The sequence below is a fragment of the Rana temporaria genome, chromosome 3, assembly GCF_905171775.1.
Source record: "Rana temporaria chromosome 3, aRanTem1.1, whole genome shotgun sequence".
Taxonomy (NCBI): domain Eukaryota; kingdom Metazoa; phylum Chordata; class Amphibia; order Anura; family Ranidae; genus Rana; species Rana temporaria.
This window is the reverse complement of record NC_053491.1, coordinates 378,228,691-378,292,983: the sequence shown is the minus strand read 5'-3', so window position 1 is coordinate 378,292,983 and position 64,293 is coordinate 378,228,691. Positions and strand designations below refer to the sequence as shown.

General features: G+C 45.3%; 1 protein-coding gene across 1 annotated transcript; it reads right to left on the bottom strand.

Moving 5' to 3' along the window:
• Window positions 1–12,162: 12,162 nt before the first annotated feature.
• Window positions 12,163–39,029, bottom strand: LOC120932846 (aldo-keto reductase family 1 member C3-like). Its single transcript, XM_040345632.1, has 9 exons — window positions 38,853–39,029; window positions 30,735–30,902; window positions 28,577–28,693; window positions 27,206–27,283; window positions 25,558–25,680; window positions 19,078–19,187; window positions 18,823–18,988; window positions 14,505–14,587; window positions 12,163–12,343 (listed from the first exon to the last, which is right to left on the bottom strand). Exons 1-9 carry the CDS (start codon window positions 38,937–38,939, stop codon window positions 12,301–12,303), a joined length of 975 nt encoding a protein of 324 aa, XP_040201566.1. The 5' UTR covers window positions 38,940–39,029; the 3' UTR covers window positions 12,163–12,300.
• Window positions 39,030–64,293: the final 25,264 nt, after the last annotated feature.

Here is a 64,293-nt window from a genome sequence, read left to right as displayed (position 1 = left end):
CTGCTCGCCCCCTCCCCCCTCAAGAGGCTTTCTCCACACCAGGGAGAAAGCCTAGCATTACTGTGTGTAGTTACAGACAGAAGAACAGGAACTGAGGATTTCTCAGAAGAGGCTGCCCATCAGGGCAGCCTCGCCAGTGCAGACATTGCCCATCAGTGCACTCTTACCAATGCAGACAGTGCAGCCAGATCAGTGCCCATCAATGCAGCCTAATCAGGGCCCATCAGTGCAGCTTCACCAGTGCACACAGTGCCCTTCCAAATTATTAAGTCATTGAAGCAGCGATTAAGAGACATCCAAAACAGAAGGTGAGGTGTAGCACTTGGGAATACAAACGTGGAAAATACATTCTAGCAATGGTTGTTGTTTTATTTAAAAAAAATGAAATATTTTTTTTTTGTAAAGGGCGGCAGCACCCCCCCCCCCCCCCCCCCCCAGTTCACTGCTCCAGGGGGCCTATGCCTGAAGCTGTGTAAGGGGCCCCATAGTTCCTGATGGCGGCCCTGCCTCTGGGACATTATGTTTTGGTCCATCCGGTGCCGCCAGGTTGCACCTCAGTCTGTTCAGGAGCTCAGTGATGCCCTGGTCCAGATCTGGGAGGAAATTCCCCAGGACACCATCCGTCATCTCATTAGGAGCATGCCCTGATGTTGTCAGGCACGCATACAAGCACTTGGGGGCCATACAAACGACAGAGGACCATTTTGAGTTGTTGCAATGAAATTTCAGCAAAATGGACTAGCTTGCTGCATAATTTTTTCACTTTGATTTTCGGGGTGTCTTTGAATTCAGCCCTCTGTAGGTGGATAATTTTCATTTCCATCAAATGATGTGCCATCTTTTCATTCTAACACATTACCCAGTCCATATCAGTATAGATATCCAACATGAGGTTTTTGCCCGTTGAGATCTGATATGTTTTCAAAGTGTTCCTTTAATTTTCTTGAGCAGTGTATTTCAGTATCACTATATATTCTAGCATGGGACTATGTATCAATCCCAGTATGACTTTGACTATGACTTTGAGTTTACTATTCTCGTATTTATCTTTGTCATTTTCTATTGTGCAGGTAATGGGGTTGATTTACTTAAGGCAAATAGATGGTGCACTTTGTAAAGTTGCTCCAGAACTTAGTAAATGAGCATCCAATCATGTCCAATCATGTGCAAGCAAAAATGCTGTTTTTTCTATTTTCCTTGCATGTGATTGGGTACTGTTTGCAAAGTGACGCCTTACCTCATTTACTAAGATCTGGAGCAACTGCACTTTGTAAAGTGCACAGTCTATTTGCCTTTAGTAAATCAACCCCTATATGTCTTTCTGGAAGAAAAGTTTTTATGGCTTTTGCCCTATGGCAAGATGCATTATCATCCTGATGTCATCATCACCAAACATCCTTTCAATTGATGGAACAAGAAAAGTGTCCAAAATCTCAATATAAACGCATGTGTTTATTAAAGATTTAATGACGGTCTTCTCCCCCGTACCTTTACCTGACATGCAACCCCATGTCATCAATTATTGTGGAAATTTGCATGTTTTCTTCAGGCAGCCGTCTTCGTACATTTCATTGGAACGACACCAAACCAAAGTTCCAGCATCATCACCCTGCCCAGTGCAGATTTGTAATTCATCGCTGAATATTACTTTCATCCAGTCATCCACAGTCCTTTTCTTTAGCCCACTGTAACCTTGTTTTTTTCTGCTTAGGTGTTAATTATGGTTTTTGTTTGGCTTTTCTGTATGTAAATCCCATTTCCTTTAAGAATGTCTTACAATTCGGTCACAGACACTGGCCCAGATTCAGAAAGATGAGCGCATCTTTCTGCTGGCGCCGCCGTAAATTTGGGCGCAAGTTCCGTATGCAGAAAGAACTTGCACCCTTAGTTACGGCGGCGTAACGTATGTGTGGCGGCGTAAGCCCACCTAATTCAAATGGGGATGTTGTGGGCGTGTTTTATTTCAATTTCACTTGACCCCGCGTATTTGAAGTTTTTTGTGAACGGCGCATACGCCGTTCGTGAAAAAATCCCAGTGCGCATGCTCGAAATTACGCCGCAAAGCCTCATTGGTATCGACGTGAACGTAACTTACGCAAAGCCCTATTCGCGAACGACTTACGCAAACGACGTAAAATTTTCAAAACTCGGCACGGGAACGACGTCCATACTTAAACCGGGAGTTGACCCGAAATTTTTTTTTTAACATTAGATTGGGCCTAATTACGGGAAGCAGAATCGGGTGTTTTGTTTAAAATCATTGCAGTACTTACCGTTTTACAGATAGATGTTCTCCGCCGCTTCCGGGTATGGTCTTCATGAACTGGGCGTTCCTATTTGATAAACAGCCTTCCGACTGTCGCATACATCACGTCACGAGTTGCCGAACGTCGGTGCGGTTCTATACGGCGCCTGCGCAACGACATTCAGCTACTTTCGGAAACTGGTGACGCGCTATATGCGACGGTCGGAAGGCTGTCAATAAAATAGGAACGCCCAGTCCCGCAGCCCATACCCGGAAGCGGCAGAGAACATCTATCTGTAAAACGGTAAGTACTGCATTGATTTTAAACAAAACACCCGATTCTGCTTCCCGTAATTAGGCCCAATCTAATGTTAAATTTTTTTTTTGGGTGAACCTCCACTTTAACATTAGCTATGCCTCATATAGCAGGGGTAACTTTACGCCGGAAAAAGCCTAACGTAAACAACGTAAAAAAATGCGCCGACGGGACGTACGTTTCTGAATCGGCGTAAATACCTAATTAGCATATTCAAGCTCCACCTAGCGACCAGCGTAAATATGCAGCCTAAGATACGACGGTGTAAGACACTTACACCGGTCGGATCTTAGGGAAATCTATGCGTAACTGATTCTCTGAATCAGGCGCATAGATACGACGGCCCGCACTCAGAGATACGACGGCGTATCAGGAGATACGCCATCGTATCTCCTATCTGAATCCGGGCCACTGATGCCAATTTCTGCCCTTTTGTTCCTCATTTGTTTTGTTCTGCATTTTCTGTATTCAAGGCATATTGCTTTAAGTTTTGTATCTTGACGCTTTGATGTCTTCCTTGGTCTACCAGTACTCTTCCCTTTAACAACCTTCCTATTTGATTTGTACTTGGTCCACATTTTTGGCACAGCTGACTGAGAACAACCAACATCTTTTGTAACATTCCGTGATGATTTACCATCTTGAAGCAGTTGTAAAAATCATCTCCTTCATGTTGGAGCCATGATTCATGTCAATCAGGTTAGTGCAACAGCTCACCAATGTGCAGACTAATTAGCAGATGTAATCTGATGCAGCTGTTTGTTTTAGAACTGCAAAGTACACAGTGATTCCATGATATTTTCCTCACTATTAAGTGATGCTGTATTTTTTTCCTCTGCTTGATCTGCAAAAACAGTTGCAATTGACTACAGTTTTCTTTCTTTTTTTTCAGTGTTTCTTAAAGCCAGAAGGTTGGAATGTTAAATGAAAATAGTTTTGAGGCATGTCTGTGATTAGTTTTTTTGTATACAATTAAACAATTTTGTAAACAATTGAATAAACATTTTCCAAGGATTTTATACTTTTTGCCAGGGGTTGTAGTGATGAGGGCTAGCAAGCTATATGCCAATTGCTAATACTGGCACTGTATAATTATAGCCATATCTGTGCTATACACCAGTGTTTCTGGATGCACTAATGGCTAAAAGGGACAAAAGGGAATGATTTGCATCACTCTGCCCACTTTACTATAAGCAAAGACTTCACTGAGCGCCTTGTTTTTGGGAACCCATCGTATTTATGTGAGTCTCTCAGGCTGCTAGGAAGTGTATTCCTGTGCCTGCTGCTGTGAGTGCTGCCTGGGAAGGAGCCCACCCACGCTCCAGACAATGACAGATAGAAGCAGAAGATCCCAGGAGCAGCACATCAGAACAAGACCCCTGCCAGGCCACTCCACCAATGCGTTTCACCCTGCCCAGTGGAGCTTACTCCATCTCCATTAGTAAGCTCCAGTGGCAGAGCTACATACAGCAGGTCTTGTTCTGATGTGCAGCTCCCAGGATCTTCTGCTCTTATCTCTGCTTGTTTTGGGATTTGGGAAGTGAGGGTGTGTAAACAGTGCTAGGAGTAGGTCATTCAGGGAAAATAAGTCATGCTGCACACCCCCTCTGTGATGTGTGCGCCCAATTGTCTTCCAAGGGTCAGGGGTGGGTAACCTACAGAGTGTAAGGGTCAGGGTTGGGTAACCTACAGAGTGCAAGAGTCAGGGGTGGGTAACCTACAGAGTACAAGAGTCAGGTGTGGGTAACCTACAGAGTACAAGGGGTCAGGGGTGTGTAACCAACAGAGTACAAGGGTCAGGGTTGGGTAACCTACAGAGTGCAAGAGTCAGGAGTGGGTAACCTACAGAGTGCAAGAGTCAGGTGTGGGTAACCTACAGAGTACAAGGGGTCAGGGGTGTGTAACCTACAGAGTAGAAGGGTCAGGGGTGGGTAACCTACAGAGTGCAGGGGGTCAGGGGTGGGTAACCTACAGAGTGTAAGGGTCAGGGGTGGGTAACTTAGAGAGTACAAGGCTTAGGGGTGAGTAACCTATAGATTGCAAGAGTTAGGAGTGGGTAACCTACGGAGTGCAAGGGTTAGGGGTGGGTAACTCATAGAGTGCAAGAGTCAAGAGTGGGTAACCGGGTAACCTACAGAGTGAAAGGGTTAGGGGTGGGTAACCTACAGAATGCAGGGGTCAGGAGGAAAGAACACACACACATACATACACAAGCACACGACACACAGAGTTGTCCTCCAGTATGCACGTATACACACAGGCTGTCAGCTCACTCAGTTTTTCTTAGCTTGCACAGATAACAGGCTTGGCGTCACTGAGGAGACTTGGCTGCAGCAATGGGCAGGGAGCCCAGTAACGCTGACTTGTGACTTTACCAGGCTCAGCATTACAGAGTTGTACAAAGGACAGAATGTCTGATATGAACACACTCCGGCCTCAGTGCGGCCCTCCCATTATGCCTCTATGAGAGCTATATCCACCTCAGATGACCTTATTGGCAGTGCCGCCCTGGTGCTCACATAATGCAGGACTGTTCATGTACAGCAGCCATTTTTAGAGTGTACATATGCTGCTTAGTTTAGCTTCATTATAAATTTTACTCACGTGCACTGACAGGACTAAACCAAACTCAGAGCACAAAAGGGTCAGTTAGTAAAGTATATCATAGCATTATATCTGTTAAAGCATTCCTCAGTTTTGTTATAAGATATTAACAAAAAGATGCATTTAGTGTATGTACAGTCATGTATAACCTGTTTTAAAGATTTTAATGAAAGCATTAGAAAGTGAATTGTTACAGTCCCAAATTACAGGCACACCCATAGGACTGGATCCAAACAGAGTAAAGTCAGTAACACAACTATCAAAAAAGTATTTGTTCAAGACAGGGAGTAGAGGTTTTACAATGGCCCTAAAGTCAGACCCCTGTGTGGCCCTTAATGATGGGCACAAGATACCGGTGGTTGGGTTCGGTACCTACGCCCCAGAACTGGTGGGTTGCTGAGATTCTACAGCTCGGCCCACATGGCTGGTTAGATGCAGGAATGCTCTTTGCGCTCCTGTCATGGACTGAGGTTCCTGTTCACGTGGAAACTCTAGGATCTTATGAACAACAGAGTGTAGCTTTAGGGCCCTTTCACACGGGATGGATCCGTGATGATCGCTCTGCTGATCCCTGCTGAGCCGGTGAATGACAGGGCGGTCCCTGCACACTGTGCAGGGACCCCCCTGTCAGATTTCCGCTCTGCCCTATGGGGTGATCGGATGAACACAGACCACCTGTCCGTGTTCACCCGATCCGCTCTGCAGACGGGTGGAAAAATAGGATTTTTCTCCGTCTGCAGAATCGGAGGATTGCAGACACTGATGAGATCGGGTGTCAGCGGATGGTAAACATGCCATGTAGTTTAGACCGGTCGCATACTATCCTCTTGTTGGGTGTTCCGAGATTGCAACTAGGACTTGCTACTATGCTTACCTTGGGTTTGTGTGCTTTGGTTACCTTACCACTAATGCCCCCCATACTACCCTCTGGAATATGTTCTGCGCTTACTATCTCTACCTCTGGACTTTCGCCTAGTTTAAAAATCCCTCTAACTTTTCTTCATTCCCAGCTGATCTGCACCCTCCTCATTTAGATGCAGGCTGTCCCTTCTATAGTACTGGTTATCGACTAAGAAGTCGGCCCAGTCCTTCAGGTGACAGGTGGACCACAAACAGATTACTGTGCCACTGACCCCTGCCTTCTAATAGCCGGTCCTTGTCTTTCCTCCCAGCCAACTCCGCCGCACTGTCCCATCCCAGTCCCTCTCACCCTCCCACCTCCTCCGCAGCTCTGGCACACTTTCTATGTCCCGGTCCTTCTCTCTCTACCTCCCCCTCAAGTCTCCTCCGCCGCTGTGATCAGTGAACAGCGGAGACCAGAAAGAAGAACAGCTCAGGATGGAGGGCGGGGGGGGGAGGAAAGTGAACTTTTAAAGGTTAAACCGCTTGTGATTGGTTGCTAGGTCACAGGGTGGTCCTAAGCAACCAATCACCAGCAATATGACAATTGACTCCCGTACTCTGTTCACAACTGTGCTTCTTCACAGCCTCCGCTGTGGAAAAAGGTAAGACACTGCTATGGGAGGGGGGCCAGAGGTTACTGCTATACAGGACCCTTCAGATCACCGCCCATCCCCCCTGAACCATGGATTCTGAGCCTAATACACCCCTTAACTCTGAGCACAACGCACTCCTGATCCCTGCATTCTGAGCACATCGCACTCCTGATCCCTGCATTCTGAGTGCAACACACTACTGATCCCTGCATTCTGAGCGCAATGTACTCTGAACCTTACATTCTGAGTGTAAAAAAATAACACTCCTAATCTCTGCATTCTGAGCAAAAAATGAACCCTTTATTGTGAGCGTAAAACGCACTCCTGAATCCTGCATTGTGAGCGTAAACCACACTCCTGAACCCTGCATTGTGAACGTAAAACTCACTCCTAAACCCTGCATTCTGAGCGTAAAACGCACTCCTGAACCCTGCATTCTGAGTGTAAACCGCACTCCTTATCCCTGCATTCTGAGCGCAAAGCACTCCTTAACCCTGCATCCTGAGCACAACGCACTCCTTAACTCTGTATTCTGAGCGCAACACAATCCTTAACCTTGCATTCTGAGCGCAACACACTTCTTAACCCTGCATTCTGAGCGCAACGCACTCCTTAACCCCACATTCTGAGCATAATATACTCCTTAACCCTGCATTCTGAGTGCAATGCACTCATGATCACTGCATTCTCTGCATAACGCACTCTTGTAATACTTATTTTATTTTAGTTTTGAGTAAAAATATTTTACCAAAGAAAAAAAAAAGGTCATGCTTACTGTCTTTTTTCTGGGGGCTACAAGAAAAAAACAAAAAAGGAAAACAAAACAGCATTTTTGCTTGCACGTGATTTGATTTGAAATCAGCAGAGCTATGCCACATTTACTAAGCTCTGGGAAATATGGGTGAAACTGCACTTGCAAAGAGCACAGTCTATTTCCCTTAATAAATCAACCCCAGTATTGCATCATGCAGAAGAAAAAGTAGTTGTCTCCCAATATAATTAGTTAGCTGGGTGACAGTTTTTTTAATGCAGCTTAAAGCGGGGGTTCACCCAAAAAAAAATTCTTACCATTACATTCAGGCGAGTTTTTAGAATGACAATCGGGTGTTTTTTTTTAAATCGTTGCCGTACATACCGTTTTATATATATATATGTTCACCGCGGCTTCCGGGTATAATCTGCGGGACTGGGCGTTCCTAATTGATTGATATGCTTCCGACCGTCGCATACAGCGCGTCACCGAAAGAAGCCGAACGTCAGTGCGCAGGTGCCTTATAGAGCCAACTCGCAATCTGGCTTCTTTCGGTGTCTGTTTTTTCCAACTATTTACACTTCCTTCGTGAAATGGTAGGGGTACAATGTACCCCATTACCAATTCACATAGGGGGGGCAGGATCTGGGGGTCCCCTTTGTTAAATTTGGGGGTTTTCCAGATTCTGATAAGCCCCCCGCCCGCAGACCCCTACAACCAGCGGGCAAGGGTTGTGGGGATGAGGCCCTTGTCCCCATCAACATGGGGACATCCTCCCCATGTTCAGGGCATGTGGCCTGGTACGGTTCAGGAGAGGGGGAGCCGCACTCTGTCCGATCCTCTTTTCTGTGGCCGACCAAGTTAACGTGCTCGGATAAGGGGTCTGGTGTGGATTTTGGGGGGAACTCCACGCTATTTTTTTTTAAACTTGGGGTGGAGTACCCCTTAAAATCCACACCATACCTGAAAGGTCTGGAATGGATATTTGGGGGGAACCCCACGTATTTTTTTTTTTAATTGACGGCGGGGTTCCCCTTAATATCCATTCCAGACCTAAAGGGCCTGGTAATTGAATTTGGGGGGACCCCCACGCTATTTTTTTTTTTTTTTTTTTTATGAATGAATTCGCTCTGAATTGCCAGAGCCGACAATTCAGTCAGTTTTAAATGTCTTTTTTTCTTTCAGAAATGACACTTTGTGCAGGGACAGTTCTATGTACAGGAAACATGCGATATTTCACATGCTAACTTTACACCCCCCCTAGGTACGACATTTAAAGGAATATTTCACTTTTATTGTTTCACTTTTAGCATTTAGCATTAGCACTGCTCCCGAAAAAACAGCCATTTAAAAAAAAAAAATTGCATTGATACATGTCCCCTGGGACAGGACCCGGGTCCCCAAACACTTTTTAGGACAATAACTTGCATATTAGCCTTTAAAATTAGCACTTTAGATTTCTCCCATAGACTTTAACAGGGTGTTCCTCGGCTTTTCGAATTTGCCGCGAACACCCCAAATTGTTCGTTGTTCGCCGAACAGGCGAACAGGCAATGTTCGAGTCGAACATGAGTTCGACTCGAACTCGAAGCTCATCCCTAGCTACTAGGCCATTTTGGTGACTTACACCTGTCAACGCATGCCAAGAGACTGCTCCGTATACTTTATTTTTATGAGAAAAAGACCATTCTACTGTCCTGGAAGGGTGCACAGACCTCTTTGAAAGAACTTTGGCTGAAACGTATTAATGACTCCATCCCGCTATATAAGCTTACTTTTGAAATCCAGAAACGGACCAAAACCTTTCATAAAATTTGGGGTAGGTGGCTGGCTAGCCCACTTACTTTTTCCCAGCACTAACTGAAATACACTTGTTTGGCCAGTGTTGGACAGTGCCCTAAGGATCTCTAATGTATAGACTCCCACCTTTGCTGTGCCCGTATTGGTCTACATGCACATTTTCCAAGAGTGCCTGCAAGTATAGGGTTCTAAAGATGTAATAAGTTTTTATTTTGCTTTGTTTAATTCAATGGCGATTTCCAGGCTTTGGAGGCATGTAAAGATGCCGGGTTGGTCAGTTCAATCGGTGTGTCCAACTTTAACCACAAACAACTGGAGCTGATCCTAAATGCACCTGGACTGACGTATAAACCTGTCTGTAATCAGGTAACTACAGTGAATAAAATGAGAAGAGACTTTAGGAAACCCAGCATTTGTATAGAAAAAAAGGTAAATTGATTTATCTTATCTGGCTGGTTTGCCTCCACTCCTCCGATGCTGTATGCTAGACAATACAGCCGTGGCGGTGGGTCGATAGTGGGATCAGGAGCGCAGTCTACCTCTCTCCTGCACCGCCACTAAAACAATACATAGATTCAGAGCTTTTTTTCTCAGAAAATAGGTGCAGGAACACAACCACGACCCATTCAGATTTCACAAACAGTAGAAGGGTCTTAAAGGGGCATTAAATACCAAAATTGCATTACATACAGAGTGCAGAGTTCAGGGGGTTACAAAGCTGATTTGTGGTGAGCAGGCACCAAAGGGTCTGAGCCAGAGGTGGTGGAACTGAGTTCCCCCTGAAAAAAAGCCCTGCATAGATTCATACATTGCATGAATCTATGTATTGTCGCCGCTGCTCACTATTCAGATGGTGAGCGCTGGCTATCTGAATAACAGCAGTTGGTTTGTTTTTGGAAGTGTCTATCAGTGCCAGCGGCTCTGATAGGCTTCCCGATTACAGCCTGTGGGCTGTAATCGGCTTCCAAATAGTTAACCAGGGGACGCAGGGGGTGTTCGTTCCCTGGTTAACATTGACAGGCGTCTCAGCCAATCTGGTTCACCGGGTCTGGTACATGGCACAGTGGTGACAATTGATGGGCACAGTGGTGACAATTGATGGCACAGTGGCTGCGTTTGATGGCATGGCACAGTGGCTGCGTTTGATGGCTTGGCATAGAGGCGACAATTGATGGTATAGTGGTGACAATTGATGGCACAGTGGCGACAATTGATGGCACAGTGGCTGCGTTTGATGGCATGGCACAGTGGTGACAATAGATGGGCACAGTGGCGACAATTGATGGCACAGTGGCTGTGTTTGATGGCATGGCACAGTGGTGACAATTGATGGGCACAGTGGCGATAAATGATGGCACAGTGGCTGCGTTTGATTGCATGGCACAGTGGCTGCATTTAAAGCATGGCATAGTGGCGACAATTGATGGCACAGTGGCGACAATTGATGGCATGGCACAGTGGCGACAATTGATGGCACAGTGGCGACAATTTATGGGCACAGTGGTGACAGTTAATGGGCACAGTGGCTGGATTTGATGGCACAGTGGCAACAATTGATGGGCACAGTGGCTGCGTTTGATGGGCACAGTGGGTGCATTTGATGGGCACAGTGGCTGCAATTGATGGGCACAGTGGCGGCAATTGAAGGGGCACAGTAGCTGCATTTGATGGGCACAGTGAGGCTGCAATCGTTTTTTTTGTTTTGTTTTTTGTTTGTTTGCGCCCCCCCCAAAAAATCATAACTCTGCGTTTGATGGCATGGCACAGTGGTGACAATATATGGGCACAGTGGCGACAATTGATGGCACAGTGGCTGCGTTTGATGGCATGGCACAGTGGTGACAGTTGATGGGCACAGTGGCGATAAATGATGGCACAGTGGCTGCGTTTGATTGCATGGCACAGTGGCTGCATTTAAAGCAACAATTTATGGGCACAGTGGCGACAGTTGATGGGCACAGTGGCTGCATTTGATGGCACAGTGGCAACAATTGATGGGCACAGTGGCTGCGTTTGATGGGCACAGTGGCTGCATTTGATGGGCACAGTGGCTGCAATTGATGGGCACAGTGGCGGCAATTGATGGGCACAGTAGCTGCATTTGATGGGCACAGTGAGGCTGCAATTGTTTTTTTTGTTTTGTTTTTTGTTTGTTTGCGCCCCCCCAAAAATCAGAACTCAGGGCAGATATATCACAATTTCTAAAAAAGAGACAAATTGAGAGCAAGGTTCCTAGACCAGCCAACCTTGAATCAAATGACCCTTCAATACTCGGAAGAGACAGCAGTTACTAGTCAGACTCTCAGGGATTTGGAATGTGGTCAAAAATGTGACATAATGTAAGGTATAAATCTACATTAACACGGGAGTTCAGGTGCGGATACTTTGCTATACACAGCCTCTGGACATGGCAACAGTCTGATATTGCCGCATATACACTGCCCGATTTAACCATAACCAATATGTGTGTGGTCAAAACTGCAGAAATGCTGACCCTGGAAGCACACTGGCTGCATCCAGGGTTGGTATTTGCATGTCACTGCTCCGATGAGCTGTTACAAATAGACAGCAGCAGCGCCTGCCATTGATTTGTACACCTGCTGACAGTTGCAGCTGTTTGGCAGTTTACAAAAACCAGTAATAATCTACTGATCCTTGCTGGTGGCCGCACACTAAGGCCCCTTTCACACTGGGGCGGGAGGCGCGTTTGCGGTATAGCGGCACTAAAAATAGTGGCGCTATACCGTCGGAATTGCCGCGGGATTCGGCCGCTAGCGGTGAGGTATTAACCCCCGATAGTGACCGATAAAGGGTTAATACCGCCCGCAATGCACCTCTGCAGCGGTACCCCATTGTTTTAAATGGGAAGGAGCGGTGAAGGAGCGGTATGCATACTCCCTTGTGACTGTAGCCTAATTCTAAACAAAGCAGTGTTCATTCACGTGGCAAGTATGTATATAAACTGAAGTTTATTAATTTATATCATTCATAATTACAGCTATGATTTGCTTTTCAAGATAGTGTTGGTGAGGCCAACCTATCAGCATCCAGTCTATTCTGTAGTAGTAATTGCTGGTGACATCATTCTTCAATATTCATCGTGGAATGGGTACTTTGGATGGTCCTGCCACCTAAGTAAAAGACACAAAGACATCATATAATTATGGCAATGCGTATTGTAATAATTTCTTAGAAATCCAAACACACTCAGGGGAATTCATAAAGGATGTTGTAAACACCCTTTGAAATTCCATGAGGGTTCAGCATGGAACGTGTCAGTGCTTGTGCTCAGTTCATGTACCTTTCACACACAAGTACATGAATTTGTCCCTGTCTCCAGTGAGGAAGAAGAGTCCGCACTTGACACTCCTCCCTCAATGCTTGGATCAAAATCAAACCCACTGAGAAATCAGGCTGTGCCCTGTCAGTTCAACTGCTAAACTGTACTACGATCCAAATCTAGTGGCACCGCTCCAAAGACCAAGCCTCTCCCCCACTACAGGTGCTTTGGTTGATGGCCATCTACATCTCTAGTCAAGAGAATGTAACAGAGTTCAGGCTGCACATCAATGGAACCACTTCTTTATAAAAACCTTATTGAGTCGTGAATGACACATGGCGTGTCCCCACCTGGGAAATGCTCTCGTTTGACCCAAATGGGCTTAATTGCAGAGATGCTAAACCAATATTTAAACCAAAGCATCCCTTTAAGATCAACAAGGAAACAGCACGAAGGGGGTTAAAAGCTGCAATAGCATGGCAGAGTATAAAAGAAAGCAGCACCGCTCCAAGCCCTGTGTGTAGTTGTCAGATCCTGCAATGTTTCGGAGCCACGCAGGACCCTTTCATCAGGCAGTTGATCAGGCATGTGATCATAACCCCAGATGATGTCCTTGGGACGAAACGTGTCGGGAGGACCCCACTGTTGCTATTACTTTGCACAAAGCGCTTGTACATCCATCTAAATGTCAGGCCCCGTACACACGACCGAGTTTCTCGGCAGAATTCAGCCAGAAACTCGGTCGGAGCTGTATTCTGCCGAGAAACCCGGCCGTGTCTACACTTTCGGCCGAGGAAGCCGACGAGGATCTCGGCGAGGAAATAGAGAACATGTTCTCTATTTCCTCGTTGTTCAATGGGAAATTTCGGCTCGGCGGCTTCACAAGGAACTCGACGAGCAAAACGATGTGTTTTGCCCGTCGAGTTCCTCGGACGTGTGTACGGGGCCTCAGTGTTCTTGCTACATTAAATTTTCAACATTCAACACAGAGTTACGCTATGTGGATGTATTTTTCTTCCTAATCTATGGTACACACCCTTCCATACACATCCGGGATTTTTTTTGGACCATCATGTCCTGTGAGACCATCGGGTAACCAGCTATCTTCTTCTGTGATATACTCCATTCCTCTGCCGTTTGGTCACTCTTGCTGCAGCCATTGGAGACACATACAGGATTGCCCAGGTTTCATTGTGGTTTTACCACACAGAGCCCTGTTTGACCCATCTGAACGTAGGTTCTCCTGGGTTCAAACTCTCTGGTAAGCCCCTTACCTATTGGTGGTGGTTTCTCTTTTTGTTAATTCATTTCAATGCTCCTTCAACTCTAGCACCTCTTTGAAGTTATCACCAGGCTTTAGAATTCACCAATATTATTGCTGGACTATTCTATAGTCAGATTTGTATTTTTACACTATTCGTGTTTTTCACATATGGACATTTATTTATATATTTATGTGGAAATTTTCACTTCACTTTTATTGTCATATTTGTAATTTGAAGTTTTATGCCAACCTAACTTAATTAGCGCTTCACTTTTATTGTTTTCATGTTTTTTTGCTATTTGTCTATTTGCAGTGTTAGTGGCTTACCTATAGGGCAGCGCGGTATTTTTCTGTATACTATTCATGTGATCATCACATGCCTGGCGAAGGGGTCCTGTGTGGTTCTGAAACGTTGCATCACACTTTTTTGTGATGTGATCTTTCTTCAATAAAAAACGTTTGGACGTAATTGAAGATCCTTGGTGTGCTGGCAAATGTCTACATTATCGTGTATCTTCCAGTATCCAGCTGGTGGTCGCTACAGCACCCGGTACCTTAAGAGCTCATTCCAGGAATGTGTGCGATGGGAATATAGACTGTGTAGTTTCAGATTTGTCCCAGGTGACCACATCTAAAGAGCTTGTTGAACTCAGCATAACCTTGGTCTGCTCATGATCCACCAACAAAAATGATTTAAAGGTAAGCATATATGAACAAATGTAATTTCTGATTAAAGAATGACACTTACTGTGGAGTTTGTATATAACGCATGTTTTTGTTTAAGCCATCCAGGGTCTTCATGTCTTCTTCACTCAGTTGGAAGTCAGATATCTGAAAAACAAGCAACATGCACATTTACTGTAACAGCTGTCCGGGTTGTTGTAATATTAATATATATATATGTCATAGCTCCCAACTTTCCCTGATTTCGAGGGACTGTCCGCGCTCCCGTGACCAGGTCCGAAGCTCCGTGACCATGACCGCGGGACCAGCGGACCCGATAGCCGCTGGAGTCCTGCGATCGGTCCCCGGAGCTGAAGAACGGGGAGAGCTGTGTGTAAACACAGCTTCCCCGTTCTTCACTGTGGCGGCGTCAACGATCGTGTGATCCCTTTTATAGGGGGACACAATCGATGACGTCACACCTACAGCCACACCCCCCTACAGTTGTAAACACATATTAGGTCACACATAACCCCTTCAGCGCCCCCTGTGGTTAACTCCCAAACTGCAACTGTCATTTTCACAGTAAACAATGCATTTTAAATGCATTTTTTTCTGTGAAAATGACAATGGTCCCAAAAATGTGTCAAAATTGTCCGAAGTGTCCGCCATAATGTCGCAGCCATGAAAAAAATCGCTGATCTCCGCCATTAGTAGTAAAAAAAAAAATTAATAAAAATGCAATAAAACTATCCCCTATTTTGTAAACGCTATACATTTTGCGCAAACCAACCGATAAACACTTATTGCCTTTTTTTTAACCAAAAATAGGTAGAAGAATACGTATCGGCCTAAACTGAGGACATTTTTTTTTAATATATTTTTGGGGGATATTTATTATAGCAAAAAGTTAAAAAATATTGTTTTTTTTTCAAAATTATCACTCTATTTTTGTTTATAGTGCAAAAAATAAAAACCGCAGAGGTGATCAAATACCACCAAATAAAAGCTCTATTTGTGGGGAAAAAAAGACGCCAATTTTGTTTGCCAAGGACGCCACAACGCACGACCGCGCAATTGTCAGTTAAAGCGACGCAGTGCCGAATCGCAAAAACTGGCCAGGTCCTTTACCTGCATAATGGTCTGGGTCTTAAGTGGTTAATGACATAAAAAAAATGTAATTTTTCACGCCATGAAAAACGGTTGTATGTACGCGGCATTACACGTTTTTCTGACACCAAGAGAAAAAAGATGATGGGAGGGATTTCCAGCTGATTGACAGCCTTATCTCTCTTCCTGTGTGCTGTGTGAAGAGGGGGGCTTCTCTCCAGTCATCTCACGGAGCTCTGCTCCCTTTTTTATGAGCTCTCAGACTACACTTTAAACAGATAGTGAGAAGAGAAGGCTACAGATAAACGGGCGCAACTTATGTAGAAGGATTTGTTTTATCTCTGTGTATCACCCGAGACCAGTCACTTCATTAGGTATATATAAGGGTTTACAACCACTTCAAAATACTTATCTGTGTGCTTACTTGTAAAGTTGGTTATAGGGTAAATTTGATAAAACCTGATATGAGCCTGCTGGTTGATCGGAAAAAAAAAATAGTCATCTGTGCCCAGATTTAGAAAGGTAGTGGGGAAAATCAGTAGAAGATATATTGCCAAGGATCATGGCACAATGGTAAAAGAGTGTGCCTAAAAGGACACAAAACCTAGAACTGAATTCAATATTAACCCCTTGCTGACCAGGGCACGACCATATACGTTGACACAATGGCACGCCTGGGCAAATGAGCGTACCTGTATGTTCCCTTTAAATAGCAGCTTAGTGGGTGCACGCCCACTCAATGTCCTCCTGGGGTCCGCGATTGTGACACAGAGCTACAGAACAGTGAGATGCCTATGTAAACAAGGCATTTCCCTGTTCTGCCTAGCAACATGACATGGATTCACTGCTCCCTGTCATTGGGAGCAGTGATCTCTGTCATGTTGTAGTAAGCCCATCCCCCCTACAGTTAGAACACAGCAAGGGAACACAGTTAACCCCTTGATTGCCCCCTAGTGTTTAACCCCTTCCCTGCCAGTGTCATTTACACAGTAATCAGTGTATGTTTATAGCACTGACCATCCCAAAATAGTGTCAAAAGTGTCCGATGTGTCTGCCGCAATGTCGCAGTCACAATAAAGATTGCAGATCTTGCATCTTACATTCCTTGTTTTGGAAGCGGACACAGCCGCCGGCGGTGGCCATCCATTTCATTGAGTAGCCAAACTCAATGAAATAGAGGACTTGGTGGCCACGGATAGGGGCCTCAGAGAGAAGTTCCTCAAGAAATGGTTTTATTGGCACGAGTTTGTTTATTCAGAGGAGCATGCAGAGCTGATGATCTAACTCCCTTTGTAGTGGAGACACATGAGATAGCTCCCCCGAAATTGATGGAGGGACTGGAGGATGGTCTCCTCCCCCCTTCTTTCTCACCTCTTTCCTCTTTTTTTATCTCTTCTTCTCCCCCCCCCCCCCTTCTTTATCCCTTCCTTCTCTGGCTTTTATTTGCTGTTTGGCCCTAGGGTCAAATTTACCTCCCTTTTCATTTTGAATAATTTGGTGTAAACCGTTAAAAATTGTGCGGGATGCGGATACTTCCTCAACCCTGAAGCCCACAGTCTAGTAGAGCTGCATGATTAATCCTAATAAGATCTCCAAGCTGGATGACCCGCGATTTTCTTCTCTCACTGCTCGTTCCTTGTAACCAGTGTGGAACACAAATGGCGCCGATATCGGAATCGACGTCAGCAGCCTGCGCCGCTGGATGGATGCCTGGGCTTCTCTCACAGTTCTGTACAACTGTAGTGTGTATCCATGCACCACCCAGTGTTTGCCGGCGGTACTGCTTCTGATGTATTAATCTTTCTCCCAGTTCTGAGTTCTGTACAACTGTAGTGTGTATCCATGCGCCACCCAATGGTTGCTGGCGGTACTGCTTCTGATGTATAAAAAACAGATCAGTGATATGTCTATAATGTTAAAGACCACATAACTCATATACCATACTACCATATAAAGTTTGATTCTGCTTTTTTCATAGGAGTTATATGGTCTTTAACATTATAGACATATCACTGGTCTGTTTTTTATACATTCATATTTTCAGATTTATTACAGGTTTATTTATTTATTGGGGGGGGGGGGGTTCTGGCATTCAGTTTTTGAGAATCGTGATCTTTAGTCTAAGCAAAAGAATCGTGATTCTCATTTTGCCCAGAATCGTGCAGCTCTACTGTCTAGTGTATATGTTTATATCACCTGCTTTATTGAGATGTTTGTACACGTGGTCTGGTTCGTGGAGGTAAACTATACTATGTATAATGTTGTTGAGGTCCCTGTATCACTGTGTGCCTTGTCTAAATAAAGAATTCCCCCCAAAAAAAACACAGATCGCAGCCATTACTAATAATAAAAAAATAAAATAAAAATCCCATAAATCGATCCCCTATTTTGTAGACGCTATAACTTTTGCGCAAACCAATCAACATTTGCTTATTGCAATTTTGTTACCAAAAATGTGTAGAAGAATACATATCAGCCTAAACTGAGAAATAAATTCGTTTTTTTATATATTTTTGGGGGGTAGCAAAAAGTAAAAAATATTGCATTTTTTTTTCAAAATTCTATTTTTTTGCTTATAGAGCAAAAAATAAAAACCGCAGAGGTGATCAAATACCACCAAAAGAAAGCTCAATTTGTGGGGAAAAAAGGGCGTAAATTGTGTTTGGGTGCAACGCCACATGTGCAATTTTCAGTTAAAGCGACGCAGTGCTGTATCGCAAAAAAGTGCTTTGGTCAGGAAGGGGGTAAATCGTTCCGGGGCTGAAGTGGTTAAAGTATATCTGAGATCCAGCATTATCTAGTTCTTTCCTCCCTGGTCTTCCTGTCCCTAGACTTCAGTTATTGCATTTTCCTTCTTTCAATCATGGAGTGTTATCTAGAGTGGTCTGCATGTAAATTAAGTCTGTCTACGAACGCCCACTTTTCCAGATTGACATCCACCTATCAAGGCATTTTGATATTTGCATACCATCTCCCAAGAGCCAACCCACTGCTTACATTGGAGCTAAGGGCTCTTGAGAGGGCTACAGAGGCAGGGTATGGTGATGTTTTCAGGAAGATACGTATAACACCGTGCCGGCCCCTCCAACCATTCATGATTTGTGGGTGTAATATAAGGTATGTAATCTCAACACAAAGGTTTTATTTAAAATTAGAGTTGGTATGTAAAATGTAAGCATATTCAATTCAGCTTTAAATGTATGCCTACCAATAGTGAAGCAACAAACAACAAAGCTCACAAATTTATATGTGGATGCCCCTTTGATCTTCAGCAGTACCCACCCTTCCCTCACCTGCAGATTTTGTTTAATTCTGGCTGGTGTGTAGCTTTTTGCCAGGACCACAACCCCTCTCTGTAGTAAGTACCGCATGGCCAACTGGGCAGTTGTCCTTCCCAGCTTTTCTGCTATTTCTTTTAGCACTGGATCCTCCAGCAGGACGGGAGAGTTAGGATCTATCCTGGGAAATGGAAAATTTACAATTACCTACAATTCGGCTATGGTGAGAAGGTCAAGTACTGTACACATCAAGTGATATGACGATCTTACCATTTCTCATCTCGACTAGACCCCAGCACGCTGTATCCCACCAGTACGATGTCCTGTGACTTGAGGAATTCCTGCAACTTGCCCTGGTTCAGGTAGATGTGACACTCCACCTGAGAAGCAAATAAGAACTTTAGTAAGGAAAAAGAACTTATAGAAGTCATTGCATGTATTCCTCCACTTGTCTTTATTTCCCACATTACCAACTTCAAGTGGAGGTTCACCCGGAACTAACATTTTTTAACCTTAGATTCCTGCTCATTTTGTCTAGGGGAATCGGCTAGTTGTTTTAAAATCGAAGCTGTACTTACCGTTGTAGAGAGCGATCTTCTCCGCCGCTTCCGGGTATGGGCTGTGGGACTGGGCGTTCCTATTTTGATTGACAATCTTCCGACAGGCTTCCGACGGTCGCATCCATCGCATCACGATTTTCCAAAAGTAGCCGAACGTCGGTGCGCAGGCGCAGTATAGAGCCGCACCGACGTTCGGCTTCTTTCGGCTACTCGTGACGCGATGGATGCGACCGTCGGAAGCCTGTCGGAAGACTGTCAATGAAAATAGGAACGCCCACTCCCGAAGACCATACCCGGAAGCGGCGGAGAAGATCGCTCTCTACAACGATAAGTACAGCTTCGATTTTAAAACAACGAGCCGATTCCCCTAGACAAAATGAGCATCAATCTAAGGGTAAAACATTTTTTATGGGTGAACTCCCGCTTTCAGCTCTCATACATTTATACTCCCTATAAACCAGAACAAATTTGAAATTTCCAATATACAGTGCCTTGAAAAAGTATTCATACCCCTACAATTCTCCACATTTTGTCATGTTACAACCAAAAACGTAAATGTATTTTTATTGGGATTGTATGCCAAGGTTGCCTACCCCTGTGATAGACTAACACAAACTGACACATAATTGTGAAGTGGAAGGAAAATTATAAATGTTTTTCAAAATGTTTTACAAATAAATATCTGAAAAGTGTGGCGTGCATTTGTATTCAGCCCCTCTGAGTCAATACTTTGTAGAACCTCCTTTCGATGCAATTACAGCTAAAAGTATTTTTGGGCCCCATCTGACCAGAGCATCTTTTTCCACATGTTTTCTGCGTCCCTCACATGGCTTCCTGCAAACTGCAAACGGGACTTATGGCTTTTTTTAAAATTTACTAATTAGGTGACTTCTGAAGGCATTTGGTTCCGCTAGATTTTAGTGAGGGGTATATCAGAGTAAAGGAGGCTGAATACAAATGCGTGCCACACTTTTCAGATATTTTTTTGTAAAAAAATTGAAAACCATTTATTATTTTCTCGCCACTTCACACTTATGTGCCACTTTGTGTTGATCTATCACATACAATCCCAATAGAATACATTTAAGTTTTTGGTTGTAACGTAACACAATGTGAAAAATGTAAACGGGTATAAATACCCTTTTTAAGGCACTGTAAGCCTGTTTATTCGTCGATAATGTTATCATTACTTAAAATGACAAAGTAATGCATTGTTTTTGTTTGTGGGACTAACAATGTTCTCTTTAGGCAATATTGTATTTCATTATTGTTTTTTTTTTACGTGTAAGGTAGTGCTAAATGCAATATTTTTTTTGGTCAAACATTCCCATAGACACACTCCTAAACCTTGTTTACAGCCTTCCCAGAAGAGTTCACATTGTTATAGATGCAAAGGTTTGGCCAACTCAATATCGAACCTTACGGACTAAGACTAGGATGCCATTAAAGTTAATGTGCGTTGCGTGTAAGGCCCCGTACAGACAAGCGGACAGTCTGATGAAAACGGTCCGCCGGACCGTTTCCATTGGACATGTCCGCTGGGAGAATTCGGTCTGATGGCTGTACACACCATCAAACCGAAATCCGCGCCGACAAAGAACACGCGGTGACGTAGATGACACATCGCGCGAGTTCAATGCTTCCACGCATGCGTCGAATCAATTCGACGCATGCGCGGGATTTCTGTCCGCTGGTTAGACGTACTAACCAGCAGACATGTCCGCTGGACAGCTTACCAGCGGACATGTTTCTTAGCATGCTAAGAAACATTTGTCCACTGGAAATCTGTCTGCTAGCCTGTACACACGATCGGATCTGTCCGCTGACACTGGTCGGCGGACCAGTTTCAGCGGACATGTCCGGTCGTGTGTACGAGGCCTAAAGGCAGGCGTCCCAATACTTTTGGTAATAAAGTGTATATACGTAAGTTGCACAGTTGTGGAAAGGGGCATAAGGAGCACAGTCCAGTAGGTCCTGGACTAAGAGTGAGATTCCATTAAAGGATGCTGTAAAGGCAGGTGTCCCAATACTTTTGGTAATATAGCGTATACATATGATCGTAAACTACCGCAACACTCATTAACGCACGTTCTAATGCATTGTGGTGCCATTTATGTTGAAGGCAGCTGCCTTGCAATGCATCACGACACATATGCCATGCTCCCTATAAATGTCAGACGGTGTCTAAACTTATGTTAAGGACTTCCTTTATCTCTCATAGGACAGTGTTTAGGTTTGGCGATCGGCCACTCAGGCTTGAGAACTACATCCCAGGGGGAGGTTACATGCGCCCCCATACTCAGAAGACCAGCATATGTCCAAAGGTCAATGGAGACGCAGAGTAGCATGATGAAGCTAAGTTTTAGAGGGAGGAAAAGTTGGTCTTTAAAGAGAACCCGTTACTTGTTGTCTATGGACAAAGTGACATAAGTGACAAAGTGAGTTTGTTTAAAAAATAGTTGCAAATTTTCAAACAAATACATTGATAAAAAAGTAATGATAGGTTAATTTTGCATTCAAGAGATATTGTTAGGATTAAGTTCACCTGCTGGTGGCACTATACTGCTCTGGGCCGTTTACTGCAGCTCCAGTGTCCACCAGCAGGTGTCCCCCAGGAGCCAGCAGGCTGGTGTAATCTTGCTAATTAATGTTCAGCTGCCAGGGGGCTACTTAAGGCTTCTGCTCCCTTCCCTCGTTGCGTCACGATTTATTTTATTTTTTTAATAGAAAGAAATTTTATTAGATAAATCAGCATTACATTAGAGATACGTCACAGAAATTGCATCAATGCAGAAATCAGAGTATCAGGAGCATACATCACTTTCAGGGGCAGAACCCAAGTAATCGGTAGCAAGTGAAGATTGGGTAAATATCAAGCATACACGAGTATTTCTTGTCAGTTACACCATGATTACTTCAAACAACCCTTAACAGTAGCATAAACATAGGAGTAAAGGGGGGGGGGGACCAAAACCGCAACCGTCAGGGGGGGGGGGGTCAAATTTCCGACACACTTACTCTGGAGGGTGGTCAAGGGCAGCGTGGGTCTCCATCCAGGTAGACCATATTTTGTCAAACTTTCCCGGGCACTGTCTATTCTCATAAGTCAACCTGTACAAGGGCAGGACTGAATTCACTGAGCGCTGCCAGGAAATACAGGTGGGGGGGGTCCTCAGATTTCCATTTCAGCAGAATTTCTCATCTAGCATAAGATAGGGAGAAGGTCAGGCGTAGCTTACAGTACCTATCCCCTGCCATATCCTCCAGATGGCTCAGTAACAGAACTGTCGGGTCGACCGGAACGTTTGTCCCACACACATCAGCCGTCCAATATGGCCGGAGTTTTGGACACGACCAGACCATGTGCCAGGATGTACCTATTTCCAGTTTATACCTTTGGCAATTAGGATCCCATAAAAAGGTAGATACGGGCCAGCCTTTGTGGGGTGTAGTAGGCCCTGTGAAGAAATGTAAACTGTATAAACCTGTCCTACGCGGCAATCATAGAGGGAATGTACGCGGAGATGCAGTCCTCCCACCCCTCCTCATCCAAGGATGGTATATCGGCAATCCACTTATTCCAGGATTTAGTAAGTTTGGTGTCACACACTACGGTGAGATACAGATACAGGGATAAGAGAGGGTGTCCCATTACACTAGAGGCCAGAAGTCGCTCTATGGAGTCAGACACCAAAGTTAAGGGTTCAGGAAATTGGGCCTCGAAGGCATGTTTAAGCTGCCAGTATCTGAACTGAAAAGAGACCGGCAGGGCGTAAGCTCGTCTCAATACCTGAAAAGGCATAAGTCTACCCTCAAGGACTATATGGTGCAAAGTGACGATAACCTTCTTTTCCCACAGGGAGGAGTCCGGAATGCTATTCAGGTGGGGAAACATAGGGTTGCCCCACAGGGGCATATGCGGGGAAATGTGGGCAGGCCTCCTATAAATAGTTTGAGCCTCCTGCCAGACCTTAACTGTGGTCCGCATGAGGGTCATCGTAGAGGGGTTCGCCCTGAGGCCTCGGAACGGGAGGTTACTCAGGGCTGCATAGGAGCCTAGGATAGCCGCCTCCAGGGTGACCGCCAGGGTTTTGTTTGGGCTGGGAGAACCACCACCGGACCGTAACCAGTAATGCCGCCCAATAGTAGAGTAAAAAACTTGGAAGTGTCAGTTCCCCACCAGACAGGGGGAGGTATAGGATCTGTCTCACTACCCGGGGAGTTTGTCCAGCCCACACAAAGGATATCAGCAGGCCCTCCAGTCTCCTAAAGAATGTCCTAGGAATATGCGAAGGGGTATTGCAAAAGACATATACAATTATAAAAAGTGCGTCACAATTTTTGTCCCTGCCTTGCTGCTTATCCTGTCCAGTCTGCACCCCTGTGCCTTGCTCCTGCCTCCCTCTGTTCTGTCCCCAGCCATGATCCCCCCATCCTTGCAACCCTTGTACCCTTGTCCCGACTCCCTAAGCTTGGTTTGTATATATGTGTATTTAGTTGTTCAGGTTCAACAGCTCTTGTTAGTGGGGTTATTTGGCTTTTGGGGTTTGTTTATGTTCATGTTTGCTATGTTTGTTGTGTTCATGGTTAGATGTGTTTCACTATAAATACATTTTACTTTAATATATATATATATATATATATATATATATATATATATATATATATATATCCTTTGTTTGGTCTCAGTTCCCTTGTGTAGCTACGTGTCTGGTCTCCTTATATGCTGATCCTGACGCCCCCTGGCATCAGGGTACCTGCACGGACCAGGCACTCTGGCATTGGGCGGTCAGTGTCCTTTGGTGTCCCAGCATTGGGACACAGGCTGCTTTTGAGAATAAGCCTTTGGTGTTGTGCCTCCTTGGGGATCTGACCAGCAGAAAACCCAGCCATTTTTGGGGCCCTGGCGGTGGTGTTCTCATCAGACCTTCAGACATGGACAGTGGAGTTCTCAGTCAGCTTGCAGACCTTGGTGGTGGGGCCCTATGGAGCGTCCAGAGGCCACTCCTTAAGGGGGGAATCTGTTAGGATTAAGTTCACCTGCTGGTAGCACTATCCTGCTCTGGGCCGCTTACTGCAGTTCCAGTGTCCACCAGCAGGTGTCTCCCAGGAGCCAGCAGGCTGGTGTAATTTGCTAATTAATGTTCAGCTGCCTGGGGGCTACTTAAGGCTTCTCCTCCCTTCCCCCGGTGCGTCACAATTTTGGTCCCTGCCTTGCTGCTTATCCTGTCCAGTCTGCCCCCCTGTGCCTTGCTCCTGCCTCCCTCTGTTCTGTCCCCAGCCGTGATCCCCCCATCCTTGCAACCCTTGTCCCTAGCTTGGTCTGTATATATGTGTATTTAGTCGTTCATGTTCAACAGCTCTTGTTAGTGGGGTTATTTGTCTTTTGGGGTTTGTGTCGTTCAATGTCAGGGTCAGCGCCTAAGGAGACCAGACACGTAGCTACACAAGGGAACTGAGACCAAACAAAGGATATATATATTAAAGTGAAATTAATTTATAGTGAAACACAGGAAACCATAAACACAGCACAGGATAAGAAGCAAGGCAGGGACCAAAATCATGATGCACCGGGGGAAGGGAGGAGAAGCCTTAAGTAGCCCCCAGGCAGCTAAACATTAATTAGCAAGATTACACCAGCCTGCTGGCTCCTGGGAGACACCTGTTGGTGGACACTGGAGCTGCAGTAAATGGCCCAGAGCAGAATAGTGCTACCAGCAGGTGAACTTAATCCTAACAGATATTGTGACACATTAGAAAATTCCATTACTGTAAAAAGTATGTATGGGTGATCTGGTCTCACAGAGAGGTCAGAAGGGAATATTTTGATATTTAAATGGCATATCCCTTATTTATTAAGTAGTGACATATTTGGGACACACTGGTTCCTTTCAAATGTATAGGGTAAATACCGCCTCGGTCCACAAATTAAGCTAAACAGTATTATAGGTCCACTTCAATGCTATTTCAAACAGTATAATAATTTTTGCAAATGAATGACAGACAGAGAATGGTTCTTTTTAACAAGTAGGGATGATTTCATATGTGTTTGGATCCTAGCCCGAACCCATCCAACTGATCCCCCAGAAAGCTGTCACTTTACTGAGTAAATCATAATCAGCTGAGGCATTCTCTGCTCTGCAGCCACATGTACACATACCCCATGTATATGTGTGAACACAGTTATTACCTGATTACAGACAGGTTTGTATTTGAGTCCCGGCATGCTGAGGATCAATTCTATCTGGCGTTTGTTGAAATTGGAAACTCCAATGGATTTAACGAGTCCGGCATCTTTGCACGCCTCCAAAGCCTAAAAAAAATAATCAAAGGGTTATAATGCAGTTAACAGTGCCGATCCTGACCTCCCTGGGTCCCTAAGCAAAATGACATGTCACATTAAAGTTGAGAAGCGGGGGGGCCTGCCAAAAATGACATGTCACATTAAAGTTGAGAAGCTGGGGGGGCTGCCGACAGTGACATGTCACATTAAATGAGAAGCTGGGGAAAGGGGTGTTCTGCTGTCGGAAATGACATCTTACATTAAAGTGAGAAGCGGGGGGTGCGGGGTGAGGGGACAGGTGGGGCCTAGTAATTTGGGGGGCCCTCCGCAGCTTTACGGGGCCCTAAGAGGCTTGCATAGTGAGCCTATAGGGCGGATCGGCCCTGCCAGTTAAACACAGAAAACAATCAGTTAGTGAAGTGCTATTACCATTCTAAAAATACTTCATTATAAGTTCACTTATTAAAGGCTCAGTTTGCCTAAAAGTTAAATGTCAGTTTAATGTGGGCTAGGATAATCGCTGCTCTGCGTCCTAGCTTGGGGACTATATGGTGAGAACTTCTGCCTAGTTCCTGGCTCTGTTTCCTCTTACCACTGTTTCTTAGGCCCCTTTCACACAGGGCAGATCAGTAATGAACCGCCTCCGTGTGCTCTGTAAGCTCAGCGGGGATCGCTCCGTTGATCCTCGCTGAGCCGGCGGATGACAGGGCGGTCTCCCCACACTGTGTAGGGACCGCCCTGTCTTTTCTCCGCTCTCCCATATGGGGGGAGCGAATGAACACGGACGGTATGTCCGTGTTCATCCGATCCGCTCTGCAGACGGAAGAAAAAATAGTATCTTCTTCCGTCTGCAAAATCGGATGTTTGTTCATTCGCTGACACCCGCAATCACATAGGGACCAATGTATGGCCCTTTTTCATCCGCAAACGGATGGATGAAAAAGCGGTCCATCACGTGTCCGCACGTGTGAAAGGGGCCTAACTCATTTTGTTTCAACAAGGGTGTTAACAAGCCTGCAGTTTCTGACTGCATGATACAAAATCAAATATCCAATCGGCCTAAAACAGGTTCACAGGCCAGGATAACCAGGTGTAGAAAGGTAACTTCTGGGAGACGTCAGAAACCATTAGGTGATTTAAAGTGCACCTGTCAGTACCATAAATATACTAAGTTGGCTCTAAAAATGCAGTGCAGTTAGGCCCCTTACACACATGTGGACCGTTCATTTCATCAGTTCAGTCACGTCAAAACTGATGAAGTATTCATCAGTTTTTCATACATTTTCATACATGTAAATGGATGATAATCATTTACATCAGTTTTTCCATAGAGATGCATTGATGTCCGATTTTCATCCGTCAATGAATGAATGGAAACCTTAAGAAGGGGCCTTAAGAAGCATTTGGCCCCTTTCACATGTCAGATCCAGTATTGCTTAGCAGGGGATCTATCCGTTTTTAATTTATGAAGGGGGGGGCGCTAGAGCTCCGCCTTAAGTTGTAATTGAAAGTCCACCTTTGTCCAAGTGTGGCCAGCTAAGGAACCGTACAGTACCTTCCATGTGTCCCGTATGTCTGTGTTATGGTAAATTAGTTTTCCATTTTCATCTGTAGGGAACAGATCATTTCCAGGCTGAAATATAAGGACAAAAAATACAACTAGATTAGTTTGAGCACTAGAGGTCTCCCTGGAATGGGGGCCAAAGAGTACATAAACAATGAAATTGTGAGGATTTGTCGGTGTGAAGCAGTAGCAAGCAGGTAGAAAGGGCAAGTGTTCATTATTTGGGCCCTCATGGGAATCCAAGGGCCTCACATTTATCGACTGTGTTGTACACTGTATGATGGCTTTTTCCTTCTGGGGAATGCTGGGAACTCTCCTTACCCACTCTGTGTGCCAGACCAGGGTAGATGGAGAACTAATTGCTAAAAAGGATGGGTTAAGAATAGACCTTTATGTAACTAATCTGAAAGTTCAACTAAGGAATGCATTGCCCTACACCTATTAAGTATTTCGTGCAAGACAAATTATGCTGTATTATATAAGTTCCTGTTTAGTATCTTTCTTGTCAATTAAAGGCTAACTACACTTTTGTGTGGAAAAAAAATAGCAGATAAACAAAATATACTGTATAATACTGTATAGCATATACAATTAAGACTCAAGTCATATTGTAATTGAATGTTATTAAATATGACTTCTCCCTTTCAAACTGCAGCTCTGTAATTTTCTGTAAATACAATGCAATGTGGCTACCTGGAGGTGTTCTGTACAATGGAGAACATTCTAAATTGATCAGATGAAGGGTGCTTGGTTTTTAATCATATCAATCAGTTGAGGTGCATTGAATGATCATATTGTTATGGATGTAAACACCATAAGAGAGACCTATTCAGCATGCATTTCTGATGAGATGTATGTCTGTTGTATGTACTTTCCAGGAATTAACTTCCTGTAATACAATTAATGTAAATTATAAGTGTCATGCATAATGCAGCAACATTGTAACTTTCTGGACCTTTATAAACACTGTTCTGTACTCCCCAGGATCTAGCTGGAATGTATGTCATGTCATCCTTGCCTAGGTTACACAGGTAAAAGATGGGCTGCATCATCCAATCACAGGTCTAGTTATATGGATCTGTGAATGGAGAGACTACAAGTCCCATCTTCTACCGCAACAAATGGCACACTTATCGTTCATTGATCACTTTCCTCCAGCCCCATAACTGAGGATCTGTGCCTCCATATGAGCTTGGGGCTGGAGGAATAGTCTGCAGGAGCAAACAACCGATCACGTTTGCAATGATTTGCAGGCTCCAGCAAAAAATTAAAGAATACCCTTTTTTCCTTGGCCGAGTGCCGGGTACACTTATTCATTTATTAACAGTGCTATATTCTTTCAAGCTGTTTGCATGAACTTACCTTGAGCTCTATAGGGCTATGAATAATGTATAGATCGATGTAATCCAGCTGGAGATCCTTTAGGGATTTTTCTAAAGCTGTACGGACCTGATCTGGTGTATGGAAGGTGGACCAAAGCTGCAATTTAAAGTTCGATAGATAACATGTACACATATAATATAATCAAATATTAAACAGCAACCCCCAGGCAGAAAGTAACTTTAAGGTACTGATTTAAAAATATTTTTAATGAGACCCTGTCAGCCTCTCAGAAATGGATGGAAACGGCACAGAGTAAAGGTACAAGTGCTCGTGGTGATGTTTAATACCTCAGGTGAGTTTACTGGAGGTCGTTCCCAGATGGCAAGAATAACTTGCCACAAATTTGTGGCAGTGTTAATTTGTAAGTCTTGTTACCTTGCTGCACATTTTTACTAGCAAATTCAACACTTTCAGAGCACTTTTTCAATTTGTAGCAAATTTGCGTGGCAAGTCTTTAGCTGGAGCAAAGTGGAGTGGTGAGTCTACAGCAAGAGTTCTGCAAGTCAAAGTGACCCCTGCGATGGGTGACTATTGCACAATGCACAACATAACTGAATCAGAACTTGCAGTAGACTTGCAGAATGTTTGCTAAAGAAAGTTGATTTAGAGTCATGGAATGAGAACTTGTGAAGCCTGGCAAGTTTAGCATAGCAAGTCATTTTCAAACTTGCAGCTCAGTTGCTTGCAATCTGGGTTCATGTTTGTCATCTGCCATGTTATGGGCATGGCTCAATTAAAAGTTCCCCTATGTGTGAGGAGTGTGACCCTGGTACAGGTGCCTAGTGTAGCCTAGAAGAACTCCCCCCCCCCCCCCCGGTTGTCCTCTTATATGATTTAGACTTGGCACCTAATAAGTTAATGGGGAACATGGAGGAAGGTCCGTCATCAACTATCTACACCCTACCCCTTACACAACTCCTCTGGGTTCAGGCAGCCAGCCCTTGATGGCACCAGCTCCACCCATGACTGCTGTATGTCGCTACTCCTGCAGCCTCCTGGCATATGTGTTAGAGACACGGGAGAAGGGAAATTTTCAACCTGTTCACTGTAACTATGTCTAACACTGTATCGTCACTGAGGCCCAGTGCTATCTGCAGGCTGGAGAAGTTTGTTTAAATCCAAATTAGTCTGAGGCTCAGTGACAGGACAAAACTAGAAACACACACACACGTAAGCACTCCAAGTTCACAGCTGCTGTGCAGATTATTAAGGTCCCTTTCACACGTATGGATCCCGTGAGGATCCGTACCTTTCGCATCCGCTTGCTCAGCGGGGATCGCTCCGTTAATCCCTGCTGAGCCAGCAGATGGCAGGGCGGTCCCCGCACACTGTGCAGGGACCGCCCTGTCAGATCTCCGCTCTCCTCTATGGGGGGATTGGATGAACATGGACCGTCTGTCCATGTTCACCCGATCCGCAGACGGAGGGAAAAATAAGATTTTCCTCCGTCTGCAGAATCGGACCATAGCGGGGACCGATGAGATCGGGTGTCAGTGGATGTTCATCCGCTGACACCCCGCTATCCCATAGGAAAACGGATGGATGAAATACGGACATACTGTCCGGATGTGTGAAAGGGCCCTAACATTCTTACAGCATGAGAAGCCGTCCCTGAGGACGCTAATATACAGAATCTGATTGTCTAATGGTAAAAGGAAACCTGAACAAAATACAGGAACTGACCTCCTGAAAATGTTAGTTACCTGACCATCTTTGGCCTTGATACTTTCTAAGACAGTCATTCAAAGAAAGCATACAAGAGCTTCACAGCTCTGATCTGCATGCCTATTCTAGGTCAGTGGCTTAGAGAGTAACAGAGTCTTCTGATTAGCATAATAACAAGGTAAGTAGCATTTTGAGTAACTGCAAAAACCTTTAGGTGGAGTTCCCTCCTAGCACAAACCTTCTTCCCCACCCCCTCCAAATACAAATCCCCCCAAATCACTACTATTAGCACCCCCCCGTCTAATTTTCCTTCCTAGACAATACTTACCCCTTGCTTCCCCCCAAATGCCTCCTTCCTACACAAATTCCCTCCTCTTTATCTTCATGTGGTGCCCCCCCCCACTTCACATGATACAACTGTGCCCAGGGCAGCCATCCCTCCTGCCCACCCATTGTGCCTCCCTGGATATACCTTTGAGGTGTAGAAGACATCCTCCCTCTTCACAGTTCCATCCGCAATCTTCTCCCTGATGGCTCGCCCCACCTCCACCTCATTGCCATATATTAATGCGCAGTCTATGTGTCGATATCCGACTTCCAGGGCCACTTTCACTCCTTCTTCGGCCAGACTTTTGGGTACCTAACAACAACAGAATGACAGTGATAATTTACAGGGAACGTACAGGTCTGATCCACTTTATTTTGTATTGTTTGTAAAGTTTACAATCTTTTTGTTACATTATTAAAATATATATATTTTACAAATATTATTTTACTGTAGAGTGCATATGTAACACAATTTACAAAGTTTGCTGATCCTTTTAATTAGCCATCCCAGCACAGCCTGTAAGCTGCGTTCCAGTTTGTGTAAACCAACTTATCGTCCTGTCTTAGCTTGACCCGATGGGGTTTCCTTAACTTAAGAAAACATATACAACAATGTGCATGAAAACCTTGGCTCTCTGGAACTCTACCTCCTCATTGGCTGAGACAGCATCGGGAGCCATTGGCACATGCTGCTGTCAATCAAGCCAGTAAGCCTTTGAGGCTGGGGAGGGAGTGGGGCCAAGTCGTGGCTCTGTGTGTCTACAGAGCCAGGGAACAGGAATGAGCCTGCTTGGGTGCCCCCGTTACAAGCTGTTTGCTTCGAGAAGAAGAGGATCAGAGCTGCTCTGTGCAAAAAAAAAGAAAGTCTTTTTAAGGTAAAGAACTTTATGGCTTTAGAACTTTAAGATTAGTTAGTTGTATTCCTGAATTCGACTTTATCTCTTTTGCAGTTTGAAGGCTTATCTGAGTCTTAAATTAATTAGTTATTTAAATGAATTCCCGGTAGTTCTTTACGCTTAAAGCGGGAGTTCACCCGAAATTTTTTTTTTAACATTAGATTCATGCTCATTTTGTCTAGGGGAATCGGCTAGTTTTTTTAAAAACGAAGCAGTACTTACCATTTTAGAGAGCAATCTTCTCCGCAGTTTCCGGGTATGGTCTTCGGGACTGGGCGTTCCTATTTGATTGACAGTCTTCCAAAAGGCTTCCGACGGTCGCATCTATCGTGTCACGAGTAGCCGAAAGAAGCCGAACGTCGGTGCGGCTCTATACGGCGCCTGCGCACCGACATTCGGCTACTTTCGGAAAATCGTGACGCGATAGATGCGACTGTCAGAAGACTGTCAATCAAATAGGAACGCCCAGTCCCGCAGCCCATACCCGGAAGCGGCTGAGAAGATCGCTTTCTAAAACGGTAAGTACTGCTTAATTTTTTAAAAAACTAGCCGATTCCCCTAGACAAAATGAGCATCAATCTAATGTTAAAGTGGAGGTTCACCCGGAAATGTAAATTTTTAAGGCTTCATTTCCATGGACGTTTTTACAGCCACTTTTCTGAGCGTTTTTTGCAGCTTAAAAACGGCTCTCCATGTTAGTCTATGGCCTCATGCCCACCATGATGTTTTTGAGCTGTAGATGGCTGAGCCGTTTTTAAGCTGCAAAAAAAACCAGGACCAGTGCGTTCTGAAGCTCCAGCGTTAGAGCTGTAAGCCTCGTCCTGCATTTCTTTCTCTATTCAAAATCAATGGTTCCCTATGGGAGCCCATTGATTTGAATAGAGGTCACACCAGAAGTCGGATCAAGATGATCCGACTTGCGGGGCGAATGGTGTGCAGAAAATCTTGAAGGGGAACCCTGCGCAAATAAAAAAAAAATTTGCGTGAGGTCCCCCCCCGGGATGATACCAGACCCTTCGGTCTGGTATGGATTTTAAGGGGAACACCTACGCCGAAAAAAACGGCGTGGGGGTTCCCCCAAAATCCATACCAGACCCTTATCCGAGCATGCCGCCCAGCCGGTCAGGAATGGGGGTGGGGACGAGCGAGCGCCCCCCTCCTGAGCCGTACCAGGCCGCATGCTCTCAACATGGGGGGGTGGGTGCTGGCCGCTGCTATCTTCTTGCAGCTCTTTTGCTAGCAGCGGCCAGCCCGCTCTTCCTCGTCGCCTTCTGCCTTCCGCCTTTAGGCTTCTGCCTTCTTCCGATGTTGCCACGTCGCTCCCTCCTGCTGTAATGCCGGGTGTGCGGTGCGCGATGATTTATATAGACCTCTTATGACGTCACAATCCCAGCATGCTCCGGGTAATGTCGTCACCACCTGGAGCATGCTGGGACTGTGACGTCATAAGAGGCCTATTTAAATCATCGCGCACCTCACACCCGACATTCCAGCGGGAGGGAGCGACGTGACAACATCGGAAGAAGAAGGCAGAAGGCGACGAGGAAAAGCGAGCTGGCTGCTGCTAGTAAAAGAGCTGCAAGAAGATAGCAGCGGCCAGCCCCGAAAACGGCACCGGAGAGCAGGAGAAGAACCCCGAAGGCAGAAGAAGACCCCCAGAGAGCGGAGAAGACCCCCGGAGCTGGCTAATAAATTATTTTAAAAACCTGTGTTGTGTTTTTATTTTATTGACACTTTTCCTCCCGGTGAATGGGTAGGGGTACGATGTACCCTATACTCATTCACATAGGGTGGGGGGCCGGGATCTGGGGGCCTCCCTATTAAAGAGGGCTCCCAGATTCCGATGAGCCCCCCGCCCGCCGACCCCGACAACCAACGGCCAGGGTTGTCGGGAAGAGACCCTTGTCCCCATTAACATGCACCCACCCCCCCATGTTGAGGGCATGCGGCCTGGTACGGCTCAGGAGGGGGGAGGGGCGCTCGCTCGTCCCCACCCCCATTCCTGACCAGCCGGGCGGCATGCTCGGATAAGGGTCTGGTATGGATTTTGGGGGAAGCCCCACGCTGTTTTTTTCGGCGTAGGTGTTCCCCTTAAAATCCATACCAGACTGAAGGGTCTGGTATCATCCTGGGGGGGAACCTCACGCAATTTTTTTTTAAATTTGCACGGGGTTCCCCTTCAAGATTCTCTGCACACCAGTCGCCCCGCAAGTCGGATCATCTTGATCCGACTTCTGGTGAGACCTCTATTCAAATCAATGGGCTCCCATAGGGAACCATTGATTTTGAATAGAAACTGAAAAACGCGGCTGAAAACTAGTGCGGCAAAACGTGCATTGAATTCAATGCAAAATGAGGGGAAAAATCGAGGGAAAACGCAGTTTTTTTCCTGGCGTCTGTACTAGCTTTACAGCCCGTTTTTTAAAACGTCCATGGAAATGAAGCCTTACTATCTTTGTGCTCTTATCATTGCTCGCTATATGCAATGAAGATATTATTTTTTTTTGAGATACAAGTGGTTAGAGGCTAATTATGTAAATGCCTGTGGAAACGCTCCAACATAATAACCACAATCACACGCTTGAGACCTGACTGCAATCCGTATATAGTAAAGAGAGGAAATAAGACATTCCTGAAGTCTGCACAGGTCTCTGAAGGATCCAGTCAGGCATTTGCACTATGACTTTGCATTAACCCCTGGTATACAAACTGGTATACAAACTATCACTATAAACTACAAAGTTGAAAAAAGAAAAAAAATGAAAAGCTCATCACTGTCAATATTCTAATTAATAAATTATTTTCTAATTCTATTGAACCAGAAAAAGAAAAAACAGAAGCCCAAAAATGTGCAGTAAGAGCTAATTTAAAAGTGCTTTGAAACTTTAGATGCCCATTAACACGTCTGCCATGATTATATGCTTTATTGATACATTTTACATGTGTTGCATGCGTTTGCGTCATGTTAAATAACACTTTCCAGGTGCCTCCTCTTAGTTAGTTTTGTATTGTATGAATTCTTGTACTATCATTTCTGCTAGTAATGCTTCTAAACATACTGAAATTGCACTGTCATATGACAGCGTCCCAGAATGAGAACCGCACCGCCCTGCCATCATTTGACAGTGGGCGGGCAGCAAGTAGTTAAAATTGCCATTAGCATGTTGATTAAGGGGAGAGGGAAAATTTAACCAAATTAAACTTTGACTTTAAGGCTGAGGTTTAGTGGAAAAAAAAAATCTGACAGCTTTGGATTTTATTACTTAACCACTTACCGCCTGGCCTATAGAAAAATGACGGCCAGGCGGTGGTTGCGTTTTTCTGACTGGACGTCATATGACGTATGATGTGGGGGCGCGCATCCCAGCAATCGGTGGTGCAGTGTGTTATTCTGACACACCGCTACACCGATCTCGGTAAAGGGCTTCCGATGGAGGCTCTTTACCACGTGATCAGTTGTGTCCAATCCCGGCTGATCGCAATGTAAACAGGAAGAGCCGTTGATAGGCTTTTCCTCACTCACATATGACAGGTGCGAGTAGAGGAGAGCCGATCAGCCAGCTGCTCTCCTGACAGGGGGGTCTGTGCTGATTGTTTATCAGCGCAGCCCCCCCTGGGATCCCACACTGGAACACCAGGTATGCCCCCTAGACTACCAGGGAAATGCAAATCTGTACCCAGGCAGCTGCCAATCAATGCCCAGGCAGCTGCCAATCAATGCCTACCACTGCCAGTGCCACCAGGGATACCTATCAGTGGCGCGTATCAGTGCCCATCAGTTCCCATCAGTGTCACGTATCAATGCCCATCAGTGCCCTATCAGTGCCCAGCAGTGCTACCTATCAGTGCCACCCATAAGTACCCATCTTTGCAGCCTTTCAGTGTCCATCAGTGTTGCCTATCAGTGCCCACCAGTGCCACCCATGAGTGCCCATCAGTGCCGCCTATCAATGCCCATCAGTGCTGCATATCAGTGCCACCCATTAGTGCTGCCTACTAGTGCCCATCAGTGCTCATCGTCGGTGCCCATCAATGCCCGCTCATTGGTGCCACCTCATCAGTAATGCCTTATCAATGCCCATCAGTGAAGGAGAAAACTTACTTATTTACAACATTTTATAACAGAAACAAAAGCAAAACTTTTTTTTTCAAAATTTTCAGTCTTCTTTTATTTGTTTAGCAAGGTGATCAAATACCACCAAAAGAAATCTCTATTTGTAGGAACAAAATGATAAAAAAATCTTTTTGGGTACAGTGTAGCATGACCACGGAATTGTCATTTAAACAGCGACAGTGCAGAAAGCTAAAAATTGGCTTGGGCAGGAAGTGCCTGGTATTGAAGTGGTTAAGTGTAATGAAGTTTGGCTGCTGGATTCTGTAGAAAGCTTTACTGCCGGGCTGCCCTGTTCTCTACCTGCTGCTGAACTTTGGGCAATGGGGTTATTAACAGCTTTGAGTCTTCGGGCTCAGCTGCACTAAAAATTACCCAATGGGGACACGCCCCCTCATGCCCTCTCCTCCATTTGATAAAGTACCGTATTTATCGGGGTATACCGCGCACTATTTTGCCCTGAAAATCAGGGCAAAATCGTGGGTGCGCGATATACGCCGATACCCGCTTTCCCGCCACGAGTTTGAATACTGCACTGGCATATACCGAGCGCAGTACACTCGTGAATCTTCGGGCAGTCTCGGCGCCTCTCGCACTGACGTCCTGAGCGTACAGGACGTCAGCGCGACAGTTGCCGAGCCTGTCCGTAGATTCACGAGTGTACTGCGCTCGGTATATGCCGGCGCAGTATTCAAACTCGTGGCGGGAAACGAGCGGGGAGGACGCCGCAGAAGGACGCCGGACCCGCCGAAGAGGACACCCGACCCGCCGAAGACGGACGCTGGACCCGCCGAAGAGGACACCCGAAGCCGCAGAAGGACGCCGGACCCGACGAGGCCGCCGATGGACGCAGCGCAAGACACCAAAACTGTAAGTACAGAAAAACAAAAAAACTTTTTTTCCACAGGATTGGGGGCCACTTTAGGGGTGCGCGGTATACGCGGGAGCGCGTTATACCGCGATAAATACGGTACTTTCACTGATTATACTGCCTGTAACACAATCTGTGAATGGGTGAGAGAATCCACTGCCTGATTAGATGACAATGGCAGAAGTTCAGCAGCAGGAAGCTAAATCTGTAGAGATTTTTTTTTAAAGCTAAACTTCAGCTTTACCCTTTTACTGCCACCACTGTATGTAATGTGGTATGAGGTGCTACACACATTCCTGGGGTTTTTGTTCTCTATGTGATGAAAAAAAAAAATTTATTGAAAAAAAAAAATAGAAAAACAAGCACTTAAGCCTCCCCAGCCCCACATACACAGACATATGAGCATATAAGCATGCGTCAGGGGCACTTAGGCATGGAAATGTTGACTGTGCTACACATGTTACATAGAACAGAGCACGCAGAGTGAGAGCCCATTCACACAGGGGCAACACGACTTCTAGCACGACTTTGGGAGGCAACTTGGGCACGACTTGAATATGAATCATCAGGCAACTTGCAAGGCAACTTCAAGTCGCCTCCAGGACAGGAGGCTTTCCAGTGGCCAATCAAACAATAATCAGCTCTGTGGGAGGGAGGGGTTTCCCTGAGAAATGTATGTTATCTTCCTGTATTGTTGCTTCAGTTAAGACAGTGATCCGACTTCTGAGGCGACTTCCATTGAAATCAATGGGTACAAGTTGCCTAGAAGTCGGACTGAAGTAGTACAGGAACCTTTTCTAAAGTCGGAGCGACTTCAGTAGTGTACATTAAGACGGCTCCATTCACTTCCATTCATTTTCTCGAGCTCGCGACTTGGGGCGACTTGAAGTCGGATCCCAGGTCGCCCCACTGTGAACCAGCTCTCAGTGTTAATTCTAGGCCCATTATTCACATTTAAAGGGTCACTAAAGGAATTTTTTTTTCCAGCTGAAATGACTGTTTACAGGGTATAGAGACATAATAGTTAACTGATTCCTTTTAAAAATGATTAAAAATAGATAAAAAAAACAATCATATAATGTGCCTGCAGCTTAGTTTCGTTTTTGCTGTTGTTTGCTGGTTCTCTGATGTACAGAGAGCCAATAGAGGGCAGTCAGCCAATAGAGGACAGTGACACTTTGTCTAAAACTCCTCAGCACCAATCCATTTTCGTTTTACACACAGTAATCACACCTCCTTGATTAGTCACCACAGTGAGAAATCTCCCAGTACTGTGGTGATCAGGAAACAGACAACCAGGACGTGTTCGGAACAGAGAGGATTTACAGCAACATCAAAGCAAAAACGAACAATGAGGACATGAAACCAGGACTGCAGTAAGGTAAAGGAAGCTATTTAGCTAAAAAAAAAATCCTTTAGTGACCCTTTAACTCTAAACTGATCATCTGTAGGGGCTTTTAAAGCACGCCCATGAAAAAGGTAAATAGGGTATTAAAGTTTGCTACCATTTCGAAGGCATACACAATTTTTAAAGATTGATATGTTGGGTATCTATTTACTCGGTGCACGTTTGTCTTTTATATTTTACAAAAAAAATAGTGTAGTACATTGTGTTTGTGTACCCTAAAATTAACTTTAGTGTATTTTTTACTGACATTTTGAATTTCGTAAAACTGTTGTGCTAATATCGTGTGACAAAATGCTTTTTAATTACCGCTATTTTATTCTCTAAGGCAGGGGTGTCAAACTCAATTTTATCACGGGCCGCATCATCATCATGGTTGCCCTCAAAGGGCCACTTGTAACTGTAAGACTAGATGTCCAGAGAACCCCAACCTACGTTACATCAGATGTTAAGAGCCCCCCTCCCAGTTATCAGAAGTTAAGAGACCCCCCACCCTCCCTTACATCACAGTGCACCCCCCTCACATTGTGCTGCAGCTGGGAAGAAGATGGGGGCAGAACTTGGAAGCAGAAATTGCAGGGTCTGGAGGAAGCAAGCCGCTAAGAGGCTAAGATGGCTGCTCCCTGCCATAGCCATAGCTCAGCGCTCCAATGAGCATGGAGGAGCAGAGAGGAGAGCTACTGACTGACGGTCAGCAGCTCTCTGCTCAGGGAGGTGAGAGAACTGATGTTGGTGGCTCGGTTCTCAGTAAAGAGGCGGCGGGGGACAGACGCACCATCAGTCTGATGCTGCATCCACCTAGGTAAGTATGAATCTACAAAAAGAAAAAAAAAAGCATACTTCTCTTTTGAAAAAGAAGAACATTTGGGAAAACACACTAAAGCACCCTTTTTCATCCACCTTTTTTTTTACATAGTTACATAGTTAGTAAGGTTAAGAAAGGCACAAGTGCAGTTGTGAAATTGTTTGCAGTCACTCACCTCCTGCGGAGCGTACGTGCCAAAGCCAACCACTGGCATCTTATTGCCATCGTTCAACAGGACATATGAATCTCCCTTAAGTGCCATCTCCCACCCACGATGTGTTAGCAGCCAACTGCACTCTGCAGTGAAGCCTTCACTGTTTACTCATTTTAAAGCTGTCTCTCAGTCCCTCCTTCTTCAGTGTGATTATTGTCTGCTGCGTGATTAGGCGAGCATACCTTTTAGCCAACCATAACAAATATGAGTCGGGGGACGGATCTTTTTAAGCTGTAATCTCAGTTTTTCACAATAATACCACACCCAGGCCAGAAGGAGAAAATGCCAACTTTTGTGCTAAATCATTGCAGGCTTGTGAAAGTAAATAGTAGTAATGCACTAGAACATTCATTCTCCTCATGATGCTTGGTAGGTTTCTCTTTTAGGAGTAACTTGGGCCAACTAATAAAGACCATTTATAAACCTTTAGTTTAAAGTAGCTTAATAAATTCCAGGTGCATCAAAGCAAAAGATGTGCAAAGTCACTCATTCCTACCAGCCTTGTTGGGCTGTATTGGGTAGCTTTGCCCAATGCAATCCCTACACATAGACAAGGCAATTTGCCTAATGTTCCTTTGCTTTCCAAAATAAACAGGAGGCATACCCCTTGATGACGTGCATATGCATGAAACACGTTGGAAGGGGCCTTACTTGCTGACGCCACGCTGGTGATTCTGAGACAGTGGCCATCTTACTAAGTGCGGCCGAGTTTGTTTTGATCGATTTTATAATGCTATATCCTGCAGCCCTTATGCAATTTTAATATAAGTGCAATAAATACTACACATTGGCCCGGATTCACAGAGAGCGGGCGCACATTATGCCGCCGTAGCGCAAATAATATACGCTACGTCGACGCAGCGCAGAGAGGCAAGCACGGAATTCACAAAGCCAGTGCTCCCAAAACTGCGCTGGGTTTCTAAGACGTAAGGCGGCGTAGGTGGAAGTGGGCGTGAGCCATGCAAATGAGCCATGACCCCATGCAAATGACAGATACGTATAACGAACTGCGAATGCGCCGGGACGTGGACGCATCCCCGTGCGCATGCTCACAACCACGTCGGAATAACTGCCTAAGATACGCCGGATCACTGCGTACGCCCTGAACGTAATCTACGCCCAGTCACATACGTCCAACGTAAATTACGACAGCTTGGGTTCCCTGGTGCAGCCCTTTGCATGGATGCTGCTGAGTTACACCTCCTTTATGGGGCATAACTTTACGCCGGACGTATAACTTACGCACACTGCGTCGGGCGCACATACGTTTGTGAATCGGTGTATTTTCCTCATTTGCATATTTGAATGGCTGATCGATGTGAGCGTAAATATGCGCCCAGCGTAAATGTGTGCCCACCCTTATGCCGGCATATGCAAGTTACGTTGGTGGGATGAAGCCTGTTTTTAGGCGCATCTCAGTTTGTGGGTCTGGCGCACAGATACGCCGGCGCATATTTGCACTTACGTGGCGTATCTTGAGATACGTCGGCGCAAGTGCTTTGTGAATCTGGGCCAATGTATAGTATTTCTGGCTCCTGGTGGTGAGCTTTTGAGGCATGGTGAAATATATCAACACCACTGGGTCATGATATGCCATGCGCACATACTTTGTAAATTTAAGTGAGTGCATATATGGTGAAGGAGTGATCACAGCGTTTTTTTTCTCTCACGTGGTGGATATCCAGAGCGTATTTATTATATGTGCATATATTATATTATTCTCTGGTGAGTACATAAGGAGAGTAAAGTGACAGCAATGGGCTAGATTCAGGTAGGGGAACGTACAATTGTGCGGGAGTAGAGTATGTTATTTACACTACGCCGCCGCAACTTACAGGAGCAAGTGCAGTATTCACAAAGCACTTGCTCCGTAAGTTGCGGCGGCGTAGCGTAAATGGGGCCGGCGTAAGCCCGCCTAATTCAAATGTGGAAGGGGGGGCTTGTTTTATGGTAATGTATGCTGACCTGACGTGATTGACGTTTTTCACGAACGGCGCATGTGCCGTCCGTGTACATATCCCAGTGTGCATTGCTCCCAAGTACGCCGCAACGACGTATTGGTTTCGACGTGAACGTAAATGACGTCCAGTCCTATTCCCGAACGACTTACGCAAATGACGTAAAAAAATTCAAAAATCGAAGCGGGAACAACTTCCATACTTAACATTGCGTGCGCCTCATAGAAGCAGAAGCAACGTTACGCCGACAAAGCCTTACGCAAACAATGTAAAAAACTACCGCCGGGCGCACGTACGTTTGTGAATCGGCGTATCTAGGTAATTTGCATACTCTACGCCGAAAACGACGGAAGCGCCACCTAGCGGCCAGCGTGAGAATGCACCCTAAGATACGACGGCGTAAGAGACTTACGCCAGTCGGATCTTAGGCTAATATCGGCGTATCTTGCTTTCTGAATACAGAAAGAAGATACGCCGGTGCAGCTTTGAATTTACGTGGCGTATCTATGGATACGCCGGCGTAAATCAATGCTGAATCTAGCCCATTGTCCTTTCACTGCAAAGTGTTGATTCTTCTTCTAAATTTAGAGGATTATAATTTGAGATTGGAGCGACGGAGGAGAGAAGATGTACACTGAATGGGGCAGATTCATGTACAATGGTGCAGATTTGCACCGGCGTGGCGCATCATTTTTAGACTACACCGGTCCAGCGCGGAGAGGCAGTTAGGTGATTCAAGAAACTTTTTTTGTCTACGATGCCCCAGCGGGGCGGATTTTAGACGGCGTAAGGCGGGGTAAGGCCAAATGGGAGTCACCCTATGCTAATGAAGTGCCGACCGTGGCGCAGGGGTCACGACGGGGCGCATCTTAGACCGCACATGCGCAGTGACATCCAGGGGTAAATGCCCCAATCTGCACATGCTCAGAACTGCGCCCTGGCGTGACCCCTGAGCTACGCCGGCCCACTACCAACGCCCAGTCCATAAATCAGCCCAGACTTCCGCCCTGCAGGTGCAAATGTACTGAAGCTTTTTTTTCCCAAGCTAGGTCGTTTGCAGTGTGTTGGGCTGGTGATGTCATCCTGCAGGATTCTGGTTAATTCCAGGATGACTTCACGGCTGAATCTGTAGGTGCGATACACCTCCAATTCCCCCATGTCAAAGACGTCAATGCGCGTGCGGAATATCCTCTTCCGTGCCCTCTTACGTGCCCGTCGACGCAATAGTGCAAGGACCACGGCTGCCCCTGGCATGTTGGCACACAGATGTGTTGTCCAGCAAGTGTTGTTGCTCAGGTCGTCTGTAACACTGCTGCTTTAGCTGCTCTCCAGCTGACCTGTGCAAGTCTGGTGCAAAGTTACCCCTGCTTTTATGAGGGGTAACTTGGCGCCGGAATTTTCTGGTCCGCGCACCGGGAGTAGCCTGCGCCGGTCAAGCTTAAGTTGATGAATCGGCCCAACAACCTCATTTGCATATTTAAAACACAAAAACCTTGGCCGCGCCAGATCCGACCAGCGTAAATCTGCACCAACGCCGCGCCGACGTGGAAATGTTACACCGAGGCGATGAAGTCTATTTGGAGGCGTAATCTGGTTCTCTGGGTACGGGGCAGCGATCCGCCTGCGCAAATCTGCACTTACGCCGCGCATCTCCCAAAAAAACGGTGTAAGTGCTACATGAATCTGCCCCAATGATGCAATGTGAGGAGATGGCGATTCTGCACAAATGTACATAAGATTTATTTTGATTGTAACCTAAACTGTTTGTATACTTCCTATGTGTACTTGTATTAATAAAAACCTTTCTGATTAAAAAAAATGAAAAACATTTAAGGATTAATACTTTTTTAGCACTATGGACTTTTTCTAAACATTGCTGAATATTATAGTTTTTTTTAATGCTGCACTTTTTTTTTGTTTTATCCTTTTGCTTCAGTTCACACCAACATGCTACGTTAAAATGTGCTTTAAATACAGGACATGTTGCATTTGTGGGCAGTTCATCCCACTGCGCTGCAACACAATGTGCTGTTGTGCTTGGAATTGAATAGAAGTTGAAAAAAGGACAAAGGATAAAAAGGATAAAAAAGCAAACACTTATAGCTAGATTCAGGTAGATGTGTGCATCTTTGAGGCGGCGTAGTGTATCGTATTTACGCTACGCCGCCGTAAGTCAGAGAGGCAAGTGCTGTATTCACAAAGCACTTGCCTCCTAAGTTACGGCGGCGTAGCGTGAATGGGCCGGCGTAAGCGCGCCTTATTAAAATGAGGATGAGGGGGGCGTGTTTTATGTAAATTACTTGTGACCCGACATGATTGACGTTTTTACGAATGGCGCATGCGCCGTCCGTGGACATATCCCAGTGTGCATTGCTCCAAATTACGCTGCAAGGACGTATTGGTTTTGTCGTGAACGTAAATTACATCCAGCCCCATTCACGGACGACTTACGCAAACGACGTAAATTTTTCAAATTTCGACGCGGGAACGACGGCCATACTTAACATTGACTAGTCCAGCTGTTTGTTCAACTAACTTTACGCTGGGAATCGCCTTACGTAAACGGCGTATCTTTACTGCGATGGGCAAGCGTACATTCGTGAATCGGCGTATCTCGCTGATTTACGTATTCTAGGGGCCGGCGGAACTAGACAGCTAAGATACGACGGCGCAGGCCGTCGTATCTTAGCTAGGTTTAAGTATATCTCAGTTTGAGAATACACTTAAACATACGACGGCTTAGATTCCGAGTTACGACGGCGTATCTACTGATACACCGGCGTAACTCTTTGTGAATCTAGCCATTAGGGTACAGCAGTGCTTGTGCACAGCACACACAAGGGCACCCTACTGTGTGGAATGAGTTGGATTTCATTGGAATGTCTCAGTAGAAAAGCCAGTCCCCCCTTCTAGCATGCGGTAAAGAGGATTTTGCTCTCTATGTCAAAGCAGTGGTCTCTCTGTAGAGGTCTGACACACCCCCATGAAATTTGCCCAATGGAGAGCTCTAGCTCTTATTCAGCATGGGAAGTGTTGTGACTCTGCAGACAGACTGCTGCTTCCAAAAAAAGAGCAATGTTCATTTTCTACAGCATGCTGGCAGACAAGGAATCAGTCTGTTGTAATGCAGTGCTCATGCATACCTCCCAACTTTCTGAGATGGGAATGAGGGACACCTATCAGCAAAAGTATACAGGCATAGGACACACCCCTTGCCACGCCCCCTTAAAGGAGAATTGTACAAAAAAATAAGATTGGTTAAACCCACAAGTGCTTTTTTTCCCAGTACTATTTCTTTATATTGGCTTTTGGAATTTACAGATGCAGCAATTTAGAAATCAGATGAAAGGTTTAGCACTGGGAAAAACTTTTTGATAGATAAAAGGTGCATTTTATATACAACTATATAGATGAGACCAAAATGAGGGATAAATGAGGAGAATGAGGGACAGAGGGACATTGCTCCAAATCAGGGAGAGTCCCTCGAAACCAGGGACAGTTGGGAGGTATGCTCATGTGCTTACAAGAAGCATGCTGAAAGAAGGAGAGAGCAGAGAGTTATGAGCTAATTAGTCTGTTGCTTCTTATTCTGTCCAGTTAGGCCCCGTACTCACGACCAAACATGTCTGCTGAAACTGGTCCGCGGACCAGTTTCAGCAGACATGTTCGGTCGTGTGTACGGCCGACCGGACAATTTTCCGGCGGATCGGACAGGTTTCCAGCGGACGAATGTTTCTTAGCATGCTAAGAAACATGTCCGCTGGAAGCCTGTCCGTCGGACATGTTCGGTCGTCTGTACGACTTACCGGGCATGTCCGCTCGGCCGTAGGCCCTCGCATGCGTCGAAGTGATTTGACGAATGTGTGGAAGCATTGACCTTCCAGGGTCGCGCACGTCGCCGCGGCGACCACGTCACTGCGTATCCTGTTCGTGCGGATTTCGGTTTGATGGTGTGTACAACCATCAGACCGAAATCTCCGAGCGGACATGTCCGATGAAAACGGTCCGTGGACCGTTTTCATCAGACATGTCCCCTCGTGTGTACGAGGCCTTAAAGGCTGATAGAGGGACAGTACCTGTTTGTGGTATTAAACTGCAGCAGAGAAAAATCAGGTCTCCCTTTTTCCAGACAGCGCTGTGCTGTGTGGAAGAGCTGTGTAAGACAGCCCATACATCGATCAGTTTTTTTATTGTAGAACCAGTAGGATGAACCAAAAAAAACGGACTCAATTCCCCCATCCACACACTCAATGTGGATAGGGAAATCCTCCCATTGAGCTATTATATTCTGACAGCGGGAAGCCTTCCCTGCCGTCAGAATACACTCTTCCGTGCTGCCAGCTATAGCAGCAAAATTCCATCAGTAGATCGACTTCTGTAAAACCACCTTGCCCATACATGGGTTACATATGTAGGTAAATGGTGCATAACACAGTGGATTCCTGCGCTAAACAAGTGATTATAAAGGAATATTTGATTAAAAAATAATAAGTGATTACTAACATTCAGGGTTGCTGCCCTCAAAAGTGCATGTACCTTTAAAAATGTGAACAAGATAAGAGAGCTCTCATATACAATACTAATACATCACCAAATAAATCATAAAAAATGACAATATATAAAGTCCATAAATTCCAGTGAACAAATAAATGAATATATAAAGTTGGTGTGAATCCAAGGAAGCCTTTCCAGTGCAACTTCAACTTAATCGGATGTGCAGTATAAAGTGCCAAGTGCCAAAACAAACATCAGGGCAAAATTTGTGCTTCCCTCTGTGTGCTCTCTCACTCACCAGAGATCCAGGACTCACATAACAGAAGTCAGATGCACTTTGAGAGGGTGGCTGGGCTTAGTAGTCCCACAGGCTGTGTCACTGCAGCTTGCATTGTCCTCATGAGCCATCAGAAATCCAGAAGTCCCATTGGAAAGGACTGCTGGGCTTTGTGGTCCCACAGGCTGTATCTCCAGCTGCAAATGGTGTTGTCCTCAACGAACCTCCTGGGAGGGGTACAAATGGCAAAAGAAGCAATATAGTGTAATTCTGTGTGTTTATTGTATAAAATAAGAAAAAATTCCAGGTATTCCAATTACATTAAAAAGTTAAAAACAATGTAGAACCAGAAGTGGCCAAATGGCCTGCGTCTCACCGACCGAACATGACGTCACCGCCCTGCTATGGGTGGTCTCTGTAGGTGGTTGGCTGGCACCTTGGCCTTGCGGTGGGTGGGTCACCAGCATGGGTGGCTATCAACCTGGCCCTTCTCTGGCTGGTATGTCCTCTCCTATTCCGGGCACTGTTTGCTGAGGCGAGGGAGGGACTTGGATGGAGGCGGCGGCCTTTGCCCTATCCGGGACGGTAGAACTAGAAGGTTTGTCGCAGGCCCAGTGCGCTGAGGCATGCGGCGCAACACATAATGATGTCGCCTGTGTGTGTGTGCAGGTTCTCTCTGTGTCCATTTGAAAGTCTATGTTTGATATAGCCCCCATCAGTGCCAATCAATGCAGCCTCACCAGTGTCCATCAGTGCAGCCTGATCAATGCCCATCATTGCAGCCTCACCAGTGTCCCCTCAGTGCAGCCTCACCACTGTCCCTTCAGTCCAGCCTCACCATTGTCCCCTCAGCGCAGCCTCACCAGTGTCCCCTCAGCACAGCCTCACCAGTGTCCCCTCAGTGCAGCCTCACCAGTGTCCCCTCAGTGCAGCCTCACCATTGTCCCTTCAGTCCAGCCTCACCATTGTCCCCTCAGCGCAGCCTCACCAGTGTCCCCTCAGCACAGTCTCACCAGTGTACCCTGAGCGCAGCGTCACCAGTGTCCCCTCAGCGCAGCCTTACCAGTGTCCCCTAAATTCAGCCTCACCAGTGTCCCCTCAGCGCAGCCTTACCAGTGTCCCTTCAATGCAGCCTCACCAGTGTCCCCTCAGCGCAGTTTTACCAGTGTCCCCTCAGCACAGTTTCACCAGTGTCCCCTCAATACAGACTGATCAGTGCATGGGGGTTAGAGAGGAGAGGCGCTGGCTCACATAGAGCGGGTATCTCCCGCTTACCCAGGGACCGCTGTCATCGGATGTCCGACCTTCTGCACCAGCTCTTGATAGATGTCACACTTCCCGGCATTGGACCAGTGTGACGTCTATCAAAAGAGACAGGAGGAGGGACATTCGATGACAGCGGTCCCCGGGTAAGCAAGAGAACCCAGCTCTATTTGATTTGGCAGCGCTTGCCCTCCCCACTTACCCTCCGAGGCAGCGCTGGGGGCCTGGAAGACCCAAAAAGATGGTCGCTAGGGGGGCCCACGGCTGCAAGTTTTTTGTCCCTGGGCCCTGTACCAACCCTGAGAGTTCCAGCAGGTGGCCCTTGGACCATGGTTTAATGGACTGACCAGTCAGTCGGCCCCTGCTTGTAGTTGATTCATTCAAAGAACTCTGTGACTGAATGATGCGACTATATGGGCGGAGCACCACACAGCCACGCTCTTTTCACAGAGTGACAGCTAATAGTGCTGTCACATAGAGGACTTGGGTTACCGAGCTGCTGCAGGAGCGGGAACATGCTACATGTTCCACCCTAAAGACGAGTGGAACATGTAACATGATCCCAAAGATGAACTTAAAGGGGTTGTAAAGGTTTGTTTTTTATTTTCTAAATAGGTTCCTTCCTGTGAACACAGCGTCTCCCCGCAGGGATGTAGTCCCAAGGGAGGAGGCGAGCACGCTGACTAACCCCCAGCCAGAACGGCTCCGATGATGGGGGTAAGCTTACTGAGGAGAAACAAGAAGTGAGAAATTCAGACAAAGAAAAAAAACATTTAGAAGGGAAATTGAAGGAAAAGGTAAGCGAACCAACAATGCACTAGCTTAAAGGAACCTATTTAGAAAATAAAAAACGAGCCCCATACCTCACAAAATTTTTCAACTCCAAAAGAACGGGAGAAGCCCTACATCCTCATTTGAACGAAGCCTTCATTTCGGTTATCCCCAAACCCGACAAGGATACGGAACAGGTAGAAAACTACAGGCCCATCTCCTTGATCAATAATGATCTTAAAATTCTCACAAAAATTTTAGCTAACAGAATAAATTCATTTATTACCCGTTATATTCATAAAGACCAAGTAGGTTTTATGCCAGGGAGACAGGGCCCAGATCAAATCAGGAGGGCAATTGATATTATTTCGGTATTACAATCAAGGTGGGATGGGGGTCCATCCCAGGAAGGTTTTCTCCTGTCACTGGACCTTCAGAAAGCCTTCGATTCTATTTCATGGCCATATCTTTTTGAGGTTCTAAAACGATGGGGGTTTGGAAAGAGCTTCCTGGGGCTACTGCAATCATTATATTCTGGACCACAGGCAAAGGTCAAATTGCAGGGGTATTACTCAGACCCTATTAAGATCACCAGAGGCACCAGACAGGGATGCCCTCTGTCTCCCTTGATCTTTGCCATAGCGATAGAAACCTTGGCTATCGCCATCAGATCCAATCAAGATATTATTGGGGTCTGTTGCGGACAGCAAACCCATAAGTGTGCTTTGTTTGCAGACGATGTTCTTCTTTTTGTTGCCTCCCCAGGGACCTCTTTACCCGCCATTTGCAAGGTGCTTGAATCATTCAGACATGTCTCGGGTTTGAGGGTTAACATGAAAAAATCACAAGCTTTGAACATAACTCTGCAACCTACAATTGTAGAACAACTGAAGACTTTGTTCAAATTCCAGTGGGCTGAATCCTCTATTCGTTACCTTGGGATAAATCTAACTAATAAATTTGAAAACCTTTATCAAGCTAATTTCCCTCCCATGTTTCGCAAACTTGAAACTGACCTACAAACATGGGCTACTCATAAAATCTCCTGGTTAGGACGAATCAATTCTGTCAAAATGACACTCCTACCTAGACTACTTTATTTGTTATAAATTGTCCAATTGCTATAAAAAAGGACCAAATTAAAAAATTCCAGGGCAAAGTGATTAAATTTGTTTGAGGAGGTAAAGGATACAGACTACCCCAAAATGTACTATTTAGTCCCACTACCAAAGGATGACCTACGGAATTCCCCACGTTTCAGTTAAACCGTCTTCAGGAAGCGTCTTCCTGAAGACGGTTTAACTGAAACGTGACGTCGAGGCGGTATCCGAGCGTGCACGCATAGTCACGCACTTCCGGTCTCACTGGTTGATGGACAACTAGCGGTGGAACGCACGCTAGTGGACCAGGACGCGGCCATCTCTTATCTTGTCTTACTATCCCCACCACCTACAGCCTCAGTGCCGGGAACGGGCACCAGCAACAGTAAGAGGCCATTTGGCATTGTAATTTTAACTTTCGTATATTAAATGGTTTTACACTATGGTGGTATCTCTTCTCCTTTCTTGGTACACCATTTGCTGCAATCGCTGACATTGGAATCCAATGAGACCCTGCTGATCCTCATTTAAAACAAGCCTGATTGACCATATTTTAAGTAATCTGGTCAACACCGTGTGGTAAGGAGCCATCCATTATTATTCTGGTGACCTATAGGTGAAGGCGGATCACTTCTTTCTCGCACTTTGGCTATTTTGAAGATTCACAAGCACTTTTGCATTTGCACTTTTCCCTGCGATTTGGGATTGGATTATTTGCATTTTGCACCTGGACTTGATACAACACTGGATCCATTTTGCACTTAACTATTTATTTGCTGGACATTCTTTTAATTTTTTTTTTTTTTATATTTTATTTATTTTCCACGACATTTGGCACTATTGTACTTATAGAGTTTAGACTATAATCTGTTTGGTTTTTCACATAGATTTGGGTACACAGTTACACTGTGTACTACTCAAACGCACATTGTGACACGCATCCACTATTTTGATATAGCGCCCCTCACCTCACTATACAATGGATGGATAAGGACACTTTCTTTCTTCATCAGGCCCAATCACATTGGGTCATTGTATGGGGACATTAGGGATGCCGGACTCTGAAAGGGATCGGCACTCCCGGATATACCAATTCATCTCTTCAATATGGAAAAATAAGCCACACCCGCCTGATTTCACTCATTACGAGCGATGGTGCATTCAAACAACGGAACAAAGAGGTGGCATTTCCATCATATATAACTCACTTTCAGAGCCTGCATCCAAATTCTCTTACATGGAGGCGTGGGAAAGAGATCTGCAGATGACCTGGGGCTTGGAGGAGTGGCAAAAGGTAGGGACAAGAGCTTCTAAAGGTCTCATCAACATTTCCTTGATAGAAGCTAACCTTAAGGTTTTCATGAGATGGTACTTGGTCCCCTGTAAATTGGCAGCAATGTTCCCATCTACATCCCCATTATGCTTTCGAAACTGTCAAGCCCAGGGTTCCATGTTGCATATCTGGTGGGAGTGCCCTAAAATCAGAGGTTTTTGGAACAAAATCTTCTCTCTCATCAGGAAGGTGACCGGTATGCCGGCTGAAAAATCTCCACAAATAGCTTTACTAGGGGCCAGAGTTCCACAGACCTCTAAAAATACTCAAAAATTAATAGCCTTCATGCTTACAGGTGCTAAAATTACGTTGGCCGGAGCCTGGAAACAACCATCAGCTTCAGTCCAAATGGCCAAGAGGAAAATCTCCTGGATTATGCACCAAGAGAAAATGGTCAGTTTGATACATAATTCATCCCAAACCTTTGAAGCAGTATGGGAACCCTGGGCTAGATATGTAGGCATTTCCATTATATAAAGACGAAGGGAGGCGTGAAGATTTGTCTTTAATTTTTTCCTTTTTTGTATCGGAAACCGTGGACTAATTTACACAGTCTGTAGTTGGCAACATCATTCTATATTCTCTCTCTTTCTCTTTCTATTTCTGTCTCTTTCTTCCCTCTTTATTTTTATTATTATTTTTTCCTACTTTTTTTTTTTTATATATAAATTTGAAGTATAAGCAGTCAGTCTCATCTTTTTTAATTACATTAGAGATTTCTTGCTTTGTTTTTTTCTTTAATACGGTGATGCGACCGCGGGAGATGATGGTCTTCTTTTATTTTTTTTCCTTCTGGGAGTCTCCGGTCCTCGCCGAGACAGGGTAATGAGTTGGGGTTTTCCCTACTCCGAGGTTGCCCCACGGCCCAGGAAACCTCAGTCATTCCGGGGCTAGGGGTGCATCCTCGCCTTTATTAAGCACATTCTATGAGCTTAATGTTTTCACTGATTCCTAGGCACAGTGTGACCCCATTGAGGGTGCCGGGAATGCTGTCAGTATTGAGTGCTATTGTTTCTTTTAGCTTTATTCTTTTCCGTGTGACAACTTTTTAAAAGTGAAGAAGAACACCCTGTTTTATGTAGAGTAATGTGTCTGCTCTAAGCCGATTGTATGATTTTGATTTTGAATTGTATGTATATCATTTAGCCCCAGTCTGTTCTGGTGGCTCTTCAATTGTACTGCACTGCTTTTCAATAAATTTATTTAAACCGAAAAAAAAAAAAAAACCTTTACAACCCCTTTAACCTTATGGTGGCATGCATGAAAAAACATATCCATTGACTGAACATGGCCAGTGTTGGTTGTTAGTTGTTTGCACTGAAATGACTCAGGTATCCCCAAATCCTTCTTTCCTTAAAGTGAAGAGATTAAATCATGTTGGTGTAAGCAGGATGGAGGGCATTTAGAAGAGCAGGCACCAACCAATGGCTGGGCAGGCAGATTGGGCAACTGTCACCTCACATCTGTGGGTATCTGTACTAAACACAAACAAGGACAAGGTGGGGTAGCATCTGACCAAAAAGAGATTACTAGGTACCATGCAGCTTAAAATAAGGGGTCTTTATTACACAATTTTTAGATGGTAATGCAAATAACTGGGTAGAAATCTCCCACCACCAGCACCAATGCTAGAGAGATAAAAAAGACATTATTGTCTAATCCAAATGCAGCTGTATCATTTAAAACCGCTCACATAGCAACAGCCACTCATCCGGTCTGATCTCTAGCGTGCCATTCTCAACATGGATGCTGCGATTCTCAGGGAGTCCATTGAGCATGTGCAAAAAAACTATTAGTGTGTACGGGGCTTGGGTGTTGCACACGGACATTGCTCTTTGAACTTTTTTTAATGGAACAATCTCTTGGGAGTGGTAATACTTGCCAGTTGTTAAGATTCTTAGAGAGCATAAGCAAATATTTGTTGAACAATTGGTTTCCTATAATTTCTCTTATCTGTCTTCTGCTCTGATAGGTATGACATACCACACTGGGGTATCACTTGCTGCCTTGTTTATCCCATGCACTTTCATGTGCCATAGGAATGAGATAATCAGTGTTATTCACTTTGCCTATCAGTGGTCACAATGTTATGGCTTATTAGTATATATTACCCTCACTCCTGTCCTCTTCTTCAGGGCTGATCCTAGGCAGGGTGCTTTGCACCCAGGCGCCTGCAGAGGTGGGGTGCCGAAATGGCAGAGTTCTCCCCTCCCTCCTTCTCTCCTTGTTTGTGTCCTTCCAGAACTAGTGTTCTGAGCATAGGTGTGTGTCCGTCCAGAACTGATGTGTCTCTGACCATCTCCCTGTACTATGTCTGTAGTCTCTGACCATCTCCTTTACTATGTCTGCAGTCTCTGATCATCTTCTGTACGGTGTCTGCAGTCTCTGACCATCTCCTGTACTATGTCCGCAGTCTCTGATCATCTCCTGTACTATGTCTGCAGTCTCTGACCATCTCCTGTACCAGGTCTGCAGTCTCTGACCATCTCCTGTACTAAGTCTACAGTCTCTGACCGTCTCCTGTACCATGTCTGCAGTCTCTGACCATCTCCTGTATCAAGTCTGTAGTATGTCTGGGGGTCTTTCTAACAGACTTTCTAACAGAAGCCCTCTCTGTGTCCATCAGAGAGGCCCTCCAGGCCCGAATAAAGTACTCTGCTTCTCTTCCTGTATTTTGTTTATTGTATAAGAGATCATGTAAGGGAGCATCTCTGTGGTTGAGTCATTGCCATAGAAATATTTGTAAAGGGGAGGAGTTAGTTAAATGACTACGCCCCTGTGGGAGCGCCAGAAATATTTTTGCACCCAGGCGCCTGTGATCCTAGGATCAGCCCTGCTCTTCTTATTACTGCACTCATTAACTCCTGCTAATTCTGTACCCACATGCCAATAAAACTCCAGGCATTTCCCTTCACACTCCCATATTACCTCCCTCATACTTCTGCTTCTCCTAACTTCTGGAGATATATCCCCAAATCCTGGCCCTCCATCACTTAACTTTGTCCAAAACACCTGGCATTCTCCATCCTCTGCCATCAGCCGCAATCCACACAATCTAGCTTTTATTCCTCTTCTTCCAAGAACCAGCCCCCCTTCTCATGTGCCCTTTGGAATGCCCGCTCTGTCTGTAACAACCTCTCTCCATGACCTTTGTATCACTAACCTACTTGCTGTTAATCCTGTCCTCAAGAATGTGACTGCCTCTCCTGCTGCCCTCTCCCATGGTGGCTTCCTCTGGACCCACTCTTCCAAGACTCAGTGGACGGAAGGGAGATGCAATTTCTATTCCCACATAGCATTTTCAGGTTCTTCACTCACATCCCTCTATGTCTCTCCTCTCATTAGTGGATCTCAGAATTTGTCTATTTTCTCCAGTTTATTTGAGAATTACTGTGATCTATCAGTCCCCTGAACTGATATCAAGCTTCCTTGATGACTTCTCTGACTGGATTTCCTGCTTTATGTCCTCTGAAATCCTCACAATCATTCTTGGTGACTTCAACATCCTTGTCAATATTACCCCTCTGCTCCTTGTAAACTTCCCAGCCTAACCTCTTCTTTTGACCTAAACAATGGACACATGCTTCTGCTTCTCCTACCTATGCACTCCTTGCAACCTCTCAAACAGCCCTTTTTATCTCTCTGATGACCACCTTATTAACTTTACTACCTCCCTCTCTTCTACCTCCTTTCTTCTTTACCCATAGAAACCTTTGCCAAAGGGGTTGTAAAGGTTTGTTTTTTATTTTCTAAATAGGTTCCTTTAAGCTAGTGCATTGTTGGTTCACTTACCTTTTCCTTCGATTTTTCTTTGTTTTCTTTTTCTGAATTTCTCACTTCCTGTTCCTCCTCAGTAAGCTGTTCTGGCTGACTATCCACCGCTCGGATGATGGTGTGAAGTTTACTGAGGAGAAACAGGAAGTGAGAAATTCAGACAAAGAAAATAAACATTTAGAAGGGAAATCGAAGGAAAAGTTAAGTGAACCAACAATGCACTAGCTTAAAGGAACCTATTTAGAAATAAAAAATTAACCTTTCCAACCCGTTTAACTCTCCTCTTCTTTATTCTGCAACAGCATACCTCTATGACAAAATCTCACCCTGTCCTGCCCCAACCCTGCTAGTACTGTCATCTTCTCTGGACTTACTCAACCCCCTCACCACACACAGAATGAGGCCCCCCACCGATACCACCTAGGCAAATAGGCAACACCAGATATCATTTTGCCCCTGTACAAATCATTAGTAAGACCTCATCTGGAATATGCAATTCAGTTTTGGGCACCAGTTCACAAAAAAGATATCGGGGAACTGGAGAAAGTGCAGAGAAGGGCAACCAAACTGATAAGAGGCATGGAGGAGCTCAGCTATGAGGAAAGATTAGAAGAACTGAATTTATTCTCTCTTAAGTAGAGGATATTAACCACTTCCCGACCTCCTCATGTACATTTACGTCAGCAGAATGGCACGGACAGGCACGTGTACGTACCTGTACGTCCTCTGCTAGACGTGGGTGGGGGGTCCGATCGGGACCCCCCCGGTACATGCGGAGGTCGGGTCCGCTCGGGGAGCGATCCGGGATGACGGCGCGGCTATTTGTTTATAGCCGCTCCGTCGCGATCGCTCCCCGGAGCTGAAGAACGGGGAGAGCCGTGTGTAAACATGGCTTCCCCGTGCTTCACTGTGGCGGCGCATCGATCGGGTGATTCCCTTTATAGGGAAGACCCGATCGATGATGTCATTCCTACAGCCACACCCCCCTACACTAGTAAACACACACTAGGTGATCCCTAAATGTTACAGCGCCCCCTGTGTTTAACTCCCAAACTGCAACTGTCATTTTCACAATAAAGAATGCAATTTAAATGCATTTTTTGCTGTGAAAATGACAATGGTCCCAAAAATGTGTCAAAATTGTCCGAAGTGTCCACCATAATGTCGCAGTCACAAAAACAATCGATGATCGCCGCCATTAGTAGTAAAAAAAATAAAAAAAATAAAAATGCAAAAAAACTATCCCCTATTTTGTAAACGCTATAAATTTTGCGCAAACCAACCGATAAACGATTATTGCGATTTTTTTTACCAAAAATAGGTAGAAGAATACGTATCGGCCTAAACTGAGGAAAAAAAAAATTTATATATGTTTTTGGGGGATATTTATTACAGCAAAAAGTAAAAAATATTGCATTTTTTTCAAAATTGTCGCTCTATTTTTGTTTATAGCGCAAAAAATAAAAACCGCAGAGGTGATCAAATACCACCAAAAGAAAGCTCTATTTGTGGGGAAAAAAGGACGCCAATTTTGTTTGGGAGCCACGTCGCTGTAAAAACCCCTTGGGTCTTTAGGCAGCAATATGGTCCGGGGCTTAAGTGGTTAAGTGGGGATATCAACATGCAGAAATACATAAATGGTCAATATAGTCAACTTGGTGTTTAGTTTCACGGCTGTGAATCTGCTGCACCCGAGCATCTTACAACCAGACTCTGGGGTTTTGTCTTTCTCCCCTGCGCTGTAAGGTCAGTACTGTATTACAAAACTCACACATAAAAGGAATCACAAGTGGGAATAGTTCTTCAGGTAAAGTGTTCCACCCGTTTTTTTTTTTATCCCCAAAAATCTTAAAATAAAAAAAAATAAAAAAAAGGAAAAAAAATAATAATTTTATACTCACCTGAAAGGGCAGTTGCTATGCAAAAGTAGCTCTTCTGCCTCTTCTTCCACCGCGGTGGATCTTCTGGCCCGTCCTCCGTCGCTGTGTCTTCTGGTGAATGAGCCGCGCTGCCTTCTGGAAATTGTGTGTATCCCAGGAAGCAACCGCCCATTCATAAAGTGGTGCACGAGTCGCGCACGCGCAGTAGGAAACGAGCAGTGAAGCCGTAAGGCTTCACTGCCTGTTTCCCTTAGTAAGTAAGGATGGAGGCACCAGGACCGAGTGATCGCCGTCGGGGGACCGACATCACGGGCGACTAGGGCAGGTAAGTATCCTTATTAAAAGTCAGCAGCTACAGTGTTTTTGGAATCCCGCTTTAAGTTATCCATAGCATCATATCCTACAGTTATTGCTATTTTTCTGTTTCTTTTGGATTACAATTAATCACACAACTCAACACTGCAGTATAAAAATAATTAAGGTTTACAATCACTTTAAATAGAGGAAGGAGCAGAGTCATCCAGCAGCACACAGCGATTTAAAGCTGAACTCTGGGTTGAAGAGAGAATCACCCTTGCAGTGGGTCTCCTCCTGCAGTAAAATGGTTAACTGTTTGTTTTGCTTAGCCCATTCTTCTGTCACTATGACTCAGGCTGTTGATGCATACATTGTATTGATTCTTTTCTGCTGTATTATGACAGCAGATATGAAAACTGGAAATTCTAGTATGTGGCGGTATTGCAGTGATTTTCATCATGTATTTGCAGGTTAAATGTTTCACTATATAATAAACACATTTTTTTCCTTGAGTGCAACAATATCCACATACAGGGGTGACTCAGCTGAATTTTTGAATGTTGTAACTTTCAGGAATTAAAGAATCACTCCAGAAATGAATAAACTCCCACGGTTACTGCTGTTCAGGAAATATTGTCAATGTCATAGCACAAGTTCAATCAACCTTGTGGCCTCATGCACACAAGCAGGAAAAACTGCATTTGGAAACTATTTTATTTTCTTTGCCTAACGCGCACACCTGTATTTTAGCAAATATATTGATGCACGTTGTGGCATTTATATTCATATTTCAGAGCAGTGCTTAACCACTTTGCGTCCGCGCTATAGCCAAATGACGGCTAGAGCGGACCTCAATTGCCAGGAGGCCATCAATAGACATCCTCCCCTTTCCTCACTTTCTGCGCACTACCTGCATCACCGAGACTCGGGTGATCACAGATCCGAGTATGGGGCCGATCCCGGCCCCTTACTACGTGATCAGCTGTCAGCCAATGACGTGATGTAAACGAGCAGTATCGTTTTTTTTTCTCCTCATGCTGACAGCGTGAGGAGAAAAAAAGCCTATCCCCGGCTCTTGTGAAAGGGACATCGGTCCTGAAGAGGAAGAAACACAGGCACCTCATCTGTGCCCACTAGTACCACCTGCCAATGCCACATGCCAGTGCCCACCAGTGCAAAAAAGTGGCACCTATCAATGCCCACGAGTGCCACCTATCAATGCTGTATATCAGTGTCACCTACCAGTGCTGATCAGTGCCCATCACTGCTACCTATCATTGCCCATCACTGCCAGCTATCCGATCCACCTATCAGTGCCGCTTCTCACTGCCCACCAGTGCCACCTATTAATGCCACCTCTCAGTGTCACCTCTCAGTGCCCACCAGTGCCACCTATTAGTGCCCACCAGTGCTGCCCAACAGTGCAACCCATCTGTGCCCATCAGTGCAGCCCATCGGTGCCCATCAGTGCAGCCTCATCAGCGCACATCAATGAAGGGCAAAAATTACCTGTTTGCAACATTTTATAACAAAATATAAAACGGTTTTGGATTTTTTTTTTAAATGTGATCTTTTTAACCACTTCCCGACGGCCGTACGACTATATACGGCCGCAGGGTGGTTCTACTTCTCTGAGGCGCTGTCTTTTTACGGCCGCCCCTTTCCTCGTTCCCCGCACGCGCTCCCGAGCGCGCAGCGGGGAACTTCTGTGCTGGCCGTGTCCCTTGGACAGAGCCAATCACAGATCGCCGTGAACGGCCAATCGGAGTGGCCGTTTGCTAGGCGATCTGTGCGGCTAATGAGAGATGATCTCATATGTAAACATATGAGATAATTTCTCATTGCCGGCTCTCGCAGAGACAGCGTGCTGTCAGGGAGAGAGGAGACCGATCTATGTCTCTTGTACATAGGGACACAGATCGGTCACCTCCCCCAGTCACCCCCCTTCCCCCACAGTTAGAACACTATATAGGGAATACATTTAACCCCTTCCTCACCCCCTAGTGTTAACCCCTTCCCTGCCAGTCACATTTATACAGTAATTAGTGCATATTTATAGCACTGATTGCAGTATAAATGTGAATGGTGCCAAAAATGTGTCAAAAGTGTCCGATGTGTCCGCCATAATGTCGCAGTCGCAATAAAAATTGCAGATCGCCGCCATTACTAGTAAAAAAAATAAAATAATTCTGTCCCTTATTTTGTAGGCGCTATAACTTTTGCGCAAACGCAAACCAGTCGCTTATTGCGATTTTTTTTTTTTTTTTACAAAAAATATGTAGAATACGTATCGGCCTAGACTGAGGGTAAAAAAAAATTGAGCTGTTTATTATAGCAACAAGTAAAAAATATATTTTTTTTCACAATTGTCGCTCTATTTTTGTTTATAGCGCAAAAAATAAAAACTGCAGAGGTGATCAAATACCACCAAAAGAAAGCTCTATTTGTGGGAAAAAAAGGACGTCAATTTTGTTTGGGAGCCACGTCGCACGACCGCGCAATTGTCAGTTAAAGTGACGCAGTGCCGAATCGCAAAAAGTCCTCTGGGCAGGAAGGGGGTTTAAGTGCCCAGTAAGGAAGTGGTTAAAAAAATTTAACAAAAAATAAAAACCGCATAGGTGATCAAATACCACCAAAAGAAAGCTCTATTTGTGGGAAAAAATTACTGTGCAATTGTCATTTAAAGAGTGAGAGCGCTGAAAGCTGAAAATTGGTCTGGGCAGAAGGGGGGTTTAAAGGGGTTGTAAAGGTACAATTTTTATTTTTTTTCCTAAATAGCATCCTTTACCTTAGTGCAGTCCTCCTTCACTTACCTCATCCTTCGATTTTGTTTTTAAATGTCCTTATTTCTTCTGAGAAAACTTCACACAGTAATGCGAGGCTTTCTCCCTGGTGTGGAGTGTCGTGCTCACCCCCTCCCTTTGACTAAAGGATAGTCAGGACGCTGTCTACGTGGCAGATAGAGAAAGGAGCTGTGTGTTAGTGGGTGTCCTGACTCTCCTGTAGTCCAAGGGAGGGGGTGAGCATGATACTCCACACCAGGGAGAAAGCCTTGCATTACTGTGTGGAGTTACAGACAGAAGAACAGGAAGTGAGGATTTCTCAGAAGAAATAAGGACATTTAAAAGCAAAATGGAAGGATGAGGTAAGTGAAGGAGGACTGCACTAAGGGAAAGGAAGCTATTTAGGAAAAAAAAATTGTACCTTTACAACCCCTTTATGTGCCCAGTAAGCAAGTGGTTAAGGGCATAAAAAAAGGCTTCAAAGCTGTAATAAACATAATTTACTTATATGTGAGTATAAACGTGAATAAATATGCACATATTAGGGGTGTTGATTATAATCAGCGCATTGATGCATCACAATGCCGTCTACATTGATGCAGAGAAAGGCTGCATCGTGATCGCAATGATGTAACCCCGACACCCTGCCTCTCCTGGGAGAGACCTGCCCTGCTTCTCATGGGAAGGAGGGAGAAGAGCTGCACTGGGGCGAACCTGGGAGCTGTATTGTGGTTATTTTAATGTTTGATTATTAAAGTGGAGTTCCACCCTGAAATTTTTTTTTTTTTTGCAAAAATCCTAAAAAAAATTGAATACATTTTTTTATACTTACCAGGAATAACGGTTGCTATGCGGAATCCCATAATCTGCCTCTTCATCGTCCGCGGTAGGTCTTCTTCCTCCATCCTCCTGCGGTGTCTTCCTGTGAATGGGGCACGCTCACGCATGTGCAGTAGGAAACAGTCAGTGAAGCCGCACGGCTTCACTGCCTGTTTCCCTTACTGAGGATGGCGACGCCGGGAGCTGCTAGCAGCGAGGGATAGGACTCGGGGCAGCTGACATCGCGGGTGAGTAGCACAGGTAAGTGTCCTTATTAAAAGTGTTTGTAGCTGCTGACTTTAAAAAAAAAATTGCGGGTGGAACCCCGCTTTAAGTGTCCCCACAGTGTCCCCTCTACTGGCTCCTCCACCCTTACCTCAGTCTTAGTGGATAGAGTCTTTGCTGCGTCCCTCCCCCTCCTTCACGCTTCTCTGCGGGCAGCTGCTGGGTGACTCCACTCTGGCAGGTGAGGTGTGTGTGTCCCTCGGTGACAGCGTGTCTGGCCCTGAGCCAGGCTCCCCCTCCGCCCAACTCAAACAATTTTCCCTGGGTGTTCCCAGCTGCTGCAGAAATTCTTGAAGGAGAGGGAGCAGGGATGCTGCATGTTGTATTGCAGGGCAGTGACTGGCTACTGTGGGGTCCCCAATCCATGAATACCCCCATTCCTTCCTGCATTTTCCAGCCATTGCTCCATAGCAGAGCATGGAGGAAAAGCAGTGCCTGTGAAGTCTTCTGGCAACCAGGATTGACCAACCACCACCTCTCTACCCTCAACAAATAGCCCCCCCACCTCTCCTTTCTCAAACCCCCCCCCCCCCACTTCTCCACCCTCAACAAATAGCCCCCCCACCTCCCCTTTCTCAAAAAAGCCCCCCCCCCCACTTCTCCACCCTCAACAAATAGCCTCCCCACCTCTCCTTCCTCAAAAAAGCCCCCCCACTTTTCCACCCTCAACAAATAGCCTCCCCACCTTTCCATCCTCAATAAATAGTTCCCTACCTCTCCACCCTCAAAAAAAAGCCCCCCCCACCTCTCAGGGCCAGATTAAGAATATCATGGGCCTGGTGCTGAGGATTTTGGTGGGCCTTTTATAAATAATAAATAAATAAATATACAAAACAATATTTTGTTATAACAAATTCAATTAAAGAGAGAGAGGGAGGATGAGAAAGAGCGAGAGAGGATGAGAGAGGGATGAGGGTTAACGGACGGCAATACACTTCTCCATGCTGTCAGCCTTCCTTGAAGTAAATTCCTCAGAAGTTGGAGGAACTTTTCTGATGATAGAGCATTCCATAAGTAAGCCAAAGAGTTAACTGGAAGTTAAGGAAGAGTATGCTCAGAGCACTAAGTGAGAAAAGAGACTAAGCCCAGGGCCGGACTTACCATTGGGCTTGACTGGACTGAAGCCCATGGGACCCGCCCAATAGGGGGCCCCTTACGTTTAATTTTTTTCAATAATATGCCAGTCATTTGAAGTGGTTGTAATGTAAACCCTCGGACACAACATTGTCTTAAAAAATAACTCATAACACAGGCAGCTGATCATTTGCATGACGTCACCGCGCTTTCGCACATTTGCCCCTCTAAACTGCCATTTAAAGCTTTCCGGAATGCAGTCTGTGAGAACTTCCCCTCTGTTCGGCACAAAGGAGAAGTCTTGCGGTGTTTAGCTCCTTCCACTCTTCCTGATGCTCCCCCGTGTGAATAAAGAAGACGTCACAAAAGGGGAGTGAAAGAAAACAGCAGCCGCAGACACAGCAATGAATGGTTACGGGGCACAGGCGCTAGATTACCGGCAGGGACACAGTAAGGGCTGAAGCGACATCAACATTTGAATCACATAACAGCAGTATGAATGGCGCTTGAGATACCTGGAAATACATCCTAAAACAGGTATTTGCAGGCCTCGTTTTTGGATATATATATATATATATGTATTGCATTGCGATGAGCTGTTATAACTTAATAATTTAAAAACTGCAAAAATCGGCCGGGGTTTATTTCAGAATCGTGATCTCTATTTTTATTCTCTGTTTTCCAGAATTGTGTAGCTCTAATACATAGCTTGTGTATGTATCATTTTGTTCTATTTAAAGTAATGTATAGAAGGTAGGGCCTGAAAGTGACTCAAGCCCAGGGGCCCCCACCACCCTAAGTCCTGCCCTGGTCACACCCTATGGTTCCCACTGGAATTTTCTGTACAGAATACTTCAAAAACTGGCCTCGGATAACATAGGAGAATAAGCTTTGTATGCTTGTAACAATGAGCTCTATGGACAACAAGCAGAAAGATTTGTCTTTAAACATGTCCATTTAGGAGTGAGTGGGTACTAAGGTACTTCATGAGTTTAAATAAGTGAGTAAGATCACAGATGGTAACATCTTGAAAAGGTCTGCTCTGACACAGGATAAAACGCGTTTGAAGGAATCGACCTTCAGTCGAAATCTTGCCATACTCAGGATTTCTGGGTAGATGATATGGATGAGCCGAACACCCCCCGTTTGGTTCGCACCAGAACCTTCGAACGGACCGAACGTTCGCGCGAACATTTAGAACCCCATTGAAGTCCATGGGACTCGAACGTTCAAATTCAAAAGTACTCATTTTAAAGCCTAATATGCAAGTTATTGTCGTAAAACAGGTTTGAGAGCCCGGGTCTTGCCCCAGGGAACATGTATCAATGTAAAAAAAAGTTTTAAAAACCGTAGTTTTTTCTGGAGCAGTGATTTTAATGATGCTTAAAGTGAAAAAACAATTGAAAAATTCCTTTAAATATCTTACCTGCTGGGTGTCTATAGTATGCCCGTGAATTGGCACGTGTTTAGAACTGTCCCTGCACAAAATTAGATTACTATAAGAAAAAAGTAATTTAAAACTGCTTGCGGCTTGAATGTAATGTCTGGTCCCTGCAATATGGATGGAAATCATTGAGAAAAATAGCATGGTTTTCCCCGCCCCCCTCCCCCCAGGTTATTACCAGCCCCTTTGGCCCTATATACTTTGAACAGCAGTATACAGGCGGTGCAAACAAGACAGGGACTGTAGGTTTGTTGTTAAGTAGAATCTGATTGTAATTTTGAACTGGTACTTTTTTAAAGTGCAGCTCCAGCCATAAGATCTATTTTTAAGCTTTTCTGAAAACATAGAGAAGGGTTATCACCCCTGTAACATTTGTTTTGCTGTCTGTGTGCATCTGTTCAGAAGATTGCAATTCACTTTCTGTCTCAATGACAAATGATTTTTTGAAAATTTGGGTTTTTTAGTGAAACAAGGATTGGTGATAAAGCATCAGTGGACAGGAGACCACTTACAGAAAATAATTTCCCTTCCTAAGGGTAGATTTCCTCTCACTTCCTGTTGTCTCCCTCTGTTTGCAAGTAGGAGTCGTTTGTAAGTTGGATGTTTGAAAGTAGGGGCCTGCCGTATATGCTCTGCATACATTTGGGCCCTAGGTGTTGGTGTTGCCACAACACTGTAAGTCCTCACAGTTAGTCTTGGAGGGCGCTGGAACGCCCTGCTGTGTAAACTATTATATCAAGAATTGTAATTACATGCCATTGTTGAACAGTGCTAGAAAAATTGGGCCTTTGGTGCTGGCGCTGGTGCCACAACACTGTAAGTCCTCACAGTTACTCTTGGTGGGCGCAGGAATGGGCCCTGCTGTGAAATATTAGATCAAGAATTGTAATTACATGCCCCTGTTGAACAGCAGCACACCGACTGCATGCGTTGTGATGCAGTCGGTGTGCTGCCCTTAAGCTGGCCCCTGGAGGGCATCCTGCCTCTTTGGAGATGTGCCTGTGCCTCCTCCTCCTCCTCTCTCCTATCAGGCACCCACATAGAGTCAGTGACCTCATCATCCCCTCCCTCCTCATCACTGTAGAAAACCTGGCAGTATGCTGCAGCTGGGGGAACATGACTGCCAGATTGCTGTCCTTCTTGGGCACCCCCTCTCTCTGGGCTCACGTTACTGCCTTCCTCTAGCTGTGTACCATCATCAGAGCCTTCAAAATGCTGCGCATCCTCCTGCAGCATGTACCCAACACTGTGGTCAAACAGTTCGGGGGACTCCTCAGGAGGACATGGTGGGGCTAGGGAAGGAGTGACTGATGCCATTGAGCAGAGGGAAGAGGCCGCTTTGGCAGCTGCTTTGCCAGACAAAGTACCCTGAGCCTGGGCGAGAAAGGATGAGGAGGATCAGGACGGCTTGGTCCTCCACTCCACCAAGTCTTCGGCATGTGGCGGCTCAACACCGCCAGCTGCCGAAAAAAAGGATGAGCGTGTCCCACGGCCACGTGCTGATGAGGATGCACCGTGTCCACGACCAGCACTGTTGCCTCTAGACGCAGAGCCTGCTTGCCCTCTTTTATCAAAAGTCAGACAGGATCGTGCCACTGCTGCAGCATTGACTGTCAATGCTGCAGCAGTGGCACGATCCTGTCTGACTTGCTGCCTGTTGGCAAAAAAAGTTCTCACCAGGCATAGTCAGCACACACTATAGGACAGATGATCAAGCCACACACCTGCAGCCTTGGTTTGCTTACAGGTATCCACTTTCTATAGGTGCCGCCTGTATTGTGGATCACACACTCATACATAACGTCTGTTGCGTCAATTTAGTTTTTCGCCTACAGAGACTGCATGATACA

Bases quoted from the DNA above. Each gene is read 5' to 3' on its own strand.
- LOC120932846 (XM_040345632.1), bottom strand. From the start codon at position 38,939: ATGGCACTTAAGGGAGATTCATATGTCCTGTTGAACGATGGCAATAAG. The intron at 14,588-18,822 runs GTGAGGGAAGGG...CTTGTTTTTCAG, and splicing joins GAATTAAACAAAATCTGCAG to ATATCTGACTTCCAACTGAG. The intron at 12,344-14,504 runs GTAAGTGTCATT...TCTTTTACTTAG, and splicing joins CGTTATATACAAACTCCACA to GTGGCAGGACCATCCAAAGT.